Below are 71,069 nucleotides of genomic sequence, written 5' to 3'. Positions count from 1 at the left end.
CTGATGTGAGAGTGTATGCTGCTCTGTAGTGTCGCTCTGACAACTGCTTCACATCCAGACAAACCAAACACAACAGACCCAGCTGTGGTATAACAGTAAATTACTTCAGACAAACTGTGAGAACCCACAGTACATGTTGAGGCTCTGCTCTTTATTTAACTCAGTGAACACGATGGTGAACACGATGTCAGCTGATCCACTGCTGACCTCATAAACACGTTTAGGACCACACACACACACACACACACACACACACACACACACACACACACACACACACACAGTCGCGTCTCCATTACTTCAAGGGGACATTACATTGACTTACATCGAATACTATTTGCCTGACCCAAACCTAAACCTAAATTAAACCTAACTTTAAAACATGTCTTCATCTTAAAATTGAATGTCCTTATAATCTGACCGTGTAAACAGATTTAGGTCCAAACGTCATGAGTAATACCTGGACCCCCCCCCCCCCCACACACACACACACAAACAAACATAATCCAAATATGTAGCAAAGGGTCACATCTTTTTATGAGAATGAGGTTCTTCAACCTTATCCCGACACAATCTGTGTGTGTGTGTGTGTGTGTGTGTGTGTGTGCCGGCGTGCGCGGAGGTGCATATCAGACAATCAGACAGGGAGGTGTGATAATAATTGTAGGTTTTGGCTCCATTATTGCAACGAAATGAAAGTGATTTCTCACAGTCGTTGCTTTATATGTCACGGCGTTGAGAAAAGTGGAGAAGGTAAAGGTGGGGAATCATCAAAGTTCCAGAGACAGAGCCACAGCGTGTGACATGACTTAGCCGTTACCTTGGAGAAAACTTATAATGCTCCTCTTTCTCTCTGAACATGGTCATTAAACTTATTAAAGTGACTCACACATTCCAATCTAATTTACATCTAAGCTTTTCTTCGAGGTTCCTGCACTGTATCTTCATCTAAATATGGCTTCTAGCCGTATAATTACTTTTAGAAGTTCTGTCATTTGCATCCACCTTTAAATAATTTCTCCTGCTTGAGCTTCTTCAAGGCCTTATGAATTATTATATGACTTCTCAGTGCTGTTTAGGTTTGGGACATTTTACCATAGAACTTTTGACATGTCCCGGTAGGAAAAGCACAGACTTAAACCCCAGAATGAATGGTGGCTGAATTCCAATAAGCTGCTTCATTGTCAGGGTCCTGGTATATGGCTTGGGGGAAGCACGGAAGTGTTTGCATGTCCTCAACGTGTCTGTTTGGGTTTTCTCCACAAACTACGGCTTCCACCACCAGTCCAAAGACATGCAGCTTAGGTTAATTGGAAACTCAAAATTGCCTGTAGCGAGCTCGAAAGGTTGTTTGCCTCTATGTGACAGCACTGAGATGCAGTGGTGTCCAGGGTGTACTCCACCTACTGCCCAACGTCAGCTGGGATTGGCTCGAGCCTTCCGGCGACCCTCAAAGGACGAGCGGTATGGATGATGGATGAGTGGGATTTTGTATGCTAGTCCATACCCACACTGTCATGTCTTGCCCCGAACAGTTAATTTATGCTGCCTTTATGTACATATGTTCAAACGTCCGGTCCAAACGATGTAACGTCACTGCACAGATACTTCCATGCGTCCTTTACATTGGCATCGTCTGTCAGCAAGTACATCCACTAGAGGGCAGCACAGAGTTGAGATTTTATTACAACCTTATAAAGTCCCTCCTTTATTTCAGAGTTTGAATTGTACTCCTTTCGCCGATGGTCTTCTTGTCTGAACTGTTGGCAACACTGCCCACCTATGATTTCAGGTGGTACAACTCAGCTTTGTCTGTATCGTAAGATTTAAGAAGACGTGACGGAATTAAAGTACAGACAGACGGCACCATCCATTTCCGCTTAGGTATCTAGCATTGAGCATGAATGAGCCTGTGCTTTCTCCTACTATGCCAAGTCAAAATGTCAAAGCCTGATGTAGCAATTTGTTTAAAACTCAACTTGAGGCAAAAAGATCTTTTGACTGACACAGAATCACTGCAAGTTAAGTGAGAAAGGACTGACTACTTAATTGATACTCTACTTTGCCCACATGTTAGGCTGATATCCCAGCAGCCCACAATTATTGATGAATTACCATGTCATCAATATTTGAGAAATAACTCACTGGGTGAGTCAAAAATGGGAAAGATTATAATAGGCTGCAATTTGTAAAATATTCAGAGAAGGGATCTTTTGGCCCGGCCCCGTCTATGACGAGGGAGTTAACGTGCCAGAGCTTTCGCCCGTTACCAAGAGGGCAGGCGTCCCCACGGGTCTCTAATCGACAGGGGAGTCAGACGTTGTGAAGGACAATTGGCAACTTGTGAAAATTTAATCAGGGCCATGAATTAATCAATAAAAGGGGGAGGATAAATGAAGCTGGCGCATGCACCCAAATGATGGCAGAGGAGGCCCCATGGCCCAGTGCAACACTTACTTCCTGAATAAATCATTTCCTTTTGAAGGTCTGGGGTGTCGTGTGGAGCCACTGCTACCGGACTCAATTTTTTTCCCACTCCTGTGTGGATCTCAAGGCCGCGACAGACAGCAGGGAGCTGAGTCTGTAGATTCACCTCACCTAAAGTATACTCACTTGGAATATTTATACAACAGCAACTGCTAATTTCTTAAAGGAACCAATTTGGGGAGAGCTTTGCATGTTAATGTCACGCAATTAAGCCTCATGACCCGCTGTATCTGATTGCTCTCGAACGTAGCCTGTTGGAACTTAATTGTTGGGGTCTCAGCGTCCCAGAAGAGCAGGCTTAATATGTTCCTCTGTCCACTGGCACTTAACTTTATTCTCGATGTGTCTTGAATATAATTACAGACGATACCTCTCCTTAATACGTTGGCACGGAACCAAGGGAGGCTGATGGGTTTTAACAGTTTAATTATGCAGCTTGAGGGACTTGATTACTCGATTAAAAGAATCTTCCCACTGTTCGTCTGCAGTCAGCATTCACACATATTTGGGTTTTACGTTTGCAGCCAAGAGGATGTGAAATCGAAAAAGTGCAGGCACCTGGCGTGGTAATTGGGAACTCGAGCCCCAACAAGAATAAATCTGAAGGGACTATAAGTCCACATCAAATTGAAAGTGCACGCTCGTCTAGAGAGAGGAGCAAGAGACAGGAACATCTAAGATAAGATAAGATATAATAAGATAATCCTTTATTAGTCCCAAAGCGAGGAGATCTGCAACATTACAGCAAGAGGGCAGTCAAAAAAAACATTAGTAAAGTAATAATAAGAAACATACAATACTTGTAAGGAGATATATTTGAATATACAAATAGATATGCAGTAAGAACTATTACATAAAGTGTAAACAGAATATGAACAGGGAAATCAATTGCATAGCCATTGAATTTCACAGACAGAAGCACTGTTATGGAAGTTTCCTGGAAGACGGGGAAAGGAGAACTTGAATGCAAAAGGGTTTTAATGTAGGCTTGATGCATCAAGGAGACCAGAAGGTGAAACAATTTACAAACGCTGACAAAGTAACATGAGCCATTGTCACCCCCAAGTCTGAAGATGACTCCCACAGCATCCCAGTTTATCTCATCCATGAATGGCTAGAATTGATGTCACTCTCTATGTATTCCCAAATTACATTGTGTCCTTACGTCTTGCCACTGGTTAAATACCCAAAAGAGTTCAAGTTTGTGAGAGTTAAAGTCGGTGCCTCTCTGTTTCGGGGCATCTGAGTTAGATCCTTAAAGTCCCTCAACGTAGAAACTACAATGTTCGGTTGGTTGGCCCTTTATCTATATCCTGACCTTGGTACTGCTTAGAGACAGAAGGGAGTGTGTGTGGAATTTAGACACTCTAATCTCCTGTACAGATATGATGTGTAATATACATAATAGATAGATAGATAGATAGATAGATAGATAGATAGATAGATAGATAGATAGATAGATAGATAGATAGATAGATAGATAGATAGATAGATCGATCGATCGATAGATGGATAGATAGGTAGATAGGTAGATAGATAGATAGATAGATAGATAGATAGATAGATAGATAGATAGATAGATCGATCGATAGGTAGATAGGGCATTTGAGGTGATCAATTGTCAAATAGAGGGAAAATAAGTTAGAGAGGCGAACAGAAATAAGAGAGAAAATGACAGAGACAGGTGACAAAGGAGAACAAGATGCAACCACAGGAGAGAGAAAGTGGGATGTAAAAAAGAGAGAGAAAGAAGAAAGACACAGAGACATAAACTGGCAGAGCCAACGTGTGCTTCCCGTTGGCACTGCAGTGCGCTCGGAGCCAGGTAACCCGCCACAGCAGCTCGGAGTCTCCTGGGCACTGTTCTCTTCTATCTCATCCTCGGCACTCAGTGAAGCACAGCAATCGCTCCTCTCCACACCCTGCCACAGATCTGCACCCGCGATTACGCCCCATATCAAATGAGTCTGGGACTGAGAGATGGGGGTGCTTGTTCACAGGGAGGGGGAGAGGGGTGGTGGTGTTGGAGAGGAGACAGGGGAAGGTCTGACAGATGTGCATACAGATACATCATGCCAGCTTCGGGATCCGAGTGGTCTGAGAGTGTGAAGCACGTTGGGTGATTTAGAATTCATCTGAAGCCCGTTGGCTTAGGGAGGGCATCCGTGCAGAGAAATGACTTCAGTGTTTGTGCAGAGATTCACTGGGAACAATAGTGCATGTATGACAGGATACGTCCCTTGAAGCAGAGGCGACAATATTATTCACAAGTCTTTTTATGCAAATTGCGTTCTGATAGCAGATAGATTTGAACTGCACACAGGGAGAGAAGGTTGATACCCAGCAGTTCAAATCTAAAACTGAAATTGGTCACGTTGGTCATTTTGACAGGTGACAAATGTCTGGCAGTGAAGATGGTGACTGCAACAACAGTACAGTTGGAGCAAAAAAGAAAAGACTTATGATCCTTAAGATTTTCAAATAGGATGTTTAGTTGCTGCCAACCTTTCAGTTTATAGGCATTGATAAAGAAGTAATCTGCGGATTTAGCTTTATACTGTCAGTCTAAAAGAAACAATCTAAATGAACGCAACAGAACCAGAGATGTTGTCCTTCTACATTATCCACAATGCAATTCATCTGTCTAATGTTTGGGTGTGTTTTGTTGTTAATGACCAATCTAGGCTCCAGTTGCCTCAAGTAGAGATGAGGAGAGAGCAACATAGGTCTTGTAAACTCACTTCTTTCTAACTCAGAGCCCCAAAAAATAATAATTTGGAATCTTCAAAGCGAAACGCAGATGTAGATGAGCTCCCTTCAACACCGACTATGGGCTTTTTAAGTCTGCAGACCATTCACATTCATACCAAATCATATTTAACGCACTTGAAGAAAAGAAACTCAAAAGCTGAGAGAACCATAGCAGGCCTCCTTTAAAACTGCATTAATTGCTTTCTTTTTGCTCAAGTGACCATGTATAAAGTGAAATTAGCTGCTCATAGCAACATACCTATAGAGAATCATTCCCACCTCAGATGTTGTCCTCAGCTACAATCTGTTTTCTTGTCTTCCAGCTCACTTGTTTGGTTTTACAGCCTAAAACTTAACTCTTCTGGTTCACTCTCACTTCTCCGGTCGTCACCATTTCCAGCCACAGCAGGAAGCTGTTTTCAGGCGCTTGGCACCAAATGATGGCGAGAAGAAGATAGCAACTAGTCGCTGAATATGAGAATGAAGAGGCTAAAGGGACATGTAATTACATCAGGATTTGCTGCAGTTGAACACAATTTATAGATGACTGTGGACTAAGGGTTAACATGAAGGGGCCAGTGTACTGAGGAGAGCATGATTAACACAAGGGCTCATGACTAAAGAGGTCGACCTTGTCATGAGTTCAGCAAGCACTTGTTAACATGATGGTACATAAGGCAAGACATCCTCAAAGGCCTTTGAGGGGACGACCCTGCAGCATTAAGCGGTTGGAATCATCACATCATGTCTTTAATTCTCCAAAGAATTAGAATTATCACCGACTGTGGAACGCTGCAGCCATTGGCTACGGATCAGGAGGAAAGACCCTGACTGGGCCCCAAGATGTTAGTGACACACTCCCAGGTCTGAGCAGCATGTGGTCAGCCCCTCGTAGCAGAAGGTGACTTATGATTAAAAGGCCGAAAGACCCGATGACGCTAAGGCACACAACTGATGATAGGTCCTTAACATCCACTTGTATTTGTTATTTTATCATCAAACTAAGCCAGAATATCTTCAAATCTACAAGGGATATTCGAGAATTTCTTCCACCCTACATTTTGTCTGTTTTTTTATCTATGTCTGCAAATTTGTGCGAACAGTTTCACCACAAAATCAGCTCATTTCACTGCCCCCTAGTGGCTGGATAAAAGCTTGCTTTATATTTTGTGAAGAGCATCCAAAACAGAGTGAATCGATTCAATATAATTCATTAGGTCAAGACTGCATTCCTAAAAATGAAACTGAACAACAACAACATATTTTCACCCGGAAAATGTCCTTCAACGTCCTCTAGTCTGACAGTTATAAAGAGACACTATTTACTGATAGCAGCCCAGGACAACACTATAGCGGTAACAGCATGTGCACGTGACCGTCAAGGAAATGTTGAATATGCTCTGGTAGATCTGTGTTCTTCCTCCTCTCTTTTTAGCCCCCAAATTGTATTCACATCACACCTGATGTTGTTGTTGTTTGTGATGCATGGCTCGGCAGATAGCAGGAGAATTCATCAAATTAATGGGGAAACAATAAATGCACCAGGATGAGCCTTTGTACGGAGAAGCATTGCGGAGAAGGAGCACACAGGTGAAAACTAAAATAACCACATTCTTCACAGAGTCTGTCCTTGCCTGCACTGTCGTTTGCAGAAATAAGAGGGAAGCGAAAAGCCTTTTCAGAGGCAAGAAAATGTTTTTGTATTGTAAAGTTTTAATGATGTAAATTTGGAAAAAATTACAGCATTTTCTAAAATTGAGTGTTAGTTTGACAAATCACACCTTTTACAGCTTTGAGTTTACCTCATTGAGATAACACATTTGCACCGGGATGTATTGTTAGTAGGATAAAAAGCTTTCAGACTCGACTTGAGAAGATGTCTGAAAGCAAAAAACGTGAATCATTTATTCACACCAAAGTTAGTTGAACTTAAAGTTGCACAAAATTGTTTACGCCTGTGAACGTATTACTAAACATTCATGCATTTTGTAAATTTGAAGTCAAAGAAGAGAAGCTGCAAAAATGTGTAGAGTGAATGCAAGGCAAGAGACTTCCATTTATGAAGCCCCTTTCACACACCGAGGTACAGTCAAGGCGAAGTTTACATAAATACAATGGCAGCTGAAAACACAAATTTACATATATTTATTATTTGAGTAGGATTTTCAGAACCAGCAAAAGTCAGTGATGACAGCCTCTCAAACTGACAAATGTAATTTCACGAGTGTGCTCGCTGAAGAATCTGTGTGCCGTGTTTTTTGCCGCACTAAGTATGTTACAAAACGTACTCCTGTAGTTGTGAAAGTCAGAAAGCACGGAGGAGGAGGCTGGTGGGCAGGAGCGTTTCAAAAGATCTTTGGGGCCCAAGGCAAAAGGGGGCATCAGGGGTCCCACATGGAGCCACCCTACTCCATCCCACCTCACAGACACTCATGACACCAAACCACATCATTATTATCTTCCTCCACCACCATCTCAGATACACTATACACACACATTCAGATGTGAAGATAGCCTTCAACCATACATCCGTGTTAGTGGTATGAGGCCCCATTAGGGACTTTCTCTCCAGGGTGTCATTGAAGCCTTCTGTATAATGCTGACCATAGAATTTAAGGGGGTCTTCACAAAATTTCCGTTGCTGTTTTAATTTATTCCATGAACTTTTGTTGAAGCGTGGGGCATGAGTCAAGTCTAACGACGTTTTAGAGCAGATCCAGATAAACATGCAGATCCAAGAGTTAGTTTTATACATTAAGTCTCCACCTCTCACATTTTGCACCACATTTACCATCATCAATTTTCTTCATGTTAATCAATCCGCAGAGATACAAACCTGACAATTTAAAACCACTTAAGTCACAGTATTATAACAAATGTATGTATAATTTTATTTTGAAAGTCGGCATTAGAGTAGTGAACGACAACACGTTAACATACAGCTGTTTTTATCTGTATATATGTTGCCGCCTCAACTGCTTCCCTTTGTTCTCCGTCTCAAAGGAAACCCTAAAAAAACTCACTGCCTCACTGTGATTCCTCACAACTCCTCTTCAGCAGCCTGTTGATGTATCACAGCGACGATGTGCTGCGAGTTGCCACTTTCATGTACTAACAAGATTTTGAGGCTCTTCAAGTTGAGTGGCACGATATGCCATCTCCGTGTTACACATTTCTGCCTCCCGCACATGCAGGTGCAAAGACTGCTGCTGCTGAAAATGAAAAGCGAGAGGTAAGAGATGGGCAAAGGCGACTATTACACATTTTAAATTGTCTTTGTGTGACCGAGGGGGTCCTGGAGAAATTTGCCGAACGGCCTCTTGAAGTGGTGCTTGACCTATAATACTTTTAGCAAATATGATTGGGTTTGATCACGAAACTAAAATCGTTTGGTAAATCATTAGAATTGTGTGTTGAGTGCATTTATTTTTCATCCCCCAGCATATAATGTGGTGGATTAGGGATCCTGTGCTGTGAGTCCGTCCATATATCTGCTATTTGAGCAGAACTCAACAATCATTTTGGTTAAGCTACATATTCCAGATATGAACGCTGCCATCTTGTAGCAATGACATCATCTGCGCAGTCGCAACCAGGGGATAGAGCCTCGACCAATCACAAGTCAGTCTCAGCTGTCAATCGCGATGTTTCATTCTTTGAAACATTCTTATAGCATCCAATTACTAATTAAATCCAAACCTACAGGAAAAGTGCATTTAAAATGACAAAAAACTGCTTTGATGAAAGATTAGCAAACAAATCGACAACACGATTTTAAATGTAAGCAGATTTTGTTCGTAAGATGTAATAACCAACTGCAGTAATCGAGCAATTCATTTAAATTAAATTAATAAAACAAAAGTAATTTCAATCTGCGACTCTTGAATTGGTCAGAGAAATTGGTTTTCTAATGTGTTTATATTAGTGATAACTGAATTACAGAAGCATATTTACTCTTTGTATTTTGCATGAAACCACTGATGTGCTTGTGAACGGTAACACACACAGTTCAGACACTGGACGGGACAGCTGTGAGGTGTGAACGACTCTAAGTGGAAGTGAAGGAGACGACGGGGTGACTGCCCCATCGCATTTAAACCGATAGGCACAGAAAGCGGAGAGCCTCTCTCTCTGTTTTCCTCCAGAGAGAGAAGAGGAGGGCAGGAGCGGTGCAATTCTGTGCGAGCAACACAGAATGAAGAGATGGGTAGTGAGGGGAGATAAGGTTCATTAGAGGAGGTGCACAGGAACAAAGAGTAATCTCCATTTTAACCTTACCTTTAGAGGAAGGCCACAGTTGCGGCTGTGATAAAGGACTAGTGCGGAGAATACTGATTCATCCTTTACCGTTGTTATCAGGAAACGTCAGCTAATGCCAATACGGTGAATCGCATAGCTGCTGTGGCTGAGGACATTTCCCCCCCCTCTCTCTACCTATCCCTTCGTCTTCTTCTCAGTCTTGTCCATTCACAGAGTCTATCCATCTCTCCCCTCATGAGGGGCGAAGAGGCGCCTTGGGCCTTAGATGGCGTAAGGGGGCGTTAGTGTTTTGATAAGTATCGATATCAATCTTATAAATCTGAATTTAATGACACCATGTGCCGGGGCTGGGGATATTTGTCTCAGAATCCTCATATGAGGAATAAAAAATAAATAGGTTTTCTGAATTCACATCTATGAAGCATGAAAGTAATGCTCCTGCTTTATAAACTATTACAGTGACAACCTCATGCATTTGTGTTTATTGACTTAGTCTGCACCAAAGATGCAGAACAGTGAAGCCCCTTTGCCCTTGGTCAAAAATAACACAAAGACCCAGGAACATCTGGCTTTTTTTTCCAATGGGGGTGGAGACAATTCTACTGCAGTAACTGCAAATTTATATTTTTATTGGTGTTGTAAATGTGATTTTCCTAATTTGGCAAAAAAGCATGTTGAGATTCTACCTAAGTTGTCTGAGCGTTTGTAACGTCAGAGGTAAAGGAGCCTTTATTAGTGTTTAAAGTTTACCCTCCTTTAGAAAACTGCAAATAAAGTGAGAAAGGAAAAGGGGAAAGAGAAAAAAATTAACAAACAACAGAAAGGAGAGATTCTCAGCATGACTTCCTCTCTCTCTCTCTCTCTCTCTCTCTCTCTCTCTCTCCCCCCTCCCCCTCTCCCCCTCTCTCTCACTGTCTCTCTTGATGGATTGGCCCATCAGTTAGAAATAATTAGGATGAGCTGAAGTCTTGTCTCGCTGAATGCAGTATCACCGGGGAGCAGGGTCAAGCCTTAAAAACCAGAAACTCCATCCCGCCTTCACTTTATATTCCTACAGGGTGGCTCCCACGTGAAATTGCATCATTTCGCTTTATTAACCCGGCACCTCTGTACGGGATCGTGCAAAGATGGGCAGTTAAAAAGTCTTAAAGCCGACGACTTCAGCTGCTGCTTCCTGTGTGTGCACAGCACGCAATAAGATGGAGTAAGCTTCATAGCACCAAGACATTATGTTGCACAAAATATATTAGTCCAGTCACTGTGTAAGTGATATTCTAATATCCTGGACTGACCCTGAAGGCATCGTTTCATTTGCATTTTTTAAGCCTCAGTGCCGGTGACACCAACTGGCAGGAGGCGTTACATTTTTAGGCTGTCAGTTTTTTTTCTTGTAGAAGTGAATGCCTTGAGGGAATTTCTTCACACTTGGTTCAAACATTCACTTTGACTCAGATATGAACTGATCACAGTTTTGTGGTATAAGGTAAAAGATCAAGGTCACAGATGGAGAATAAAGCACAGCATCTCATGAACACCTTGAGGGAATTTCCTCCGATGTTGTCAATTTACTAGGATGAAAAAAAATAACCGATTAGGTCGCAGATTGAGGTCACTCTGACTCTGTGTTGTTATGAATGTGATACATCAGGAGCACCCCAAAAAACTCACCAAACCATTTGTTTGCCTTGTGAGCGCGTCATATTACGGAAGGTTGAGGTTAGGGTTAGGGTTAGGGCCTCACAAAACACGTTTTTGGCCTCTTGAACATAAGATCTATCGATCAGATTTCAGTGGTCAAAGGTCACAGTGACCACATATAAAGCACTTGTTGGAGGAGGCATACAACCACAGGCCTGTGATTCTAGTTTTGCATATATTTTCATTCAACAGAGAATCAACCTTCAAGTGTGCACTGTTTATTAAACCCCAGCATATTATTGTGATAAACAATTAAGTGTATATTAAGACTATTGTGACTCATTATCTCCTGAGCCTGTACAAGGTGAGAATTAGTGTTCAAACCAAAGGCGGGGGAATAAAGATGGACGACACTACTGCTCCCCAAAAGTGAAGCTCCCAAGGGCGGGCAGCAGAAAAGGTCATAGACCCGTCCATGTTAGCAGATGGGACATGGGTCAAACAAAAATGGCAAAAATTTGGTAATTTTAGGTCTTAAATTTGGTTTATTAAACATGGTGAAAACATTGCGAATGATGGTCAAAGTCTACTGCACAGACACAAGCTCAGAATGCACAAGGGTGGCAGCGTTCGTATTACAAACTATTTGAGCTTCACTTCTGGGCAGTGTGAGGAAGAGGAGACGCGTCCTCAATCTTTTGAGTTGGTCTCAGAACGGCGTGGACGTCTGTGCGAGAGGAAGAGCCGTCACCTCGGATCCTGGAATGCTAGCATGCTATCTGAAACCACACAGTGTGGCGACATTCCGTCTCGATGCTGGGAGGACTGTGACCGCCGCAGAGCGAGTTTAATACACAACACTTACAGTTTGTCATTGTTTCTAAGGCTGTGCTACATCCCATATTTTTCGCTTCCCTGCAGCTTCAATTTGGGATTTCAAGGTAAAATAAAACCCATGACCCAGAACCAAATTAATTGTGTTGTGTCTGTGCCAGTGCAGCAATTGCCACAGAGCCCTGCCCATCCCCAACGACACACCTGTCTCCACCTGTGTGGCTGGCAATTGCCACCCTGGGACGCCTCAACCTGCCTACTGTCCTTTACAATGATGAGTGCTGAGCCCCAGTGGACCAGCTCACCCTTCCACATAATGGCTTTTCTTTTTTATCGGAGCGGAGTCTGACCTTCTGCTTATACTCAGAGAGCATCGCTGTTATATAACAATAAAGCATCATCATCACCATCCTCGTCATCATCATCATCATCGCCGCAGTGTCTCTGTGGCTATTTTTCTTGGCATGTGTGTAGGGTTTATTTTGTTCTGCGATACTTTCCACTCAGACTCTCGTGTCTCCTTTGAGCACTTGGAGAAGAGAGACTGTCTTTCCCTCCAGCGTCTCAGTTCGACATTGAACCTGTGGTCGCTGCCTCAGCCACCGGAAGGAAGATTTGTAAACCTCAGACAGACACGAGAGCTGCACTCCATTGCCTGCACGGATTCATTATTCAAACATGACCCCCTCTTCTACCTCCCCCTCCTCTTTGAAAGTGCTGGAGATGCCAGAGACAATCTGGCACTTCTTTCCTCCTCTCCATTGGAGACGAATGGGCTTTTTTTGGGGTCGTGTGTGTGTGTGTGTGTGTGTGTGTGAGCCTTTCTTGTTGATTGCATGTTGCCTCGTCAGTGTCGGGCTTCAAATGCTGATTAAAATCAGAGTCTTTGTGACTCAGCTGGCTGGGGAGGACGAGGCAGGGAAGCTGCACGTAAAAACAAACTGGTCACCTCTCTCCTTCATGTGCTTTAATGTCCCGTTGTTTTGCCCCAGGTGTGAACCAGGAGCCAGCACAGGATTTAACACACATCGCACTATGTCTCATCTTTCTACAAAGTGAATTTGGGCACACGCATGTACACTGATGGAAAAAATAAGGAAAAAGTGACGACCCAGGATCTGAGCTGCTCGTGGAGTTCAATTTTATTTGCAATCAACATGATGGGTTCATGACTCATGGTACGATCTGTCACATGTGTGCCCGTCTTTCCTGTTGTGCTTCGCCCCAAAGCGGAGACACTCTGCCTGAGAATGTAATCTTAAGGCGGTGTTTCATAAATACTGAATATAAGAGACATGTTCCGTTATTAATCAGTCGTCTCCTCTCCGCAGTCATGATGTATTTCACACGGCAGCCACGGTGAGACCTGCTTCATCCCCGTGATGGAATTGAGCAGAGAAAGATGGAATTCCATCTACTGAGCGCAAACCCATTTTCAATTACACAAAAACCCTTCAGCGTGTGTGTTAGCGCACACGCGTGCATATGGCCGTGCGTGCTTGTGTTCTTGAGAAAGAAGGGGATTGCTCTAAAATGCAATCCAATCTTTGAACAAATGGAGGGAAAAGTTGCTACATCCCGAGGTTGAAAACATATTCTTCTGTGTGCAAGTGGAGCAAAATTGCTTAGTGTTTTTCCTTGACATACTTGCCGTCCTTTTTCTATTATAGAGGGAAAAAAATACAATGCTCGAATGTTATCTGAAGGTTTGAATGTTTTATGGGAGCAAAATGAGGTTATTGCAAGGCCACACCGGGTACCCTGGTTTGGATTTAATGGAGCCTGCATTTCTTTGAGGAGCACCAGATGAGACTGAATATTGCCAATATGTTTAAGTCAGTCTCGATCAGCGTGAAATATGTTCAGCCCCAAATATGAGCTGTTTAAAAAAATTGGCATATTGTCAGACGATGAACAGAAAATGTACAAGTCAGAGTTATGATTCAACGTAATAAAAGGGTCAGAATGTTCCTCACTCTCTCCTACCCGAAATAAAAAATCTGGCTTTACAAATCTGTGCTCGTGCCATTTCCAAAACAACTTAGCCCGAGACATCGTATGTGGTTTGATTTTTGTTTTGGCCCGCGATCAGCATTCCGTTGACCATCACCTTCCATCGACCATCTCAGACCTCAGGCTTCACACTGAGAACTGCATGAGTTTACAGCGACTTGGGAAACACAGATATGCCCCTCAGCCCGAGGTTGGTAAACACAAACCTTAGCCCAGCTCCATTTGGTGACGGGACAGTGTCAGGGAGAGGGGGTGATGTGTGTCTGCCTGCGATGGGGCCTTGATCTCAGACTGAGCAGATCACTGGATGTGAGGAGGGAGACAACATTGCTTCTTCGGTGAACATATAGGGGTGACTCAGCGAATCTTCAAGTGTCTCCCGTGCTTGCACAAACGTGTCACTTTCTCTTATATTTTACATTTATGTTCCACTAATTTGTTTCACCAGTTCTGCTCTATTGTCAAGTGTCAGCTCATGCAAACATGTCACAGTGCATGTATAGTATATACAGGTTGCAGATGTACAGTGAGCAGAACAAAGACCCATTTCACAGCAAAAATTTAAACTTGTCTAAAGCACAGATTTAAATAATATGATTTCTTTTAGTTGAGTCAGTACCTGGGCTCTGGCATTGTGCATTCTCATTCACTGACATGGTTTACTGAGGCACTTAATGTAATGAAGCAGATAGACGACGCATCTCCACTTCCTCCCACTTCCCAGAAATTAAGTCCAATTATCTTGGATACGAACGCTGCCATCTTGCACTTTTAACGCCAGAATCTTCGCAGTGGTCATTGTAGTGTAGAGTTTATATAGCGTGAAATAACTCATTAAAACCAAGATCACCGGAGAATGTGCACAAACATCAGTGTGGTAAGAACTACCTAACAGAAACCATATATGAGAAAAAATATACTTTGCATAAACTTTGAGCTTTTACTTTGTTCCATGTCCCATCCTCCAACATGGAGGAGGCAGGGTTTGAGATCTATTCTGCAGCTCCAGCTTCACTTTTACCGAGGAGACATTAACTTAAGTCCACAGATGTACTGTTTGTTTAGGTGGAGGAGGAAATGACAACACTTAAGAAAAGTCAGTATGATCAAGGAAGCAGGAGTCTTGTAGAAATTGTTACGGCAATCAAGCCAGTAGTTGTTATGGTAATGTATAGTAATATTTTAGTCTGGACCAAAGTGGTGGATCGAACGCTGATCGAGAGACTGACTGAGCACGAGGCAGACATTGCCATCCCAGGAACCATGACTAACACGGCAAAAGGTAATTCAGCCAGCACTACTTCTCTGTGAAATTTGCTTCTGTGCTATTTGCTTTTGCAAATCTTAGGTATGAATGTAATTTCAAGGAGACGGAGTCTGCCTGGAATTTCTGAATTCAGTCTGAAGACAGACTAAGTGAAGAAATAGCAGCCATCATCCACTCCTGCTGTTATTTGGAAAAAAGTATTTTCTGACAGTAATTTTAGGTGGAGACAGAGCAGTGGACAAAGTTCCGATGCCGTATTCAAACATATAATTTGCACTGAGGATGAAGTCAGCACTCTTATTCCTCAAATACAAACAGATAACGTGAGAGAAATATGAGGAGACAAGAGTTTTGAGAGCATGTGGCTCAGAAGTTGCTCCCTTCAAGCCCTTAGAGATATCACACTGGGACCACTTCCAAATGAAACTTCAAATCCATTGTTTCTCTTTCGGTTTCTCATTAGCAGATGATACAACGGCAGAGCCAGGAGGCAGCGAAGAGCACGCCGTGCTGATCCGGTGACTGATATCCACCCCGATGCCACCCGATTTCCCTTTTCCTCCTCACGCCTCAGATCAGGGTCGGGCTGATCTCAGTTAAACTCTTAATAAGCCCCATTTCACGGCGTGCAGCCAAGAGATTAGATCTGACAGGGCAGGCGTGGGCTAGTACTGAGACTACAGATCTGCAGGCTAAACTCTGGATTGGAAATGTTCCAGAGTCTGCTGCAGCTTGTTGGATGGTTGCTGCATGTTGATACCAACAGTGTGTCTGTGTGTGTGTCTGTGTGTGTGTGTGTGTGTGTGTGTGTACCAACCTATACTTTCCTTCTAAAATGCTTCACGACAGAATTCACCAGTTGCTGCTTCCTCAGTTGAGTTCAATTAACAATCTCCGTTTCATTATCAGGAATAAGAGAATTGTAATTTTTAGAAGGTCAGCCTCTTTGATATGTTACACAGCTACTTCAGAATTATCATTGTCTTTGTGAGTCCTCCTCATACACGCCTACAATGCATTGTATACTTTATTGTTTATCTTCAGAGCTTTTGATAAAAAGCCTGTGGTGCAGAGTGAAGACAGAAAAATGTGTGTTCATCCTACCTGTTTTTCTGCAATGAAGATTTGATAAAATGAAACTGACGTTCAAGTGTGTGGTAAATAAGTTTGAATGATTTAGTTGACTAGGTATTTTATTTTCATACATTGCAGATCGGCTATTTTAGAGGTCTGTTAAGAAATCAACACAATCTTCAGACCCAAGGTCACAACTTTTCAAAATAAAAGCTATTTATCAGCCTGATATGTGATAGGTTGCCTGGCAGAAACAAATTGAGTGTTGTGCTTTTACTCACATTTCTGAAGAGCAAGTGATTTCATGTATGTTGTTGCCATGGCGGAGATCAGCACTCCAGTGAATGTGCTAGTCCGGTTCAGTGAAATATAAATGATCAAGTTATCAAAATGATCTGGTGAATTTGACCCGTGGTTGACCCAGTTGCTGAACCACAGCTGTAGTTTATCCGAGTAGGTAGAAGAAAGACACGTTCAACTCCAGCCCCAGACTGAGGGCACACTGACCCACCTCCACTGACTGCTACAGAGCATTGATCGCCTGTTTATTCATATTCTTCAATTAATATTGAATATATCACAAGGGCAAATCACAGAAAATCAACAATGCACTTTCTCAGGCAATTTCAATGCCCATGGAAACACATGTGAAGCCTATTAGATGAACGGTTCAGGAGAAATGCGTTCCACATGCAGCCAGACAGGTATAGTGGATGGTGACCTTTTCCCCCTTCTACTGACTGCATTATATAGACACTACATTATTTAAGGTGTAAGCTGTTGGTTTCAGCTGCGGTGGCATGTGAATCCCACATGAAGCTAAAGACGTGTTGTCACAGCCCCGGGCACAGGCAGGTGAATCCAGCTTCCTGTCTGGCTTAGAGGGAGCTTATTAGGGCTCTGAGCAGAAAACACATTATCCACAGTGGACCACAAGGGATGATTTCCATTATAAAAGACTTTAATTCCACTAGTATGAGTAGGAAGACCTGTGTGGAAATATGAAGGCCCTGGGAGACGAGCTGCATCCCCCGGCTGCTGGGCTCGTGTTAGGCCAGATGATATCTCCACGTCCTGCTCGCTCCTGATTGGCATTAAAGCAAAAAATGAAATTTCTCTGGACACAGTTCTCTGAGTAATCCTATTATTACCAACACAAACCACTGACCACTTCTTTCTGTCCTTCTCTCTCTGTTGCTCACTTTTATCTAAACTAAAAATTCATCAAATGTACCCTCAGGGTGTTTGTTGCAAATCAATAAGAGAGACGGTAGACAAGGAATTCTAAGGCCTGCAAATGAATGAGAAGCAATGTTTGAAAAAACAAATAAGAAGAAGAATAGCAAGACTATTGATTCAATATTTTTCTCCTGTGCATTGATTCCAACAGTAACAATATTAAAAAGTATATTTAATTCAAGTTTTAGATCGAGATAGCGAGGTGCTCCACACTGCTGCAGTCACGAGGTTTTAGCAAATTAGTGGTTCCACACACACAGACTCACTCGTTCTCTTTTTTCTTCCTATTCATACAGATGATGAGAGATTGAGATTTTACATTTTTTGCACAAACACTAAATCAACACCATCCGCCCAGACAGATCTTGTTTTGTAGCAGCTTTGCAAACCTGTTCCCCTCACTTATTATTCATCCACACTGTTTATGGTATTTATTATTGTTGTGCTCTTCACCAGGATGAATCTCGGCCATTTCCCCTCCTGTCAGGCCTCATTGTAAACCTCATATATTGAAAAGATCAATCTTCAGTAAGTGTGCAACACAAGCTGCTTCATAAAGCTGAACAGTATGTACATACTGCCCCCCTGAGGTTAGAGACGGTAACCGCAAGCAGACTGGACTGAAGTGACTATAGAGAGATAGATAGATTCTCCATGTATATGTATTTGTAAAAAGCTTTTTGCAGAAAGCATCACACGGGCAAGGTGGAGAATCAAGTGTGATGAAATGTGAAGTGTCCATGCTCATATTTAAGTGTCACTGTGTGGTTTACCTCCTGACCCCAAACAGGCAGAGGGGGGGAGAAACGGAGTGTGAATGAATATTGTTCTGTGTCTGGAACTTATCGCCTTTAAAGGTGTGACTGAGGCTGCATCCTAAATGTGTGGGAGAGGAAATAGTGTGATGTATGGTTAGGGTGGTGTGTCATTCAGCTGAGTTCCTCCAACAAAAGACAAACACAGTTACACCAATGTAGAGCAGAAGGTAACATGATAAGGTGGCATCAGGATCAACTTCTGCAAGACATGAATAGACTTGGCTCACATGCTAGAAAGTGGTTGCACCATAAAGTTTATGTTTAGCTGTACCCTTGATTAAAAGGTCTGCTGTAACCATAAACTAAGAATCTGTTAAGTAAATTTCCATTACAATAGATTGATAGATAGATTGATAGATTGATAGATTGATAGATTGATAGATTGATAGATTGATAGATTGATAGATTTATGGATTGATTGCCTGGTTACTAATACATCTTCAATTATAATTTCAGATGTTTTCTCATGTTGTGGAATTTAGAAAAGCATCATGCTTGCATATTCTTTTATACAGCATATAAAATGCATCTAGTACATTGTCTGAGCATTGAGCATAAACTTTAAAACAAGGCCTTTTCCAAACAGTTTGACTGACGTGATTTTAAGTTGTTTTGAGGCCACAGTTCTGGAAACACCGCTTGAGAGTGATATTGTTTGCGATCTCTGTGCAGAGAGGCACATCTAAGACTGTGTATCGCTTGTTTGTGTAACCTGCCGTCGTGAAGAGCTCTCAGGAGGCGCATCAATTTGGATTCTTTCCTCACTTGATGCGTGAGCTCATCTAAGCGGCTCGCCTCTGCAGTCCTCTGAAACACTTCATCACAACACGATGCACCAGGCGTGTGATCCTCAAACGCCTTTTCTCCTGGAACTTTCTGTGATGCGGGTTTCATTCACACTCATGAGCAGGGAGGAGAGAGAGAGAGAGAGAGAGAGAGAGAGAGAGAGAGAGAGAGAGAGAGAGAGAGAGAGAGAGAGAGAGAGAGAGAGACTTATCCCCCCGAAATGCAAAAGCAAACATTACGCTGGCCGCATAAGAATGAAGGAAAGAGACAAGGAGATTTTAAGTAGGCCCTCTGGCCAAGCGTTAACTAAAAGCAACTTGTACTATACACAGACACATGTAATGTTTATGTATGTCACCATAAAGACATCATCAGATTGTCAATGCCAAAGCGCGGGACGTTGGTTTCGTCTTTTTATTTCTTCTTTCTTGTTTTTATAAAGTAGAGCGTTAGTACATTTCTTTCATTTCTCCTGAAGCTAATTCATTTCCACAATTAGTGCAGTTGTGACAATCTTTCCTTCACAGGCAAAGTAAAGGAGATGAAATGGGACCTGGGAGATGTTAGTCCACTCCTCTTCCTCATGAGCTTCTAACCCAGTGTCACTGTTATTGCCTAGTAACAAACCAGGATAAACCCCTTCCTGTACAGCTAGGTATAGTGGTAGCAAATCATCATCACTACCGTCATCATCATCGGGTGACTGTCTTTGTAGGTTAGTGATGAATCTCTGTGAGCAAGGTTATTTATGCAAGTCTTTTTGTTGGTGCATGAATGTAAGATTTCTATATGCACAGCAGCGAGCTCGCCTACGGGAAGGCCAAGTGATGCAACAATGACATGAGAATGACATGTCATCCGATAAAGTAAACAAGCGGCTGAAAGTAACACAACACACAGGAATAAATGTAGAATAAAGCTACACTTGTCAGGTGTAATTCAGGTTTGTTGAATAGTACCAAATCCCAAGATTGTTGTTATTTTCTCAAGAATCCAGACTGTCTCAAGGTGCAATGCCAGAGCACAAATTCCTTATGTCTCTCATAAACAATGTTAAAGACAGCATTAGATGTATAAGTTAAAAAAAAAAATTGCAATGATTGCAGGTAAGAAAATGATTTATAAAACTATATAATAATACAACTTTATTGCCATACCCCTTATATAGAAAAAGGTTACAAAGTACTTTACAAAATATGTGGGAATGAAACAACACAAGTAAAAACAAAACATGAAATATAATGTAAAAGACAAAAGAAACAACATCCCTTAAAAACAGTTAAAATCAGTCCTCACAAGGTTTTTCTCAAAAAAATATGTTTTAAGCACTGATTTAAAACCAGGTTAAGTGTGAGCAAGTTTAATCTCCTCAGGCAAGGAGTTACAGAGCCTCGGGGTCCTGATGCCAAAAGCCTGGTCACCCTTAGTAACCAGCCTTGATTTAGAGACTAGCAAGTAATAGTTCGGAGATTTTAGATTACCGCTTGAAGCAAAGGGAGTTAGTATCTCCACAATATGACTGGAGGGCCAGACTGTGCTTTGCTCTGAAAGTTATTAAAAATAATCTGGAAATTTATTCTTAATTTACATACCAGCCAAAAAAAGGGAGGCAAGGACTGGAGAGATATGGGCCCTATACACTTGCTGTTGGTTAAAATGTGAGCTGCGGCATTTCTGCTCCGGCTGATGATGAGACATTGAGGACTGAATAAATGAAAGAATGAATGTAAGTTGTAACGTTTAAAGCATTTCTCATTCTCTTAATATGTTTACTTTTTCAATTCTAAGCTAAGCCACATGTTTTATCTCTGTAAAATGTTATCTCTCCTGATGAAATATTATACTCACCTATGTCCTCTAGATTGCAGGACATATTTCGGAGAGTTTTTCCTCCTATCACTTGAGGAATGATGAATAATGGGAGGGTGTGATATTTTGTTATATTTATCTATTTGTTTACTTTAATTTTTTTTCTCTTGTCAAGTCCTAATTAAAGTCACCTTCCATTTCATGAGCTAAACTGTGGCAGTCAATAATATAATACAAATTATAAAAATAATAAAACATGCGTACTCTGGAAATAAAATACGGAAGTGTTGCAGTGACTGTAATGCGCCACTGGGGGTCAAAGTTGAACAGTTCGCCTTTCAAGATGGCGGCCGAACCAGCACGGGAGTGGACCGATGAACAGCTCAAAAATGACGATTTCCCCAAAAAAGACATAATCAAATTCATCCAGGACAATGCAGCACACTCGGTATGGTCGCCCCTCTTTTCCGTGCGTGATCTCGATCCTAATGTGTCCAGGTTTAAGTTTCTAAACCTCAATGAGAAGCGCAGCATGCAGCGTGGTTAGCTGCAGCAGAGCCACATCAGGAAAGCTGCAGTGGTTTTAGCTTCCCGCAAGGCTAAAAACACGACAACACATGTTCTACTAAATAGTTATATCGGTGTTTTTGTAAACAGTTATTCATCTGACCACTAGTAGAGACCGCTGCTTTCACTGTTTAACATTATTTCTTATTAAAAAACGTCATCGGTCAATTTAGCCAACGTCATTTACGTTCGAGATGTTTTTCTTTTTTCCAGTTCCTTAATGAGCACAAGCTGCTAGGCAACATCAAAAGTGTCTCCAAAACTGCCAAGAAAGAGCAACTGATCATCGCTTACAACCAGCTGTTCGAGACTAAAGTGAGTATCCACCGCATCACTGGGGATGATGTACACTGATATGGTTGACAGCCTTATGTAAACAATGTGTGTGGGGGTGTGTGTGTGTGTGTTGTGCTGTCTGTGTGTTGTAGAAATTTATTGGCACAGATCCGATAAAAGAAGTGACCGAGCATATCAGAGAGGTGACAATTGAAGACAAGCCCAAAGACGTGAAAGTGGAGGTGGTAGATGAGGTAATGGTGCAGGATGGCGAAGATGGAAACGTTTTTCATGTTTGATTTACGTGCACACACAAAAAAAACAACGATTCTGAACTTGCGTTGCTTTTCTCAGGGTCCGAAGAAGTACTTCAAATCGGTACTGAAGAAGGGCGACAAGACCAACTTCCCAAAGAAGGGCGACACTGTGGGTTGCTGGTATACTGGCTCCCTGGAGGATGGAACTGTGTTTGACACCAATATTCCCGCAGGTTGGACCAACGTGCACCTTTTTAAATATTGTCCTTTTTACCATCGGGTGCCCCCCCATCAGGTTTAAACCATCGCTTCCCTTGTGTTTCTACAGTCGCCAGAAAGAAGAGACAGACCAAACCACTGTGCTTCAAGGTTGGATTGGGGAGAGTCATCAGAGGAGTAAGTCAATACTGTGATGTTCATTCAAGCATCTCTCTAGATGTTCTCGAATATGTGCCTCAGAGAATGTCTGACTTTCTCCAGAGTTTTTGCCTCTCAAGTATGAACAATACAGCAGGAGATTCTCTCTGCTCGGACAACAACACAGAAATATCCGTAACGCTCAGGTGGGGGCAGCATTTCAGAGGCAGGACGTGATGTGTTATTTTAACAGTGGAGATAACTTGTTTTTGTTTATGGCACATCATCACTGGCGTTGGCTCTTATCATAAAAAGCTCTCTAGACATCTTTCATGTGTGTGGCTCTGCTTGTTCCTTCCTGAGATAATTGTAGTGTTAGTTTTTTCATGTATGCATCTGTCGTGTGTTAGAAACCAAATCAACACAATGTCTTGCTCCTGGTAAATCCTGCGGAGGATCTGCTGCTGTGTTCTCGTGATGGCTCACTCGGATATTTTGAATCTGCAGTTCCTCAGAGTGACTCTTCCCTCCACCACCTACTCATATTTAATCTGTGTCTTTCACAGTGGGATGAGGCCGTTCTAACAATGAGCAAGGGTGAAACAGCCCGAGTGGAGATCGAACCAGAGTGGGCCTATGGAAAGAAGGGTCTCCCGGACAACAAGTATCCTTTTCTGTGGCTGATTGTTTCCAACTGTCTGTGTGTCTTGTATAGTTGCAGTGAAATGTCGTCCTGCCAACACTGGGGGTCATTTGCTCCTTTTGTAATTTGAGCTGATGCTAAATTCATTTTCAGCCATCTTCTCCTTAACTCCAGCGCTACCAGAGTACCACCCAATGCCAAGCTGATCTTTGAAGTGGAGCTTGTGTCAGTGGATTAACTGACTTCACGTTTGTCAGCATGCATCACACTTACAGATGGACAACACGATCTCGACTGTGCTGTGACTACTTCCTCTACACCTTATCTCACATTACATTATATACAACAGGCTGCATCAAGACAAAACGACCACTTACAAATGTTTTTGGCCAAATGGAATGGCTTGTTAATAATGTACATATAATCATCCTGAAATATTTTTGTTTCTGTTTACATGTACAATGTAATTGATAAATAAACTTGTTTTGTGGACTTAGTTCATACTTAAAGAAAACTGCATTTTGGCTTTAGTTATTGACCAGACTGTGCAAGACTATGAACTGATTTGTATGTAATTTATTGCAGGATTATACACATTATACATTATTTTTTCATTTTCCAGGTTTGGAAAAGTCATGGAAACTGAGCAAAAGTGAACACTTACACGGAAATTGAAACAGTTGTCCTGGAAAATTGTATTGGATGATGTGTAAAATAGTAATAAAATGAAACTGTTGAGCACAGAAACAGAATTAAGATGAGTTTATAAAAACCTTTACATGTGAAGAGCCTTTACTAGAGATAGAAATGGATGATCCCATGTTGTAGAACATGCTCTTGGCAGCCTATCTGCTGTATTGGATGTTGGAATTTGATCAGGCAACCTGGTGATATGGACTTTAAAAGTATAGTTTCGGATTGGTGGACTTCGTTGGGTTTGATCCCCATATGTATTTCACTCATTGACTTTTCCTAAAACCGTGTTATTACCCACTTTTAGGGGAGTATGTTTTGAATTTGGATTGATTAATGATGGTTAGCAAGCACATGCAGTGCAATCTTGCTAGCCAACATTCAGCTTGCTAACTAACTAGCTAGTGTTGGCTAGCTTGCATTGCTTGCTAACTAATACATTTTCACATTAGGCTGTGACATTACTTCTATACTACTTGACATTACCAGTCTAGTCTTGATCGATTTTATAACATTCATTCTTATATCTACTTTTAGCTATTTTGTAATTTTTATAGATAGAATATAGATCATCACTTAATGTGGTACCTGTAAAAACAGGAGGTAGCATGGAATTTTTTTTCAAGGCAAGCGTGGGAACCCTGAGCTTGCTATTGGCAGATTAAACCAATTTATTAAGCAAATGTGAAAGACCACAAATTAAAAAAGGAAATCGGATAAACAGAGGACTTCACCTTGCTTAAATATATACCAGTCAATTTTACCTCTTCCAATATTCATCAGTTTCAGAACTGTTCAGATAATCATGAAACCTGGAAAGTCAGTACGAGTCAGGCAAGAACCTTTTAAAACTTTAGTGTAGATCATCTAAACATGGTCACTTATTGTCCACGTGACCATGGTCTTGCACAGGGGGACTATAATTGCACAGGACCTGAGGTGGACGGAGAACATCACCTCCACCATCAAGAAGGCCCAACAGAGGATGTTCTTCCTAGCGGCAACTGAGGAAATTCAACATGCCGCTGAAAGTGATGGTTGAGTTCTACATAGCCATCATTGAGTCCATCCTCACCGTATCTATCACCGTCTGGTTCGCTGCCTCCATTGCCAAGGACAAGGGTAGACTGCAGCGGATCATTCGATCAGCCGGGAAGGTCATCGGCTGTGACCTGCCGGCTCTCCTGACCTGTTCCACTCCAGGACCAGTAAGAGAGAGTCACCACCTATTCCAGAGATTCCCATCCGGGTAAAAGGTTCCTGGCCGTCAGGACTAAAACCTTGCGTCACCTGAACAGTTTTTTCACTATGGCAGTGGGGCTCACAAACAAGCCCCTGCATCACACTGACTCTGCTGCCCCCGCACATATTTTTTAACTATTATTGGCACCATCACTAATCTCTGCACCTTAGAATCGCACGTGCCCATAACTATTACTGTATATATTGTTCTAAATTGGTTGTACAGTGCACCAACCACACAAAGGCAATTTCCTGTATGGTCAAATATACATGGCAATAGAATTGATTCTGAATCCTACATATTCAGATATTTATGAATCTGTACAAGTTATGGCAGCCATGTTGAATTTGAGGGCACTATTTGGCCATGGCAGGGCTCTACTTGTTGCCATTTTAGTTTCAAATAAACTGCTGTAAGCTAAGCTACTGGTTTGAAAACAAGACATTCATTGCAACATTCAGTTCTGTCCAAGCCAAATTTTATTCTGTACAGGAGAACATTTAACTTGATAAAAACTGACAGGTGGTGATTATGCTTCTCCTTTGGGGCATTGAAGCATTTAGGAGTTGGCGTTGGGTCCCTTCTTCTTTCCGAAGGTGGGCACAACGTTCACAAAGCGCCGGTTGTACTGGATGCGACGCTTGGCACGGCCAGTCTTCTTCTTCTTCTTCTCCTGCTTTTCAACCTGGACAAAGATACGGCAAAGAGAATCTTATTATTCACATTTATGAGACAATCCCAAATGCAAGACATGATGTAAATTAAGCTTTTTTTACTATACTGAAACAGGCCAGAAAAAGTGTCTCTTACCTTGGGTGTCTGTCCCCTCACTTTTCCAGCACGGGCCAGAGATCCGTGGACCTTACCTGTTGTAGGGGAGAAAAAAAAAAATCATAGTGAGGACACGTCTAATAAGTTCTTAAGTTTGTAACAAACTTGTGGGAAAAGAAGTCTACTAGGAACACCATGTGATGCCACTTGTATCTAAAATGGATGTGCATGTTTCTCTTTGGTGGACTAACAAGTAATTAAGTGTCGCGTCAGTGAACTCACCTCCCAGCAGCCTGCCAGCTACCTCCAAGGTGCAGTGCTCCAAGACTCCACAGGATGCCAGGGAGGAATCATCCTCCAGCGGGCAGCCTGCAAGCAGCAGCACCTGATCCTCGACCAGGAGACCCTCTAGATCCTGGACATGAGCCTGAGAGAGAAACCAGAGATACAGGTATTCTCATACACGTTTCCACATAAGATTCCCACTTGGGTGTTAATAGTATGATATTAAAAAATGACCAGGAGATCCTTAAAGTCAACTGTACAACTTGTTGAGATTTTACCTTGATCTGTCCAACAGTTTCCTGTCCGGTCACCTCAAGGGTGTGGGTGTTCTGAGCACGCAAAAACAGCTGCATCTTGATGCTGGAAGAAAACACAAGGCCCAAAGATTAAACATTGACTTCATTTCAACACGTAATTGACGCGGAAATCTGCTCGCGGCTTTGGATTTATATATGACAGCGAACAAGGAACCCCTGACCGGCCATGTATTTATCTGTCTGAAAATAATGGAACAACATCTTCAAACATACACTAATGTGCATAAACGCTTTCAAAAACTGGAAACTTGAAAACGGAAGAGAAGCAGGGCAACGTGCCGGGAACACACTTGTCTCTACGGGTATCGCGCTAATGCTATGCTAGCGTGGTTAGCCACATGGGGAACACGTTTCATAAAGTCGCATAAACACACGTAATATAACCCGTAACTGCTCAAAATAAGAGGCAACGTGATGCCCGGTGACATACGTGTTATATTTGTCGACTCAAACCTGTCGGGCTTTGTCGAATTTAGGGCTTTTCTCTGAAAACGCACAGGCCTTACCTCGCTTGATGCTAGTCGATCAACGCTAGGCATAAAAAGGGCTGTTTGAAAGTCCACACCGCGCATGTGCAGACATTACGTACTTCCGCCTCTGTAGCCACGCCCATCACAAGTTGAAGGGTGATGTGTTTTGTTTGCGTTGAAAAAAAATCGGCAGTAATTCAGTATTTCGTATTGTTCTGGTGATTTAAACTTTACCACACAAACCGATAATAAATCCCGAAGCTAAACGGAGGCTCAGAGACTACATAGTTGCTTTAGGGTCACATGTTTGAGGTTTAAATAGACTATTTAATATTTATAAACCATGGATCAATTCCTTTAAGTGACTCGGTAGAAGGGGGAAAAAAAACATTATATTCTATATGCCAATTTAACTTTTCAACACTAGTTTTGGCTCATACTAAAAATATATAATAACTTTTATTCCAAAAATACTTTATAGGATTGTCTGTGTAATGTCTCTTAAGAGCTCATGAGATCTTCGGCAATTATTTAACCCCCACAGCAATAGTAAGAAAGATTGAATCAATGAGACAGTTAAGGATATTGTTGTCTTTATTAGGAAATCAAGTCAAAATAAAAAAAAAAAAGAGTAACTCTTCATGTTTTGTGGAAACAGAACCATGAAATATTAAAAATCTTTAAGTTTGAGAAGGGGAAACATGACTCAGAGGTATACACATGAAGGTCTCCTCTACAAGTTAAACACAAAGAATGAGACCAAACTAAGCCATCCAATCTAAAAAAAAATTAAAAGCCTTCGTAACAGGGGAAAATATAACTCTGCCTTCACAGATAACATGCATTGAGAACACCCAAAATAAAGCACCTCCAGTGTTGGAGATGATGATCGTTGCAAGTTATATTATATTAAACATGAATGCCATGGAGGGCCAAGTCTATTCTACTCCAAACAATAGCTACAAAGTGTAATTTAACTGAGCACACTCGAAACCAGCAAGGAGGAACAAATCGTCTGCGGCAAGTCTGTGGTTGGGTCGAAATATCCATGACACCCTGTGAAGAAGCCCTGTTCAGTGATTTAGGCAGGTCAAAAAAGATGATTTCCTCTGAGTCTCCGACTTCACGTTAGGATTTTGCTCATCATGTTGGAGGAGGGGGGTAGTACTGGTTATACTGGGGGTATTGGTTGTACTGCCCCCAGGTGTTCTGTCCCCAACCACCGTATTGCTGATGGAAAGGAGAGAAAAAGAGAAGAGTTGAGAACATACAGTTGATCAGCTTCAGAGTTTGAAACACGGGCAGTCCACCCACATTTATTCATTTTTCTGCCCCCACTGCTAAAAACAAAATCCTAAAGAAAACCCTGTAAAATAAAGTAAATGGCCATATATGTTCTGTGTGACAAGAACGGTAAGTAAGGTAACCTTGGACTTGGGTATGAGACCTACCTGATACCAGTTGTAGTTATAAGCAGAGTTGTTTGCCTGCGCGTCTGTCGCTGCAGTCGCTGCTGCGGAACTGTCATCCACACGTTGTTTCTTGGAATCAGGTTCCTGAGAGCTGTGGATGAAAAAGTTTAAATTACAAAGTAAAAGGTCAGCATGAAATATCGGCTGTTACATTACTGTGCCCCAACCTGTAACTCTGTAAATCTGCTAAAAATGTATTCCAGGAGTGATAAGTTACTTGAAAAAAATTGAGAAAATTGTGATGTGACCAAAGCCCTTTTCCCATATCCACCTGTCATATCCGTTCTCCGCTTTCCGCTTTGTGGGTTCACTTTCTTTCAGTAGTTTCTGCTGTTCGTCATATGCAGCCACAAGCCTGATAGATGTAAAAAAATTAAAATAAGAATGAATACTAGTGCATATTTATAACACACGTTCTTCTAAATGTAATGAAAGAAACTCACACATTGATGTCAGTGCCAAAGTCCTCAAGGAACTCAACCTTGCGCTGGGAGAAGAGGAGGCGAGATTCCAGGGGCATCTGACTGTTCAGGGCTCGGTCGAAACAAGCCAAGATCTCTTCCTGGTTCTGCGTCACGTCCCCACTGTACTCCAGCTCAAGCAGGTTTAGATACAGTTTTGGACTCGTCTGTAAAGCCAGAAAGCAGCAGCAAGGAAATCAGCTTGTTAAATTGTACAGATTTAGGCAGTGCAATCATGTAGACTTCGGAACAAAGTAACATTTTAAATGAAAACAAATCCAATAGCAAGCAATGCAAGCCCCATCATGACAACATGACTCATATTTATCGGTTTTCCCCTACAGTTACAGTCTGCAGATTTGTTCACCTAAAGCCAAATCCAACATGTAGGTATGTAGAGTTGACAAACTAGTTCCTAACCTGGTCTTTTTCGATAGCATCCAGCAGCACCTTCCTGGCTTTGCTCAGACTTTTCTGCACCTTCATCAGCTGCCTCGCCAGCTTCACAGCATAGAAAGATGTCTCGGAAACGGCCTCCGCAGAATCCATGGCCTCCCTTAGAAGCAACTCTGCGTCCTCCAAATTACCGTGGCGACGCTCCAGACTGACCCTCCGAAGGCGCACCATGGCCATACCTGGAACTGCCACCTCCAGGGACTTCAGAATGTCACGAGCCTCCTCCACGTTGCCTGAGCAAATAGAACATGAACTCAAGTAAAATTACTGTTAATTTAGGACCACATGTAACTTTGCACAAGTTAAGTTCCTCATCTTCTCCTGGGTTTATTTGACTGCTAAGTTCTATATGCATGTTAGTTTGAATGAGTGTCACTCACCCTGCTGCTCCTCAAAGGCCGCCCACAGCAGGTGGATGGCAGGTTTCTTGGGCAGGTGGATGTTACACGCCTTCTTGTAGACATGTCTCACACATTCAGTGCTGTAGCTCTCTACATATTTTGCATACTTCAGAGTGAGAAAGAGAAAGCCAGTTGGAAAAAGTGCAGGAGAGGACAGAGGAAAATAAGAACAGAGGAGAAAGAGAGGCAAAAGAGACAACACGTTTTAAATCCACATTTTCGGTTGACAGAAACACTGAATTTCTTCATTGACAAGATCGTTTTTAGAAATTTTCTGTGTAAACCCATCAGCACCTTCATGGAACCAATTAGATAAGTTTCTGTAAGGTAGTGGGAGACGAAGAAGATGCAACGTAGTAGTTGGCAAATGCTGCAGTCAAATCTTGTGTGGCAAGCTGGCCATCCCCTAATACAACAGATACAGTCACATATCAACGTTACACGCAAAGAGAGTGCAGGACGATTTACTTTGTCGATGTGATTATCATCGTTGATGAGGGGGAAGTGCAGGGAAGAATCGGGAATGAGAGAGGGGTTAGCGGTGACTTTACCTTGGTCCAAAACTCTTCGTAGAGAGCACAGGCTACAAGGCATCGTTCAAACAAAACGACCACGCGCTCCGGAGACCCATTTTCAATCTCAAAGTCCAGGTACTCCTTCCAGTTGTTCAGCTGGGTCTTCTCTAAGGCTTTGACATGGAAGTATGGTCTCTTAATCTATGAAGACATAGAAATTGATTATTGTTATACAGAGGGAATAACACAAAAACATTTACCATAATTCACACAAAAAGAAACATACCCCTTCCTCGAAGGCCCAGCGCTTGCTGACTTCATGTTCATTGTGGTTGAATACTTCCTGCCGAACCTCGATGACTTTGTGGCGCATATTCTCGATCTCTGTCACTCTCTACATAAAAACACACAAAAAAAAGGGTCAACACTGTCATGTGTACTTCAGCTTCTCCACTTGATGTAAAAACTGCTAGACCTGCAGCCAAGAATTTACATCACCATGAGCTTGCCAGACACAAGAAGCCTGCAGAGGGGAGAGTATGTATGCACCCAGCACATCAGCCTCTGGGTGCAGGTGCTGGGATCAATGGGCCTCAGGTCATCCTTTTAGATTTAAGACGAGTCTCTGATTGGAAACCACCTTGAATCCCCACTGGCATTCATTGGCTTGGCTGCTGACATAAAAACACCCCTTCAAACCTGAACAACTGTATCTTTCTATTTCATCAAGGTAAGCTCCTACTAACCCCTACCTGCAACAATTTAGCTAAATGAGTCACCCCTCCAGGATTAGAAGTTGAATTTCTACCTTTGCAGGATCAGCAAGATCGTCTGTTCCAGGTGGTAGCTCCTCCTCAGCAGCAGGCGTCTCACCATCGCTGCCGACCATCGACGAAAGGCTGGATTTAGAGAGCTCAAGCCTCATCTCGATGAACTCCTTCTCTGACAGGAAGTGTTTAGGGTTGTTGTTCTGCACATGCTCTTTGAAGCTGCAAAGTTTGAAAAGGTAATTTTATTTGTATCGCACATTTCAACAAGGCAATTCAAAATGTAGATAAAGATTAAACATGATTGCAACCACCATCTTCTCCTGCCCCTTACTTCTGAAAGTGCTGGGAATATAGCTGGGTTGGGATGCCCAAGATGCGATCATAGACAGCAGTGACATTTGCCAGCTTCTCTTGCTCTGTCTCCCAGCTGATGAAGGACTCCCACAGACGGTCTGAGCGGAAGTCTGTGCCTGCTGCAAGCACTGACTGTTCATAAGTACTGATGAAAGAAAATGAAGAAAATATTATAAATTATTATTAACTATTTGATGTTTCAAAAGGGCCAAATACTGTTCATAAACCATGAATATGTGGTTAATTCAATTATTTACACATAAAAATAAAGCCATTTCGATATAGTTTGTAGACATGATTAAGTGTTTTACTTACGCTCGAATGTGTCCCTCCGTCTCTGGGGCATTAGGGTCTGAGTTCTCCTTGATGTAAGCCAGGTAGTGCAGCCACAGGTCCACACTGAGAGGGATGGCCTGCAAGCCTCTTCTGTAAACCTTGGCAGAGATGAAACAAAAAGCCTGTCAATGACTGGAGCTAACTTGCTCAAATTCTTAAAAGATCCCTCTTTGCCCTTAAAGCTTAGTATCTCTAACAATAAATGTGTGCATGTCTTAATAATATGTATATTTACCTCTTCTGCAACCTGCACATTGTCGTGCTTTTTCTCGATATCTGCATACTTCTTCCAGTAGCCATAGCAGTAGGGATAGCGTAGGAAGAATAAATCGAATGACTTTCTGACAGATTCAAGGTCGTTCTGCAATGAGAGAAACCAAAAAGATTCACAGAATGAGGTTATGTAGAAGTTCAACTTTAGAAACTAAACATACTTTAATAATCTTTCAATTTATTTTTTACCTCTTGCTCCACGTATTGCAGCAGGTAGACCCAACCATTGAAGTCTTCTGGGTTCTCCTCGCAGCCTTTAAAGAGTTTTTCAAACTCACTGGGCAGCGGTGGCTCTGGAGCAACAGTTGCTTCTTCTGTTGTCTCTTTGGCTGGTTCTTCAAGCTCCATGCCATCCTCTGTAACTTGTGGTGCCTCTGCCCCGTCTGAAGAAGATATTGGGCAAATCAATTAGTTGCACTAATGGAGCTTCACATACTTTAAACTTGCTATTATGTGACCAACCGTGATACTCATAACACTAAGTGCAAAAACAATATAAAAATGTTGACACTTTTCAAAATCCCTATGGTTCTGTTTTAACAGAATCATACTAAGACTGAACTTAATTGCAGTCAAATCTGATGTTTGAGGAAAAAAATGAACAGTGCCTCATGTGTTTGGTTATGTGACAGGCATTGTTTAGAGTAGCTGCTTAATCACTTCAGTTGAGTGTATTACTGGAAAGGGACTTCCTTTAGTAAGTCATGATCAACATTAAATCTCACTTTTGTTGCACAACATCTATCAAGCTATGTTAATCACCTTGACTGCCATCTTGTACAGCAGCACTTGGCTCCACACTCATCTCTTGGCCCTCTTGCTCCGCAGACTCTGTGTTGTGCTCTGGTGGTTGCTGTGGTGGCTGTTCTGGTTCTTCTGTCGGCTGTGGCGGCTGCTCCTCTCGGAGAAGCTGAGCACTGGCGAGCTGAAACTGCTCGACGGCCTTCTCCACAGATCCCAGCCCTGTGGAATTCATCTCAGGTGGTTGCTGTGGTTCCCCAGCACCATCCTGGGACGCATCAGAGTCATCAGGCAAGATGGTTGTGATTGGCTCTGGAGCAACCTGGCCCAGGGACCATTCAGCGGTTTGGCCTAAAACTGGAAGTTCAGGAAGAAAAGCATCCCCATTGCTCTCCATGGCAGTGGACTCAGTGTCCAGCATTCCACTACGGGTGTTGTCTGAGAGTGGCAGGTCTGTTGAAAAGCAGGTTGGATTGGTCATGTTCTGTTTTATGAGCACACACCGAAGAGCCAAATGAAACCACATTGTAATAATTTACCATTTGGTACATTAAGTATTCAGCACCTCAAAACGCAAATTATAGATAAAGAATTTACCAGAACTTGTGTGGTATAGGAACAGGTTTTACTCATGCCATCACATTTCATAACTTGATGATCGTCACTTCATAGAATCATGCGAATTGTACGTTCGTAGCCTGTGTTTTTATATTAACTTGCAGAAGCTCATTAAAATCAAACATCGACTATAAGTTCACTTCCCACAGTAAGCGGTCACCCGGGCAGAAGCAGCTGCTGGTGCAACAGGATACTTCCTTGTTCTAACATTAAAAAAGACGACAGCTTACTGGTAAATCCCCATTAAGCTCCTAAAAATAATGTAACCACGTGTTCGGTTACTTAAATAACATACCGCGCAGCTGCTTAACTCCGCCGCAAAGGCCCATTGCTTGTTCGGTTGGAATCGGTAAATGTTAGCTTTAGCGTTAGCTCGATCCCGTGTTTTCACCCGGGAGGTTGTTTGCATAATAAAAGTTCAATCCGAAGTTGGGCCTCAACTCCTGTTTCCCGAACAACCATCGCAGCACTAGTTACCAGGTATTAGCGTTAGCCTCACAACAGCCTTCGTCAAGTATCGGGGAAACGGGTTAAAATAAGGACGCTCTATAGCGTTAACTAATGTTTTCGACTCAGCTCGGCGACACGTTATAATATAATCGAAGCTTGGTCAACCAAATCCACAACTACAGCGTGCTAAGCATTTGCCTACATGTCCAGTTGATAGACGGCACCCGCGGCTTCTCCACGTTAGCTGGCGGGCTAGCGCTGGCGAAGCTCTAGCGACACTGCGTAGCTAGCGTTAGCTCTGTTGAATCACCACATTTCTAGTCTTCCGCCATGCACCACACGAAGCATTACGGGTTTGTAGATCTTACCAGTATCTTCCATGAAATTCTGACCGGCGGTGAGAACTTGCGAGAGGCTCCCGAAGTCACTTTATCTAACCTATGACGTGCAGGCGTGCTCCGGCGACCATTCTTATCAAGTTGAGGAAGCGCTGAGGTTGAGAGTGCGCATGCGCGGTCATACGCCCGCCAACCTGTGGGTACGTGTGCGCGCGCGCGTTCGACTTTCTGATCAGTTTTGAATTGAGCACGAAGGTCACGAGAAAAAAGAGGAATTTAAGAATTAAAATAAGAGGGTTCCGTTATTTTAACCTGAAAAATATTGAGGTGTGTACAGTGTGGAGATCTGAAATACATCGACATAATTTCATCATTTTATTATATTTATTTGGTATTATATTATATTTATAAGATAAGATAAACATAAAGTTAGCCTAAGATAAGACCAAATAGAGTAATCCTTTATTATGCCTGCTATGGTGAGATTGACTGTTTTTTTTAATACAATACAAACACAAGCAACTAAGAACTAACAATTGAAATATGTACAAGGTAAACAATATATAAATAGTGTGACAGTGCTGCACATGGCTGACTATAAATCATTTATATATCATGTTTATATATACTTAGGCGTATTCAACACAAACAAGTAGATAAGCTATAAGCACTGTAATATAAACAGTGAAACAGAACTGCACATGATTATATATAAACTAAATTCTATACTATACAGAGCTACTCAAACACTGGATTGCATATGCTCACATTGACTACAAGGAAATTACAACCATAACAGTGATTATAATAGGCTTTTGTATTTTTACTCTTAAACTGAATGTTATATTTGCTAAATGTTTTAGATCATTGATGTTTATAATACAACATAATGTTCCTGTGGTTTTACAGGGGCTAATATCACAATAATAAGCAGGCTAACTTTGTATTACAGGCATATAAACTGATACCTTTAATGAGAAATGATGAACTTATCAACATAAAATGTCACACTGTATCTTTATTATACATCATGCTCTTAATATTTACTTCTGTAAGAATGATCCTGATAATACATTTTGGTTTGGGAAATTCCCTTTACGTGTAGGACACTTCTACACATGTTCAGAATGAAACACTGTAGTTCCTCAGTCGCACTCACTCACAATCTCCACGTCACAGCCTGATCATACAGGGACGTTTTGAATGAATGGAAGAACGTGTCGGAAACACCGTGAGTAAAACCCTCCTGAGCTGAGAGGATCTGCTAAACCGTCACCTCTAGTCCGTGTGTACAGATGTGTGGGTGATTTATGAGCCACATGTAGCATCAGAGGTGATTAAATTCACTCTGAAAGCTCAAATGGCGTCAGCAGCAGCTAATGGGGCCGCGCTGCAGCTCACTGCGTTTACAGCGCGCATGCGAAATGGCGTATGGTGCTTTAAAGTGTCGTCGTAATTCTGAAGACTTCATTCCCATGCAACTGCCTGCTTTGTGTTGGAGGCCTTCTGATCTATGCAGTATTTAATTATGATACAGTTTTAAAGTTTACAGTATGACTAAACCGCGTTCCCCTGATTTTAACTCATTCTAGCTTTTATCATTGAAATGCGTACATTTCTGTCACATTTTGAGGGTTTTTATTTTTTCATTTGTTACTTTTATGTCCTATGTTTAAATTTGTTTTATGTCCTTTAATTAAAGTTCACGTCTATGATTTTTTATTTATAAAGCAGGTCGTAGCTATGTTTTGTAAAAAGTGCTATATAAATTATTATTGTTGTTATAAAAAAAGAATACAGTCAGAACTGAACTGATTGCAGTTCACAAAGTGATATTCTTAGTATCAACCAACTAATTAATAATCAGCACCAAAAACCATCAGAAGTAATCGGGTAAAATGGGTAAAATAAATACAGTGATACAATATATAGAGAGTTATAGCAGAAAGTCAGTAACTAACCAGGTGTAAACACAGTATACACTTTTTTTTACATAAATATAAATATGATTGGTTAAATAGTTTTGAACGTCAACCTGCCTGGGACTGCAGATGAAATTAGTCTAAGAGACTAACTCTAGTACATTTATATGAGTCATTGAACTCATCCTAATTCATGTGCACTGTCCCCTTCTAAATAATTAATAAGTACACTATTTAAACGTTTAACTATTACATCCTATTTTGAAATTAAAATGAAGTAAAATAATGTAGCGGTATGTGGGAGAGATACATTTTGAAAACCCCCCTTTAGTAGTATTCTTCCACAAATGTCGGAGCTCACACTGTGTCCCTGAACGCCTCGGCGTAGTGTGTGTAGAGGAAGTGGCGGCTGATCTGGGTCCGCACCTTTTCCGGTAACACAGCCCCGCTACAGCTCGACTGAACGGCCGCAGAGAGAGAGGGAGGAAGCGCGACGGAGAGAGCGGCAAGAGCGGGGAGAAACTGCCCGGGGACGGAGGGGAGATCGCCACGAACGCAGGTAGTGAACCCGCTTCTCTGTGTTCCCCGCCTCTGTTCGGCTTTTCCGGCTGCGGAGGGCGGAATTTGTCGGACCCAAAGTTGCTCCGTGTACTAACACCCCTCCCTTCTCCGTACCGCTCTTGTGTCACAGGGGGAAGAGGAGAAGAAAGTCGGATGAATCAATGACCTTTTGGGGAGGTCTTCCTCTGGAGGTCCCGCGGCAGAAACGCACCGGAGTGCTCGTGAGAAGAAGCGGGGAAAAACCCGGGGCTGTGAAATCCATCGACTGGATTTGATTGAAGGCAAGTGTGGAGCTGCCGAAGGAGGAAGTGGGAACCCGGGGCTCAGGACTGGGCCTGATTCACCGACTGAAGGCTTCTTGTGGACATCTCCAGCAGATCCGCCTGGTTCCTGAAGGGGAAATAAGGTCTGAAATGTGGCCTCAGCTGCTCTAAAGCCGTCGGGGGTTGCAAATCTTCTTTTTTTTTTAACCTCTTCTAGCGGATCATGAAAATATATCCCCACCCAAATCTACCAGGGCTCCACACACACTGCTCCCAGTGAGTCACCATCTCAGGTCACATCACCTCAGTCCAACACAATTGTACAACTCAAACTTGAAAGTCAGCACCTTTAGAAAACTGACACTTGTGTGAGCCCACCGCGGCCGTCACGTGGAAGAGGCTCCCAGCACACACACTGACACTCTGACCTCTCACCCTTGGACTGTGTCTCATTAGAGAAGTGATTTTTTTATTTCATTTTAAACCCAAGTATTTATGCCCAGCAAACAAGATGGGCAAAATGCTGTCAAAGATCTTTGGCAACAAGGAGATGAGAATATTGATGCTTGGACTTGACGCCGCCGGCAAGACGACCATCCTGTACAAGCTGAAGCTGGGACAGTCGGTCACCACCATCCCCACGGTGGGCTTCAACGTGGAGACCGTCACCTACAAGAATGTGAAGTTCAACGTTTGGGACGTGGGTGGGCAGGACAAGATCCGGCCCCTCTGGAGACATTACTACACCGGCACCCAGGGCCTCATTTTCGTGGTGGACTGTGCCGACAGGGACAGGATCGACGAGGCCAGGCAGGAGCTCCACCGCATCATCAACGACCGGGAGATGCGGGACGCCATCATCCTGATCTTCGCCAACAAGCAGGACCTGCCCGACGCCATGAAGCCCCACGAGATCCAGGAGAAGCTGGGCCTGACCCGGATCCGCGATAGGAATTGGTACGTTCAGCCCGCGTGTGCGACCACGGGGGACGGACTATGCGAAGGCCTCACCTGGCTTACCTCAAATTACAAATCTTAATGTTGCTCCCACTTCACCAGCCTGGACACTTGGAGACAGAAATAGTAGCTGAGAATGAAAACACGAGTTTAGAAAAAAAAAATAAAAATGCAATCCGAAGCAATTAATACCACAACCTCTCTTCTGAGTATATATCATAGAGAGTAGAAATTATAATTTGTTTTCTTTTTCTTTTCTTTTTTTGATAATGATGACTTCACTATAACCCCAGATTTCATTTAAACAATTGTTTTACGCCTGGCTTTTCTTTTAGTTTGCTTTGGTTCACATTCTGTATAATCAGTACTGTCTAAATATACATTAAGCTTCATTTCCAGCTCGTACTGCAAATCCTTTTTTTTTTCGTTTCCTCCTGTTTGGTACCATTTTGGGTACTTTGGGACACACACTTACCGTTTCGACCCCCCCGCTCAGCTCTCATTCAGTATTCTCACGACCCCGGCTACATATCCAAAGGATGGTGGTGGTGGGGGGTGGGGGAGGTCCAGAAACTATCGCCTATAGCATCAGCATATCACCTTCGTGGCTCAAACTGCCTCTGCATCGTGTAAGAATGTGTACTGTGGACATGTTAGGACCTCGAAGAAGAAAAGACAAAAAAAGTAACTGTTTTCATATCTGATTGTACTGGGATGAATGAGGAAACGTGTTAGTACTTATTTCCTGTGCAGTGATTACATCCATCATGTCTGCTGTGGCGGTTTGTTTTCAAGGACACTATGTGGACGCTGGATATTCACACACACTGTGATATGGATATATATTTTTGTTGTTTCAGGGGTGTCAACCTGTTACCACCAGTCTTATTATTGCCTGTTTATTCTTTTCCTCTCAGAGCTTCCATTACTTCTGAGTATTTTTTTAGTTTCAGCTGCCTTAGGAGGGGGTCACAGATGCCCCCCCCCCCCCCCCCCATTCCCCCAAAAATCAAATAAAAAAAATGAAGACAGTTACTACAACAGAAGGTGTTCTCAAAATGCTGAGTTTGCACTTTGGGGAGGGTGTGTTGGTGCGTGAATGTGCTGGGTGGGGGTTCCGACGAGCTGGCCGTGCACATTTTAATTTTCTGTGACTGACTTTTGGGGCCCCAGCGAGTGTTTACGAATTTCCCAACCTCCCCCGCCACCTCCAGTGTAGGTGCCTCAGTGACTGCTCCTCCTCCTCCTCTTCTTCTTCTTCTTCTTTTTATTCCATCATCACCTGCCTGTAGAGGTAAAGGTCCTCCAACACCAGCCTTCTGTGGATTGTTTCTAGATACTGCTCTTTTATTTTATTTTGTTCGCTTCCTTTTTTCTCTGCTAATGAAATAATAAAAAAATATATCCAGATCAGAACAGAAGTGACGCCTTTTCAATGAGCAGCTGCAACGATTCGGTAAAGTAATATTTGTTTTTTTTTAAAGAAACCAGTTGAGCTGTTGAAAGAGGAAGTGAGAGCTCCAAGCGTTATGATGGTTGAAAAAAGGGTTAGCTACAAGCGAGCTGTGAAGTGAAGTGATCCTCGGCCCGTTTCCTCTCTGAGCTCGTGTTTGTGTGTGTGTCATCAGCTCTGAATAAATGATGACTTCTCTGGTTTCAGGGTAGTGATTGTCAGGTAAACCGTGCTTTCTGAAAGTATCACTTTTATCCATCTGGGCGCTGAATCTGCAGAGCACGTTTGACATATGGAAACAAAGGAGGCAAATAAAAAAAAAGGAGGCAAATAAAAAAAAAATTATACATTGCTGGAGTCGGCCCAGTTCTTGTGTCATGATAGATAAAAACTCAACAAATCTCTGCATTTCAGGTAGGAACAGGACACTCCGTGCTCTCCTGGTAATGGCTAACTTCACATTCCTGTTCAAATATGGGTGCTGTCAAAAGTGAAGTAGCAACAGTTCAGTTCCGTAAGCAGGAAATGACACATTTAACACACTCGCAGACTTCCACCGTCATCATATTTAACTTGATGATAAAAATCAAACAATCTGGTTTAGAGTGTGTTGTAACCAGCTGAATGAAGTTGTGTTACTGAGAAAGCGACTGCAGAGGTTATGGTGACAGCCTGGCAATCTGCCATGGGTATGCAAGTCACCCTGAGGCGCAGATCTGAGGTCGCGCCAACATTTCATTTCCAGCCATTCATTCATTTTTTTAATCTGCCAACTTTACTGTAACACTGGGATTCATGTGTTTCTGAGCCATAAGGACCAACATGTTCACACAGGCTCATTATGGGGACCAATCACGACCCCATATGGCAAATCATTACATTTTTACCCAGGGTTGGGTTTAGGTTAATGTTAGGGTTAATTGAATGTTTATGTCAACACTAGGTTTAGGTTAGGTTTTGCCTGTGTTTGAGTTAGGTCTAGGTTTAAGTTTAATGTTAGTATAATGTTAGGTTTGGGTTTGGTTAGGAAAGTAGTAACTATGGTAAAGTTTAGAGTTAGTCGCCATGAAATTCATTTAAGTCACCGTACTGTCCCCTGAAGTCATGGAGACGTGTGATTGTGTGTGTGTGTGTGTGTGTGGTTATTCAATGAAAGACGTGAACTGTGTGACGTCACTGTGTCAAGTCAGGAGAGGCTTGAAAGACGAAAGTAGTTGCCATGGGAAGTTGGTGGTTTAAGAGTGAGTGGAGAGAGTTACAGTAAATGTCAGGTCGTGTATCAAACATAAACACACACAGGTGAAATCCCAACCCCACTGGCTGACTCTTATGTGCTGAGCAGTCAGGTCATAACCACCCTCCAGTTTCATGAAAAGCTGAAGTATTAAATTGACCTGTATAGTGTTATTCTAGCTGAGTTTTTTAGGACAGTCACTGTGCAGGAATGCTCTATCTCTGTATTTGCAGTGTTTGCTCATGTGCTGTTTGTTCAGTGGCTGTTGATGTGAAGTTTGACCTGTCGCTGTGCTGAAAGCTGCGTCCGGCATGAAGGACACGGCCCAGGCAGATAAACTCAGACACCTCGCAGACTCGACGGCCCTATGATCTGCCCCTGAACCCGGCACAGTCCCTCTCAGGTCATTTCTTTGGAATCGGCAGCAACAGTTACAGGAATTTCCTGCACTTTCAGAGTGTGCTATTCTACTGAGAGCACTCTATTTGAATAGTGGAGGGCAGTACCTCAGTGGTGTCAAGTGTGATCTTGTTTGCGTTTGATTTTCCCTTTGTGGAAACGTGGAAACTATAAGCGCTTTCTCATTGCTCGGGAGCAATGGAGGAGTAAAAAAGGGAGAGCACTTTGAAACGGCTCCGGATGTTACGTCAGGTCGGAAACAGCGCACATGTCATGGGGGCCCTTGTCCAGCTGTCACTGCCCTCAGCAGCAGATGCACTGCACACATTGGCCGGTGTCGAATGCTGCCAGGCTCACCTGTGGCCCTCAGTTAAAGGATTTAACAGTCTGCTTTGTCTTCTCTTACCTAAGCAGGTTTGACGTTGCCATGAACTAGTGCAGCTCCTGTTCCAAACCTGCCTGTTTGGAACGGGCCGTTTGCTCCGGGGATACCTCAGAATTATCAGAATTATGAGTCCTTCTCAATCAGCTCAGCCATACTGTCCCTTTTTATTGGTTTGTTTTCTGGACGTTGTTTGAAGACAGTATAAGGTGCAGAGTGAAGTTAGAAAGTTTCCCTTCATCCTACCTGTTTTATCTGCAATGAAGACGTTATAGTTTTATAGATTTTATGGTTTATTGATATTGAAAATATCGCGTCTCCAAACTCACTATATTAGACACTGCATCTACCTGGGCCGCAAAGAATACATGTGCCGGGTGTGAAGTCGATAAGAGGACGGTCTTGATACATGGATGTGTTTCACAGACACACAGACAGGCATGTGTGGGACATGTGCATGTACATGTGTTCCTGAGTAATTAACTGCAGAGACACTCATTCTCTTCCTGTCGCTGTCCAATCCTACACAATGACCCTGCGCCCTCACTGATGCAACTTCCCTTCCTTTCCTTCCTCTGCATCATCGTCATCGTCACCGTCAGCAGTCACATCAGGCCTTCAGATGTGATTCAGTTGTGTTTCCTGTGACCAAGTGAAAGCTGCTGAAAAAGTGCTGGATTTGAATGAAAGCCGCCCCCTCAAGCAAAACTGCTTCGTTTTCTTTCTCGTTCAGTTTTAGCCCCGAGCGCTGTCGCCATTGTATTCTGTCCGGGTGGGGGGTGGACCGGACTATTGTATGGCCTTTTGAACGGGGTAATTTCAAACAATACTTTAAAATGGAGCTCATTGGCAGTTCCTCTGTGTTTTGTTTACCCTGGGCGTTCCTCTTTGACTTTAATCTCACTTCAGCTCTACATGAGTCAAAACCAGGAAACCAATGAACACAAACACAGAGGAGTCTGCTGCTCATATTTAATAAACCATCACAGTTCAACCTCTGACATTTGCTCTCTAGGAAAACCAGCCTTTAAAGACGACGGCTGTGTGTCATTTTAAATCTTGTTAAAAGCAGTTTAAAGACTGTCATTAATGACACATGTAACAGTCATGTGCTGTAGTGAGATAGCATGATCACGTCTGTTCTCACACCTCCGGCAGTTCCTCTAGGTTCCTGCATCTATTTATTTTTCTGCAACTCATTAAATGCAATGTAATAGAGTACGTTTACACTGTGGTATAGCTACTTTTACTTTAAAGTGAGGGATCCAAGTACATCTGCACATAACATTAGGGGGTAAGAAACACCTGATCTAAAACATTTGAAAGGTTTGTTTATGAGTAACTGTCGTCTGTACTTAAACAATTCAAATACCTGTTCCTAAGAGGTTGTGTTTATCGACAGTCTGCATGTTGGTTTGTTTGATAGTAAGCAAGATCCTAAGATAGGGCATTTTTGTGGATTTCTTTAAAGTATTGTGCAGATCTGGACAGGGGCGGAGACAGGAATTTATTTTTCCCTTTCTATATCATGGTGACATAGGGCATTGGCCTTGGTGGAGGTAAGTGCTCTTCAAGGGCCCTTCTAGTTTGCTGGACATTTTCAGTGCATATTTAAAAAAAGCCCTTTCTCATCACCTAGAGGAAGGAAACTCAAATTGACATTGTCATAATCCTCCTCTATGCACCCGTTATAACACTGTATCCTCCAATTGCCATGGACAACAGGACAAAAACAAGCCAATACACCCTTCTGGCTAATATTGAGCCAGCAATGATTGAGCAATTCATTATAAGGTTCACATTTAATTCAGTTTTTTTTTGTTTCATAAAAAATAAAAAATACTGTGTCATGTGAAAACTCACAGTTGTCTTTGCGGGCTTTTCCTGTCTGCAACCTCCACTGCTGGGACACACAAAGGGTCTTCTGGCCGGGGTGGAGGGGCCGGAGCTGCTAGCTCAGAAAGTCTTGGTTGTCATGGGGCTGGTTTAAACTGTGTTGTAAAAGCAGCATGCACCGTGACATTCAGCTTCCAGGCAGTTGTGAGCTCGTCAGAATCTGTCGCACATTGTATTTCCCTCCCTCCGGCCTCGGACTATGTGCTAATAATTATGGGGAGCCCGAGGCCCGTGTTTGCGTTTGGCGGGCAAGTGGTGCAGTGGGAGGGTTGTGCGCTGCAGCAATAATTCAGCCTCAGAGATGTAATAAATGGAAGCTGTACATTGAAAGTACAGCTTTTTCACATCCTTTAAAAATGGTTTAAACAGAAAATGTGCAACTAGGAGCAGGTAAATAGGCGTATTATAAGGTGCAGAGCTCATACCCCCTGTCAAGGCCCAACAGTCCCCTTAAATTCAATCTAGCTCAACCTAATTCCACACACTCATCAGTTCTCTATGACAGTTTATTTTTTTTAAAGATCCATGAATTGTTCAAAACATCACAACAAGTGTTAAGGGGAATTCCTGGGTCTGTCGGCTGATCTGGATACGCTCCAGATTTAACATGTTCCTCCCTGGCCCATCATGTTTCATGGTAATACCTACAGTAGTAATATGTCCTGAAGTTTTTGCATAATCTTGCTTCCAAACAAATAAACAGAGAGGTTAAAAAGGGGTACCACAACAAAAGCGAACACCAAGTCCCCAGAGATGACCCCCCCCCCCCCCCCCCCCCCGGCTCCATGGACTCAAGCAGGCGACACGCCCAAGCACACAACGTCCAGGTACGTCAGAGCCCAAGCATGAACAGACAGTGAGTCAGGAGGCCTCCAACGATTGCAACCAGTTCCTTGTTGCTTGTGATTTGCTTCTAAAGTTAGGCCAGATTTGATATGTCATTCAGAGTGTTACAGGTGCAGGGTGGTCTCATCAAAATTCCGTAGGAGATGCCGCTAAAAGTAATGCACTAGAATTTGTATGAATTCCACGTAATTGTGAGTCAGGAGGCTGGGGTCACGTGACCTATGCGCTTCTCTCTCTTGGTGAAAACCAAAACATGGCAGACATTCATTTTATTCATTATGGGAAATTCAATATTTTCATCTTTTAAATGTGTTTTTGATCAACTTTGAAGCAGCGCATTTGATTTTTATTTTCACAATCTTCTTTCAGATGGTTTGTATGATCAGTTTGTTGTTAGTTTACTTTTGAGGTTTACAGCTGAGCCGGGCTGCTTAATTTTAAACTGGACAGGTAAGAGGAAAGGTCTTTCAGGATCAACACTGGTGCACACTCACGGAACTTATGAATATAAAATGTCGGGTTAGCAATATTTTTCATATACCTTCCAAGGTGGTATATACGACGGATTGAGCTAAGAACTGTTTTTTTATATTTTTTTATATACAAAAATACTTTTCATCTGAGATACAGACCCAAACTGATGAATACATTCTGAGCAGCACTTTCGTTTGTGACAGGAAGTGACATATGCTGCAACCTTCCTGTGTGACACTTGGCACGCTACAGCAACAGATGGACAAAATGAGATAAAAAATAAATAATGATATGCAGCATACTGTAGTAGAGATAAGAACAATAGACCCAGCGCCTGGTTCTAAAATAAAACAGTTAGGACGGGGGTGTGAGTATTGTTATTCTGATGATAATTATATGTGTGTTAAACCGCTCTGTAATTACAGACTGATTTTTTGCATTGCAACTGAGAAATGGGAAAAGTGAGGATCCTAGTGTATGACTGCTTCGAATGCAAGCCCGGACAGCAAGAGTCAAATCAACAACATGTATATCTCAAATTATTTCCCCATTCTTAGCAGTGATAACAGATGCAACAAGTGTCTCAGACACTCTTTAGAAAGCTGTTGCAATAAACCTGGTTGAAGCCAGGTTAAAGGTTGAAATTCACACATTGTGTAATTATTAATAGGACTACTGGAATCCTGTCTGACTGAACAGGGAGCCAATTATTCTCAATGCCGCTCACTCGCTCTCTCCCTCAGGTTTCTGTTGGCAACCCTCCACTTACACAAACATAGAAATAGTTATCGATACCACAACTTTCATCCATAAATAAAGCACAACACCTAATCCAAAAATAACCCACCACGCACAGCCTCCCCCCATCGGCTCTTACTAATGACCTGTCTGAGGAGCCATCTGCCTTCTTGTGCTCATGGCTCAGCTGTGTGTGTGTGTGTGTGTGTGTGCGTGTGTGCGTGCGTGCGTGCGTGCGTGCGTGCGTGCGTGCGTGCGTGCGTACGTGTGTGTGTGTGTGTGTGTGTGTGTGTGTGTGGGGCGTCTGTGGTCATGTACATGTAAGGCAGGTTGCTGGCAGGTGCAACATGGAGCTCTGTGACTTGTGAAGGGACTCAGTGTGCTAAAAGCAATTGTCTCAGCTCACTGGTCACTGTTTAATCTGAACTGAAGTGATCCAACTAAAAGGCCTTATGATCTATAAAGGCAGCTTCATGCACTCGGACAGGGTTTCCGGTTGTTCTATTCAGTTCTTGTGATAGATTGTCCGTCAGTTATCTTACTCTAAGGATCGCAGGGGGAGCTGGAGCGAATCCCTGCTGATATATGGTGAAAGGTGGGGTCCACCCTGGACAGGCCGGGAGCATATTACAGGGCTTTGATACAGAAACAAACTCATTCACACATCTCCCAGTCTTGCATTAACCTAATCCCCACACCGCATGTCTTTAGACTGTGGTTGGAGGCCAGAGTACCCAGAGACTACCCACGCAGAGAACACGCAAACTCCACTAAGTAAGAGGCAATAGTGCTAACCACTGCCCCAAGGCCCAACAGCACCCTTATGAAACAACCATTTAAAGTCACTCGATCCAGATTTCCACTTGGATCTGCACCAAAGTGCACACACTCATAAATATCAGTCCACTTAATATTTCATCTCCATCCATGAATTATTCTCTGCATCCTTCCATTAAGTTACATGGTAATCCCTAATGTAGTTCTTGTCTAATCCTGGGAACTAAAAGACGGACAAACGCACCAGGATGAAAAACCTCTTTGAAACCAAAATACTGGAATACATGCAGTGCATTTCCTTACCAACAGACCACAAGAGTTGTCAGTAACAACTTTATTTGCTCCATTGTTTCTACGAGGCCGTCACATGACTTCCTTATCTCCTGCCTCTCACATGATCTCACACTTATGCACAGTGGAACTGCCACTGTTTGTAATGCCATTTTCAGTGTTTTGCAACAAACCTGCTTGTGTACACAATTAGTCCCCCCTGCAGGCGGACACAAAATCACTGGTGTATCCTGTTGTGTCTGTGTGCACACAGATGAGTGTAATATGCTGAGCCATCTGCAGCATCATGTCTGCTCCATGCAGGAGAAAGACGCCCCCTCAGGTCCAGGGAGTTTGTCAAATACACAAACAGACAGACACACAGACACACCCGGCATGCAAGTGTGCACTCATGCATCACAGGTAGGACAGGTAGGTTACAAGCAGGGCCACACGCTCTTACACAAAACACGAAGTGATGCCTGCGCACAGCGCATGAGAGGAGAAAAACAAAGCGTGACAATATGGTTTAATAATAACTGCTGTTATCCTGCTTAGTGTGCACGACTTCAAAAAGGTTTTTCCTCAGCAGTTTAGCTGGAACTACACACAGAGGAGACAGGGCTGCTTAATGACAGAAATACCTTGTCTTTGTTTGCTCTTGTCTCTATGGCAACGCTTGCAAAGACGCTGCACCAGATGGCTGTAGCACGTCTAAGTGGTCCAAATTGATCTATCTCCACTCCTTACACACCATTCTTCTACAAATATCTGGTTACATCTTTTGAATAATCCTCAGGTGATAATTCCAGAGCTACGAGGTGGGACCAGAGGCATCTACGTATAAATAGTAGGAAAGAAATCCAGAAGTCCCATTAATCATGAGCTGTGTCCAATTGTGTACATCACTGAATCAGCCTCCAGAGCCAAAATACCAATGCATTAAGAGCATCATGCAATTACATGTGTACAAACGTGTTTACAAGGAGATTTTTTCCAATCTATTCATCTTCTCTTTTGTTCTCATCATTGACTTTCCTCCATGTTGTTATTACATGCATACATACACTTCCTCTTATATTTCAAACATGCAGGAGAACGAGTTCCTCCGAGAAATTATCACCGGCCACTCCTTCTCATGCATTTTGCTTGACTTGAACTACAGCCTGAGAAAAGCTACATAACGATAGCAGGGGTAATGCATTCCGCATGTGCACAATTAAGGCCCAGGGTCTGATCTGCCGTGGTCTCACCAAATATGGTTTTTAGACATCTTGTGTGATGCAGCAAGGTCATTTTATACGACACGCTTTGCTACAGACAGACGGGGTGCAACTTCCTTCGCAATTGGCTGCCTATTCAAGTGGATTAAAGAATTTATAATTATATATTTTATGAACGGTGAATACAACAGTCACTGGGCTTCAGCCACTTGCAACGCCACAGAGATCTTCACTCTTGTGAATCGTGTTTTTTTCCAATACGTTAGATCAGAGAATTCTTTAAATTCCTGCTAAGGTGAAACAAATATATAATCCTCAATGGTCTAAAATGGATCCCTGCCCTGCTGATTGATAATGATGATCATAAAGTAAGGGACGCGGCCCGGATTCTTTCTATGCGATGAAGGCCAATCATTTTTTATTGAGTTTTATGCTGACATCCAGCCAAACAAGTACCAGGAAAGACAGAGAGAAAAGCAGAGAGAAAGAGGCAGAGAGCAAAAGCGAGGTATGAATGGAGAGAGAAAGAAAGAAGTGAGGAGGGTGTGACCTTAATCCTGCGGAGGGAAAGAAAGAAACGTACATGCACGACACATGCACGCACATCTGGTCCATCCAGTTTCTACTTGGTAATGTGTGCTGGCAGTTAAACTTGTGATACACTCTGAGTCAGCACTGGGGCTGGTTGATCAGTTTCTCTGTGACTGCAGTGGGCTGTCATTCACGGAACAAGGGTGTGGTTGTTTGGTTACTGAAGCCCATTCATGACTCATGACTCTTTTAGGGTCATCAACAGTTTTTTTTTTCTTCTTTTCTTTTAAATTACATTTGAGATTATTTGTCTATCTTTGATTTTTGAATGGCATGGGTCAGGGTCATCAAGTTTTTGAATTATGTGTTATTGAATCCGCTGTCTTTGTTTTGTGTCATGCACACTATTGCACGGGGCCTCCGTGTCTTACCCTGCACACAAGCCACTACACGTTCCACCAGCACTCAAGGACACAAAAGTAGGCTACTGTTCCAGGTGAGGGCGGCCATGCCACCAGGGAGACAGAGCAGATTCTGTTAATGACACCACTGATCTGGGTTCTGTCCAAAAAAGCCTGCAGGGAGGACTTCGCTCTCTGTCTCATCAAATAACAATTAGCTGCAACAAGCGGCAGGGATGTTGGAAGGAAAATGTGACAACATAACCGCTGTGTCTGAACCGAAGGGCAGACAACAATCCACCATGTTGGGTTAAGTAGCTCCATTTGACTAACTTTATCCTAAAACTGGAAAGATATACTTCGCAGCTGAAGTACACTGCCCTCATGTGGCTAGCACAGCACTATGAGTTAATACAAACTAGGGCTCTCTATCTCTATCTCTTGTTGTATGTGTGAGTGTGAGGGAGACCACATGGCCCTGGTTTAAGTAGTGTGTGGGTTAAAGTTCAGGATAGGTGTGAATTGGTCATGTTAAATGTTTGGAATAAGGTTTTGGTTATGCTGTCCACAATGAATGGAGGTCAATACAAAATCCCAATAGGGTTGGCTGCCCAAACCTGTGTGTGTGTGTCTGCCCGTGTACATATATGTTTTTGTTACCTAGGACAGTTTCACACATATGTTTTGATATGATATGGACAATATTTGTCATTTCCATTATATTAAAAGCTGAAGTTTTGGTATATAGGCCTGGTATTTGTGTACTTGTACTGATATATTTGTGAGGATCACTTTCAGCATAGACCTTATGGAGGGAAGATTTGATTTTAGGGTTAGGGACAGGTTCCCCCATGGTGGAATGAGCTACCCATCGACATCCGGACATCAGAAAGATTACACATCTTCCGCTGCAAACTACAAACATACCTCTTCCGACTATACCTTGAATTAAAAAATAAATAAATACTAACAACTTTTGAAACAAAAAATTTAGTAGCACTTACATGGCACTTACTTATAGCGCTTTTTAGTTTTGCTTTATTTTTGGAGAAATTGTACTTATTCCTGCTTTTCTGGGTTTATATCCTCGGGGTTGAACGCACCTATTGTAAGTCACTTTGGATAAAAGCGTCAGCTAAATGTAATTTAATGTAATGTTAGGGTTAGGCTTAGGCATTTAGTTGTGATAGTTAACAATGTGTATGTGAGTGTGTGTCTGCATACGCTCTGGGTATCACTCATTTGTCTTGAACTAAATCTGTTTACAAAGTTCTGCAAGTAATTACTAATAACTCTTTGTGTGTGTGTGTGCATCTTTTGTTAAGAAGGCCAGTTTTGGTTCAAAACCATCTTTGTGAGGATATTTTGACGTAGTGAGGACATTTTGGCAGGTCCTCATAAATTCAAAGGGCTGTTTGACGGTTAAAACTTGGTTTGGGGTTAAGAATTAGGTTTAGGTTAGGTTTAGGGATTTAGTTATAGGTTAAGGGGCAGACTAGGGAATGTGTTGTCAATGAGTCCTCAACTATAAAGAGACGTGCATGTGTGTGTGTGTGTGTGTGTGTGTTTGTGTGAGGGAGGGTGGGAGAGAATGAGAGATGGACAGTGGGCTCCAGTCGGCCTACATCCGTGTCCCAACTCCCACATGAGATGCAGACAGGGGGAAGAGCGGGTGTCTGGTCGGGGGGCGCAATGGTGACCCACATCCTGACACACCACACCCCCTCCGTGCATCTCTTTACGTCAGCCTCCATAAGCACCCACGAGATCAGAGCGGCACGATTGCCACACATTAAAACCGAAATGCATTCTCGTGTCACTTTAAACGCACCAGGACGCGTTAACGTGCCGGCGGACGTGGGCACTTCCTCTGGATTTTTGAAATCCCTCATTTTACTCCATCTGTGGGAGCCAGCGTCTCCTCAAGGCTGCGTCCATGTTCTGCTTCCACGGGGGTGTTCACACGCAGAAGAGTATCTACACCTTGAAGGGTTAATATCTACTTTGCTTTGGCCCAACAATAAATAGTTCAAACTTTGATGCAAAGATTATAATTGAATAATAATCTTTGTAGAAGTGATTGAATCAACAATTTCAAGAAGATTTTCGAGCGACCACCCCTTCATGAAAAGGTGGTGCGCTCCACTCCCTGGCGTTAGCCCTTGTTGTATCCGATGCTACTGAACAGAATTCGCCGTGGTACAAACTCGCCCCACACTGGCACAAAACCCCGGAAAAGATGCTCCTTCACGGGACTAAAACAAGAAAACACGCCGCCAGAAGTCCCGGGAAACTTTACCGAACTGTGGGCAAACTTTGAGAGATTTTTAACCCACATACCACTTGTCTACAGTTTCCGAGGAGTGGGTTAGCATTGTTTTGTCTCACCACCACTGTTGCCATTGGACGCGGACACAGACACATATTGAATATATTCTTTTTTTTAATTATTTTTCTTCTGGAGCAAGTCCAGTCTGATGAATTCACCGAAAAAAGACGGAGACGACGATGTGCCCGTTAAAGACCCGGTGAAATATGGCGAACTGGTCATTTTGGGGTAAGTCTCCCTTTTTGTTTTTTTCTTTAACCTGGAGCTATAGTAAGAAACGTGTGGGATGGAGAAACCCTCCATTAACCTTGACTGTGTAGCATTAGCATCGGCACAATACACCCTCAGATGACGTGTGAGCTCTGGTTTGTTCTTGTTAAAAGAAATGGCTGTTAGGGTGTTTTATTCGGGCTGTAAACCTTTATAGTACCAGCTCGTTTATTACACACCACCGTCGTTCACCACCGCCAGGGAGGTGTAGTAATGTTACAAACTAACTTTATCACAGGAAGCCATGTTCTCTGCCCTGTGGGGGGTTTCCAGCATCACGTATGCTGTTTATGTGTGAGCTACATACATGTTGTAGCCATGGTACATGAGGCCACACAGATGTAGCCGCTTTTTCATCAATGGTTGTGTCGGGGGTGGTGATGGAGGGAGAGGGGGGGCTGGGTTGCTCTGCCTGAAAATCCCAATGATGTCATACTATGTTGGATCTGCGATAGTGAGGCAGAGGAGGGTGATATCATGGTGTGGAGGAACAGGCAGGTTGCAATGTATGATTTAAAGCCAGTGTAGTCTGTGGCTGAAGAAGACGGCGCTTGCATCCAGATGACCATCCATGCCGAGGAGGAAGAAGAGGCAGGAGGAGGAGGAGGAGGAATAAAGCCTCTCATCATCACCAGCCACACAGTAGGGCCGGATGTGCTGATGACAGCCACCAGCTTCCACAGAATTTCCCACCCCTTCATCCTCCACGCTGTGAATGGTGTACCGCAGGGACCAGAAATGCCACAGCACACACACACACACACACGTGCAGAGTCACGCAGTGCTTCCTGTGTATGCCAAAGATAACTGACCTAATGGCCTATTGCTTCCCCTCTGGCTGAACGTGGAGTTAGGAGGCTGTAGGCCGCCTGTATCAGAATACTGATTAGTCGTCCTCCCCGTCATTTGACTCTGTGAACAGAGCAGGCCTTCACATCCTCTGAAGAGGCCGAGGAAATGATCATTTGATGCAAATGACAGAATTCTAGCCATGCAAAATACACACAAGCACACCCTGCGGTTTGTGGCAAGATGCTTAATGTGCCTCTTCGATTGTAGAAAATGCACTTTGCGTTGGCTCACTTTTAAACTGTAATGATTGAGGTATGGTTTGAATGATGGCCAAAGGCTTGTGGGTTATTATAGCTATCCTCCTTGTGGGCCTACATTTGACAGACTGTCTGGTATTATTGTGTTAATAAAGCCACATACTGTATGTTAAAAATGCCTCAATCTTATGAGGCGGTTGGCTTTGAATATCAAATTATTACATAGGTTATCAACTATATAGATCAGATTTATTATGATTCCGGCCCTTGGCCACTCTCTGTCCTCAGACATACAGCAGGTAACTCCCAGCATCAGAACAGGCTGTTCTCTAGTCTGCTTCCTGTCACATGTCATGTTTTCCTGGCCCGTTTTTGTGCAAGTGTCGTTTGAATTTGCATCTGTCGGCCTTGATGATCGCATGCAACGTTTGGTGGATTGCAGTTTCAGTACGACCATGTGATCTTTGCAGTGGCTGCCTGCCATCGCTCATTACCTTAGTTAGCCTGGACATGGTGTACGGCGGCACGGCCCCTGTCCCAGCAGCCCCCGGCATCGCTCGATCCACCTCTACCCCGTGTCCCGCTCCCGTGGCCATGCTAACACCCTCTTGTCTTTGCTGGCTATCTCCCCCACACCTGTTTATCTCAGCCACAGCCCCGCTTAACAGTCTCAGTCGCATTCCTCTTCCTTACACCCAGTCCTTTCTCCGCCAGCCTCTCTGTGTTTTGCTGAGTGCTGACTTTTACAGGAGCAGCTCTCCTCGGTGCCTTGCCCTCAACAAAAATAAACCCTGTGTCGAGGGGCAGAAGGAGTGAATATTTCATATTGTGCTTTATGATGTGCACACATGCGTGATGCAGGCCGTGGCTGCCCAGCACACTTCACGTAGCTCTTACTGTGGCTTTTTCCTCCGAACCTCATGCTCGCTGTATCTCTGCCCTTTCTCCCTCCATATCCTTTCCCTGCCCTTATACTCATTTCATTCATTGAGCTTAAGTTTTCTCTCTCTAATACTCAGGATAGATTCTGACTGCTTTTCTTTCTCCATCAAGGTGTTTGCCACCTTTTCGCTCTCGATAAGCAGATTTTCTCTCCTGTGCCCTCTTATCCTCGGTCCCATTTCATATCTCATGCCTTCGAACCAGAACCCTCATAGCTCTGTCCTCATATGTCTGTCTTTACTGACCCAGTCCTCCTCTTGTCAGACGGCATTAATAGGCAGGGCAATGGAGGGAGCAGGCAGCACTGAGTCATCCTCCTTAGTTGGACTCCACATTTAATGTCAAGTACATGCAGTCTGTACTTGACTGTGAAGTGTTTCCACGTAGAATGCCCAATCATCTCAGCATCATCCAACGGACTCTCTGCCCTGCTCTGGTCGTGTGGTTGTTGTCAATGAATTCTGTCCCTGAGATCCATAGAGGTTTATTTCATTAAAACGTATGATCCCAATAAACTTCTCTTAGACAAACAACAGACTTTCACTAACAAAATGTACTAGTAGTGAAACTGAAGTCAATAAACAATGTGTCCTTTTAATGAACGAAAGATATGGGCAAAACACACACACTTAATCGAATCTGCTCCAAAAGGGAATGGATTTTTCCTTCACACATGCCCCACCCTTATCGGTTTAGTCAAAATATTTACCTTTTAAAGAGATGGATCTAATACTTGGCCTAAAAATGTGTTTATCCGATAAACCACAAATGACATAATATACTTATAATTTCAACCTTAGTTCAGATGAATAATTACATTTTTTGGGGTTTCAACTAAGGATTATTTTTTGACCAATTAGTCAGTTTATTCTGTTTTCGGATGATCCTTTTAATGTCTAAACAGCTCACCAGAGCCAAGAGTCATGCCTTAAAACTAATATAATGTAACCTGTGCAGCAGGAAAAAAGTATGATTTTTTTTTTTTGATGATACAAATGAAGAAAGGCAGGGTCGTTTTTTGGCATTCGACCATAACATTATTGGCATTTAATGCACAAATTAATCAAATATAAAAAAACTGTCACAGAATGATTTTCTTTTTAAAGACAGTGTAATGAATTATCCAGTTTCAGAGCTACATGGTACAAACATAGTCAGAGCAGGCAGTGGCGTCGTCAGCCCACGCTGCTGCAGGACTGACTGACTCGGAACAGAGCCAAACCAGATGCCCTCTGATCTGATGCAGTTTGAAGGCCAGTAAAACCAGTTATTGTCCCTCCTAAAGTCTTCTTGCCTGCAGGGTATCCGCTTAATAGTTTTAATAAAGACCATGTCCTGCTGATTAGTCAGAAGCCGAAAACCAGAATACTGCCTCTTGTGTCAGCCCAGATAAAAAATGTGGTTTTTAACACGGCTTACAAAAAAAGGACAATGTCCAGATTTCAGTAAGTTCTGACGTTAGAGTGAAGTTAACATTATAAGAAAACTGAGAATATATTCATGTTGGATTTTCAAAGGCTCTGTCTAGAAAGCATTATTTACCACTCCTAAAACTCTTTATGTCCAAACCAGAACACGTACTCAAAGCGCACTGCAGCTTAACTGTTAACTGTGATTGTGTTTATAAAGTTATTCAAGCTTGCTGAAAATGCTTTTTACTTTAAATAGAAGTTAAACAACAAGCTAGCTCAAATTGTTTCAATATGCAAACAAGATCACTGTGTTTTTCCTACCATGAGGCATTCTCCATGAAACAGGATGAATGTGTGAACTTGTGTACGTGTTGTCTCTGACTTGTATTCTGGTGTCATCTGGTTCATTTGGGTCTGATGTCCTTATTTACGTCCTGTGCTTTGTCTTTCCGCAGGTACAATGGTTCTCTTCCAAGCGGAGACCGGGGGCGCAGAAAGAGTCGCTTCGCTCTGTACCGAAGGGCCAAGGCCAACGGTGTCAAGCCCAGTGCGGTGCACATCCTCAACACGCCCCAGGACAGCAAGGTACATGTGTGTTTGCTGTGTGTTTTATCAGCATGAAGCATTCCTTTCCTTCCTGTGACTCCCTTGTCTTTCCTTAATGGGCCAGAGGATGGATGACTCAGCATGACGACTGGTGTGTGTGTCACTTTCTGACGTATATGTGTGTGCGTGCATGTCTGCATTCATAAATGGGGACAGAGAGACGATTAATTAATGAAAAATAGTTTAAGACAGGTTTTACCATCATGCGGCCATTGTGACATGCTACTACCACATTTAACATAACATGACTTTGTTTTTACAATTATGAATTGACCATGTTTTCTTCAGTTTAGTTTTTCTTGGAGTGTGTTGATTTTGAAGGGATACAAGACTGTCCCAGAAGATGAGCTCATCCACTCATCCTGCTTGCTGTTGTTGTTGTTGCAGGCCGTACACAGCAGGGGGCAGCACAGCATTTCTTTCACCCTGTCCCGTAACCAGACAGTGGTGGTGGAGTACTGCCATGATAACAACACAGACATGTTCCAGGTAAGACATTGAAGACATTGTCAAATGTTTCTATACAAAATGTCTTGAATAATGGTCGGTACGGTATTTTAAACATTTTCTCAAGTTTGTGATCACTTGCAGTTTTTCTCCCAAAATATGCGGTTATGTAATCTCATCAAAGCAGTTTTTGTTGTCAGACGATTATTTTGGTTCAGACCCATTAAGAAGTCAAAATAAATTCTCGTGTGGAAAATCTCCATGAAAGTCTATTTTTATACTCCAGGTTTTGCTCATATAATAGTATCACTGATTCATTTTTTTACCCAGAAAACAATGAATCTTTACATCAAGTTACCCAGTAACCACAATCATCGACAGTATATTAATAGACAGTACACTACTTTTTATTCTGAATATCACTTCAATCATCATTTGTTTTGATAAATGTTCTTCACAAAGCGCTTCTCTGCGTCTGCCCCCGCAGATCGGACGCTCCACAGAAAGTCCCATAGACTTTGTGGTGACCGACACCTCTGGAGGGGGGAAGGAGGGGGAGGACCCCTCCATTGCTCCCAGCACCATCTCACGTTTTGCCTGCAGAGTCGTGTGCGAACGCAGCCCACCCTACACTGCGCGCATTTACGCCGCAGGCTTCGACTCCTCCAAAAATATCTTCCTAGGAGTGAGTACACTGATATTCCAGCCAATAGAGGTGTCTGATAAGAGGTGTGTTTTTGGAATCAGGATTGTAGCTGTTTGAAATATTGACAAACTCAAGGTGTGTGTTTTCGATAGATGGTTCACACTTAAGGATTTGTGACCGCTTTGGGACACAGACAGGGGCTCGTGATATGATTTCTGCAAATCAATTACAATTTAAAACCATTTTTAATAGAATATTTTAGCCTTAATTGTTATAAAAGATTAAAAGTAGTATTCTAATCTAAGAGAAAACCATGCAAATAAGAAGATTTGATCCACCTTGTGATATTATTTGTGCCCTTGACCCCTGAGGTGATTATAGGCTTATTAGTCATAATAGTTGCAGCAGGTTATTTTAATGCACCATAGGATATATTGCAACGTGTGCACAGGGGAGAATTTTTTGCAAACTAGCTCAAATCTTATCCTCTGGGATAATAGGGTCCTTAGTCTCTGGGGTCAGGGCCTAAAACATTTAGGAAAATCTGAGCTAAAACCATCGTTCTATGACATCATGTATCATTTATACGTGCTCACGTCTGTGCCTATCCAGGAAAAAGCAACCAAATGGAAAAACCCAGATGGACACATGGACGGTTTGACCACTAACGGGGTGCTCGTGATGCATCCAGAGGGGTTTCCAGAGGAGCCGAAGCAGGGGCTGTGGAGGGAGATCTCTGTCTGCGGTGATGTCTACGCCCTTAGGGAGACACGCTCTGGGCCCAGCCGGGGCAAACTGGTGAGTCACCACTGTTTACGTTGCCACGTCCGTATTGCTTTTTGACCCCTTGAAGGTTGTGTGAGTTTTATTTTTGGTTTGTGTGTATCCAGGCAGAGGGAGAGAGCAGCGCACTACGAGACGGTTCCCTGGTTGACCTGTGTGGTGCCACCCTGCTGTGGCGTACGGGCGAGGGGCTCATGCGTGCGCCCACCCTGCGTCACCTGGAAGCACTTCGACAGGAGCTCAATGCGTCCCGCCCCCAGTGTCCTGTCGGCCTTAGCACACTGGCCTTCCCCAGCCTGCCACGCAGCCACAGGTCAATCTTTAGTGCTTGTTCATACAACGGATTGTCTGTTACCTTCATGTGTAAATTACTAACTAACAAAAAACGTTGATGTTTTACTGTAGCCTTGAAGAACGTCAGCCCTGGGTCTACCTCACTTGCGGCCACGTCCATGGACGCCACGACTGGGGCCAGAGATCTGAGAGGGAGGAGCACCCAGGGGAGGGCGAGGGCTCTACAACCCGCCGAGAATGTCCCCTGTGCAGGAGTGTGGGGCCCTACGTGCCCCTGTGGCTGGGCTGTGAGCCTGCTGTGTATGTTGACGCAGGCTCTCCTACTCACGGTTTTGTTCCGTGCGGTCACGTCTGCTCAGAGAAGACAGTCAGGTACTGGGCAGAGACCCCACTGCCCCACGGGACCCACGCCTTCAGACCTGTCTGCCCCTTCTGCTCCAGTGCCCTCAGCACCCCCGGCTGGACGCGGCTCATCTTCCAGGGCCCCATCGACTAGTCACCACAGCAGCCACTATAACAACAACCATTCATGTCGCAAATATTGGTCAGTATGGAAAGGTAATTAAGTTGGAGGGCATATGTGTTCTGCAGTCAGTATTCAACGTTGTCAGCAAACGCAGCTCCAAGCTGAAGAATCCTGTGTCTTGTTTATCCTTCAGCCGCTGTTAATTGGTATACGATGATGAGGATAGTGGCCGAATATTCCATACTGTCATGTGAACAGTATTTATTCTGAAATACCTGATGTCCTCTTCTCTGTTATTCAAGAGTCTGCTGGTTTTTATTCAAAACAACGCCTCACAAGCCGATACTCAGAAACCTCTCAGAAAATACACACAAGAGCGTGAACTCCACCATTAGGTTTTGTGTGAAGTGTCTCACTCAGTGAATCATGAATTCTGACATCATAGTCTCCACTTTCAGATTTAATATCCAACCACTTTCACCTTCATTTGCATTCTGACTTCCTCGCTAACCTGAATGGTCAGCTGATTCAAATTCATAGCTGCACTCAACAGGCTGTCTGATAAGTACCTGTGTTAAATGAGCGAGGGATCAAAGGTTGTTCCATGAAGAGGAAACGATGAACCACTTTTAAAATCATTGTTTGTATTCACATTTCCATTTAGTGGGACACCTATGCACAGGCCCACGATAAACGAGACCCCCCTGTTTACCATTAGCTTTGAGGTAGAACCTGCAGACTCTTTGATTAGCACTGAAGTACCAGAGGGAGCACTTCATGCTATGTAAGGACAAGTCTTATCCAGATTATCGAGCAGACAAAGGATAAACAAGGGCTGGGAATAAAACTGGGTAAACGCCACTTCATAACCCCCTAAAGCAATAAAAGCACTCTCATAGATAAGCTAAATGTTGTGCTATGTTTAGCCAAGTGTTGTGTCAGCGCTGGTCACATATAACAAGGCTGAAATGGTTTCCAGGTTAAGGGCTCAACCAGAGGCGTGTTCAATACCACAATTCATTTTATTTCTACATGAGGTCGTAGACCAGGTAACCAGGTATCTTAGTAAGTGTGATGTAACCAAAGGCTGACATTTTAAAGCAAGCAACTGAATCAGTGAAAAAATATATATTTTTAAATCATTTTAAATGCATCCAGTAGGGGGGGCCATGAATCTAGTGATAGAGCATGATGGTTGCAGGGCTGTTAGATCCTTGGCTCCCCTGAACCCAGCTGGTGTCAGGAACGACACAAAGATCATGCCAAATCACATGTGGTTGTTGATCCACTGTGGCATCCCCATCAATTCAAATACATGAGGCAGCCACATCATGCCGACAGAAATCAAGTCATCACATACAAGCATTTAGGATTGTTAAATGAAATTGAACACACTTCTGGTTACTGAATTCTGCTTAACAGGCTCTGCGTTAGTGTGACGGAGCGTCTCAGCGGTTTGACCTAGCATAACCTCAAAAGAAAAACTTGTTTTTGTTTTGTTTTTTTTGTTTATTTCAAAGAAAACTATTTTGTTAGGAAATGGGGAGGGGATTCATCCGGGGAAACGGGATAATTCTTTTAGATGTTCGGTGTTAAAGTGAAAAAAAATAATATTTTTCTAACAGATAATTGGTTTGAGTTAACCGTTGTTACTCAATGTAAGCAAAGTTCTGTATGTTTCCGATTATTATCGTGTGGTAGATGTAGGAGAGCTTGTGAGTGAGAAAAAAACGTTGCCAACACTGTGTCCAACAAACACACGTTAACACACTGCTACCATAAAACATTGCCCAGACAATGAATGTAGCCAAATACTCAGGCTATGTTAAGCCTTCCCTGGTGCTCATATTGAATGGTCTATATTGTGATACTATTTTTGTAACTGAATATTATGGTGTAGCCTGGTGAACTAGCTCAAAAGAGTCCGATGATTTCAATAATAGCCTCAAGTGTGGAAGACGTATAATTGATAACACACACACACACTCACGTGGAATTTGTGTCTCGCTTGCATGTGCTGAACGTACACATACAGTATGTACACTACACAGACACGTACTCCAAAAAACTTTGCACGGTGGATTGCCAACCTGTTGTTCATGCTCAGAGGGTTTGTTGCAGACCAAGATGTCTTCCACGTACTCTGCTGTCAAAACTGCAGCATTTTAGTTTAGGGGTTATATTCTTTTTATTTGCTTTTTATTTGGAAGACGTCTTTAAAAGAAACAAAGACCGAGAGCCTTTGAACAAAAACCTCATACTTGATAGATGTGTGACATTTGTGAATGAGAACCATCAAATCCCAACTTGTACTACTATGCTAATATTTTCCACCAAAACCAATTCACTGCAGAGGGATGTCCACGTCAATGTGTGTTTACATTTTGTATTTAGACCAGACTGTAAATAAAGATGGACGACCTGTTTCCACATCCTTCCAATTTCCAGAAACGGAGCCAAAATACCTTGTGTATGAACGCTGCTTTCTTTACATTTGTAGCCAGGGTCTGCGTCGCAGCGATTGGGAGATGGAGTTAAGGTGTCGAGGTCGATTTGTGCACTTGACCAATCGTGAGTCTCGTTGCCTGTATGGTCACACACAAGTGTATATTTCAGAGATTAACTTTGATTTGAGTTCATTTCAAACCTGTGTGAGTGAGATTGGTATACTAAAACAGTAGCTTCCTATTTCGCTTCACATTCATATGTGTGACCAGACCCATATCCTACGATCACGGTGCTTTGGCTTCACTTTTGAGCAGCTGTCATGTCATCCATCTTTATATTCAGTCTGATTTTAGCCGCTAGTGGAACAACTCGCGCTACCAAGAGTTCTCAGAACCCTGTATTTTTCCATGTGAAGTCTAAATACAAGATTTAAGCTCGGCTGAATGCGGTGGACAACTGACGCAGTGTTGATAGTTACTGTCGCTCAGGATTGGTGATTTCAGATTCACGGCGGGCCACGCCCGAAGGTAGAAGACACTTTGAGACTAGATGTTAAATCACAGCGAGATTCATGCTGTGTAGCAGAACCGATGTGAGACGAGGGTAGAGAGAGAAGATCTCCACAGGTCCGGGTTCAGTCCCACACGGGTGTAACTGCATTACAAGGCAAGGAAAACATCTCGATCAGCTGCCCTTTACTACCCACGCCAAATCAAGTGAATCCTGCTTTTGAAGATGATGTAATCAACAGTTAATGTAACACATTGGCATGTGGATGGGAGAAGCGTTGCAGCACCCTCATTGGCTTCTTGTTTAGCTCACTCTTTCACTTCTTCTCTGCTCTATTCTTTTATTCAAACCCTCTGTGGGTTACAGGTGTCCATATGCAATTTCCCTTTTTTAGAATTTAGTGAAAGAGTCTGATGCATAATGTATTTTAGCGTGGCATCAGGTTGTTTAACACCACCAGTAACATCATTAGCTCGTCCCTAACTTTCTGTTTTTATTATATCTATCTATCGACCCTCATGCCACATGGTTAAACCTCATTCTCCTCAACTGAGTAGCCGACACTCCTTCTACAGGGCAAAACCTCACAGTTAACAATGCATTCCTTTAAATACATCTGTGTTTTGTACAGCTATTTTCTATTATTTTATATCATATTCTCCTGTAATTGTCCGGTGCACAGACAATCGCTATACACATGTCAATAAACCTGTTGAAAAGTTGAACCTGCTCCGTCTGTTTTGTCGTCATAATAATATTCATTTAATTGTGTTTAAATTAAGCCAGAAGCAAAGTTCACCTCTATCCCAGCAGAGGGCGCTCTCTACCAGCTCTGAGACTGACTGCAGGCCCATGATGAGGTTGCTTTGAGTTGCATCACCTCTTTACAATAATCAAGCGTTGTAATGAGCAGTTTTGGCAGTCGCACATGTGATGAGACGTGTAAAATTACCCAACGCAGAGCAATTTAAAGAACTCGACACCTCGCAGAAGAATCCAGGAGGAAAGAGCTGCTGGGAGCGACGCTGCTCACAAGTCTGTTCAGGAATTGTTTCACTGCAGTAGAGGCTTTTTTTTACTCTTTCAACGATTAGGAAGCTTATTTCAGGGGTGTCTCACTTACAGATTACATTTAATCTTTTCTAAAGCGGAGGTGGGAGAAAACCAAAAGAACGCCGAAACTGTAAAAGAGACTTTGAACAAAGTTAATTATAGTACGTGTTGACATTTTACATGGTTTTCCACTGAGGACAATGCAAAGCAAGCACATGCCCAGGGCTTTGGAGCCAGTGGAGGCCCTTAAGTTTATTATTAGTAATAGCATTCTTGAAAATATTGGGGAAATGAGGTGGTACGATTATAATATTGCTTGAATACATTCTAATTGAGCAGATTATAGACCATATTAGACTTTATCTGATGTTTCATGTTAAAAGAATAAATAGCATTTCAAAGTGATAAATGCTGTGTGGTTGTGGGTTTCCCCATCGGGCAACCTCAGTGCACGTGTAATATTTGGTTGTGTGAGTAGGGGTCTCTGACAAGTTTGGGTCCAGGGCTCATGGTTATGATGATTTTAAAACTGCTGTTTGCTGTGTTTGGAAGTTTATAATGAGTAAATGTTCTTGTAGTCGTAGCAAAAGAGGTTATGTTTCCAACATTGTCACAGATATTCATGGATCTTGATGAGAATCTGATATATTTTGGAAATTGATATCTATTATGTGTGATATTTGATGCAGCTTGATTGAATTGAACTGGACTGTCGGGCCTTGGCAGAGGTGTGTGCTCTAAACTGAGCCCCATTGTAGTAATGAGGAGGAAACTCTTAATATTGTAACAGAGGCCAGAGAGACGGGATGGGTGAGCCCAGAAACACAGTTTAATCTTGATGTCAGTGCTGGATTACAGCTCGGCCCTGGTCCCAAAAGCCCCAGGTTCACTGTATCAGGTAGTTTACAGTAGCACCATGAGTTGTTACTTTGTTCGACTAAAGCATTAGATCACCTGACATGCCGGAGACTTGGCCACATCTCAGAGCGGCACTTCATCTGTAGCACTTCCACTGACACTTCTAGCAGTAGCAGGAGAATCGAGGACTGGGTACTGATATGCTGGAGGGAGGGACTGTGTGAAGACATGGGAAATAGGACACTGATACCTCCTGGTGAGGTGACACATTTAAAGATAAAGCCGACGGCTGTGTTGCTTCATCTCTTAATATCCAGGACTTGTCTTGAGGAGGGGTCTTGTGTCATAATCCATTCACAAGACCATAATAGTCATTTCAGGTGATTCTTTGTTCAAATTCTGTGTTTCTAAATTGATTTGTGTCAAATCAGATTATCACAGTGTGAACTCAGGACCGTGCAACAAACCACCTTTAGGAAATATAGTGCATTGTACACAGTGTGGAAAGGAACAGGGCCCCAGCAGTTCTCTCTCTCGCCCTGCGGCTCCCATGCAGGTTTATACGGCCATGCTCACTGTGTGTGTGTGTGTGTGTGTGTGTGAGAGAGAGAGTGTGTGTCAGGGGACGTAGCATAGATGCCGGAGGCAGGGTTTAAGCAATACAGTTGAATTCTCTCTGGAGGGATTTGTAGGTTTTGATCCCAGCTAATTAATGTGAAACCCTCAATGGGAGTTATGATATACGTGACTGTAGAGTTTGAAGATGACTCTCCTGTGAGTGTGTGTGTGTGTGTTCGTGCATACAAATTTGTGCACTTGTGGACCATGTGAAAGCATCTGAACTTTGTGTGTGTGTGTGCTTGCGTGCGTGCGTGTGTGTGTGTGTTAATCAGTGTCTCTGAAATCTGTCCCCTCTGAGGACTCCCTCTGAAGGTAGCAGGGGGCACTCCCACCATTGTTCCACCAATCCACCCATTAACTACAAACACTGGGAAACTTTAATTAAGCCGAGGCCACAGACGATTAATTAACTTTAAGACTTTCCCTTCTTTTTTCTCTTCCCTTACACACTCTCGCTATAAGTCGCCGAGCCATAGAAAGTGTTAATTTAGCCACATCATTTACAAATCCAATTAAAGCCAATATTAAGGCACCACAAGCTGCTGTCCTGTGTTCTCCAGTCTGAGAACATTATTCTCTTTTGTGGCCCGACGAGCGGTGGATGCCAGCGCACGTAAGCCGAGCAGAAAGTATTAAACGGGGGTTAAGAGTTGTAATAAGTTTGATTATTTTATGGAGTTTATTATGCTGTGTTATCCTGTTAGGGAGGTGATGTTGTGGCAGCGGGATGTGTAATCCCGACCCTCTCCCGCTCTGCTGTCGTCACATGTCACAGTTTAGTGAAGGGAGGGCCCCGACCTGGATGTGGCTGAGTCTTGACACCTGCCACACACAGCTCCTTCAGGTCTGCAGGAATATAGGACAGCGCAAGGCACCGTGGAAGTCATGTGCAGCCTGCTGATGGTTCAGTTTATTCACTCTGTCTTCTATCAAACCACGAATCCCTGTAGACACTACATTATTACACCAATTTACTCTGAATGTCACATACAATAGTAATAATGCTGAGTGACACTGAGTTTTTCTGCTAATTCTTCGGTTGTAGTGACGTGACCTGACTTTACATCCCATAGTTTTAAAATAACTGCACATGGAGTGGTTTTAGGTTTTGATCTTTCAAATTTGACAACTTTTAGGTCAATAGCTTGAAAAATAAAAATACTTCCCCAAATTTTAGTGCAATGACAAATGATGCTTTCAAAATAAATGGATAAATTGTGTTCATATAACTTGTGAACTGTATTTTGAACAAAACCCAATTAATTTGTGTTACCAATTAGCATGATTTTTCTTTGCAGCATATAAACGTTTTTGCAAATTTTATGCAGCAATAGCCTAAAAGGAGTAGAAAAAACTTATAATTATTAGAAATGAAATCTCTAAATATTAAAATGGAATTAGATACATGTTTTATGTGAGATTTTAATCCTCATCTGACGGATGAATCTTTCAAATAATCCCCTAAAAATTTACAAAAAATATGAATAAATTTATCTGCAAATCTACATAGACAAACACAAAAAATGTATATTTTATGTGATTTACGTAAGCGGATCCTTTAATAATGATTTAATCTTGTTTATATGAATATGATTTTAAGGCATCTTTCATCAGAATGAACATATTGTGATCGGCTATGAGAGCAGATTACCATTAATATTAAAAATCTTTGAGGGCTTATATAAAACAGGGATTAACAATTCTACAATTTTGGCAAATTGCAAAAAATTATACATTAGCATTTTTTTCCAGATGCATTTACAGTTTGCACGATACATTTTCTTGTGTCACAAATTCTCCAGTTAATGGCCTGCAACAGATTATGTATAGGAAACCTCTAGTTTCCTCTAATCACTGATGAAGCTATTATTTTTGACCTCTTAACAGAAGTGATACATTATCTTCAGAAGGTTTATCTCCATATACTCTTTTACTTTGTTTCCTAAACGATCACATTCTGTTGGGTAGCGTTTATGGCCACCTTCAACGTGCCGGCTTGTCCGTTGAACTACACAATGATGCTGAGTTGTGATTGGTTATAAGGTTGGTCTTCCTACAGGCATCATCCTTTGTCATGTTGCTGTTTTTCAGACCCTTACAGCTGAGAAATGTGGTTATTTGGCATTTAGCCTCTTTTGTCCCAGTTCCTGAAGGTCGTCTTTTTCTCCCATTGGATTCAAGTGACCTTTCTTTGATTCTATGTTGTCATTACTTTTTCCACTCTGGCTCCTGTTTGGTTTGTGCTCTGCTCTTGAAACGGATCTTATTTGTCTCTTCGTGCTCCTCATATTGATGTTGCTGAAGCTCCTGCAGCGTCGTCCCCCTGCTGCTAAATGAATGTAGGCCAACTCGCTCTGTTTCCACCCAAATTTCCCTCTCTTTCCTCGCTGGCGTTGCTCTCGCCGCTCACACTCGGCGTGACCAATAACAGCCCGGAGGAAGCATCGCTGTAATTCCCTGTAAATGGCAACTAATGAAGATGGTATTTCCCCTGATTACTCTGTGTCTTGCAGAAGGGGGCCCGGCCGTGAGAAGGGGCTTGTTTGATGCACATTCTGTTTCCCTCTCCTCTCTGTGTTCACGAGGAGTGAAGTGCTCCTCTCCTCTTCTTTCTCCTCAGCGGTCAGGGATGAGCACTCTCCTCTCACGGCTGCTTCAAGCACACACTCAATTATCACTGCATGGTAGGTGAGAGCCGTTTTGAAAACATTTCTCATTACACCTTATCACTGGGGCACAGAGGGGGGTGGGGGGGGGGGAGCAAATTAGGGAGGGGGGGTTAATGGGAGACGGAGAGCGAGCGACTGGAAACATCAAAGTGTTCCCGCTCTGTTTAAATTGAGTGATCTTGTGTGAAAGATCCCCACTACATAAAGATTAAATCCCCCTCCCCACCCCCAACACATACCGCTAATATCACACAGCCACATACCCTTGAATTTGTGTGTCAAGGTTTAATAAGGATGAGGATACTGGGCCGGGGAGGGGGGGGGTTTGTGCGAGGTGTTCCTGCAAATGGAATGTATCGTGTGTGTACATGTGCAGTGGGGTCCAAAGGTCTAGGACCACTACACTTGGATATGTAGGAATGTATGTGTGTGTGCGTGTGTGTGAAAGAGAGGGAGTTAGGAGGGGGCTGACAACACAAGCAGGTAGAGATCACACAGCGAGAGAGGCTCAGTTTCATCTCAAACCAACGAACTGGCGTGTTACAAATCCCAACAGCAGCACTGAACAGACCTGCCAGCTCTCGTCAGGAAAAAACACACACACACACACACACACACACACACACACACACATACACATACAAAGGGAGAGAGAGAGAGAGAGAGGCAGGGAGTCTGTGTGAGAGTTGAGATGTTGTCTATTTTCTGCCAGTTTCATCATGTCCTTTAGCTAAAGGCACATTTTTGGTCATTTTCAATAAACAGAGAGTTGAGGTTGTGGTATCAAGGCCTAGTGTGTGTGTGTGTGTGTGTGTGTGTGTGTGTGTGTGCGTGCGCTTGTGTGTGCTTTGTATGATGTTTATATTTATTTCATGTCCTGTTATTCTTCAAGATTCTGTATGTGTTAGTTTTGTTTGTTTTTGTTTAATGTGTGTCGGTGAATGACGTTTATTTGGCTTATGTTCATGTCATTTCTTGTCCATCTTCATATGTGGGTAAGTGTGTGTAGGTGACTACATATTTGTGTGTGTGTGTGTGTCTTTTGTGTGTGTGTGGGCGTGAGCATCAATTTTGCTCATGTTTATTTCATTTCCTGTTCATCTTCAGGTGTGTGCGTGTGTGTATGCATATATATATATATAGTTGTTTATGCTTGTTGTCTGCAGTATGTGAAAAGCCTTGTGTGCATCTTCCCAAAGTTGTGTTTCAGAATTTGTGTGTGTGCGTGTGTGTGTGTGTGTGTGTGTCTGCTCAATCCCACCCAGTGGATTAGTGACGTCGGTGGTGGAGCTCACCCTCTCCCTCTGATAAGGCCACGCGCTGCTGCCTCCCGCTCTCTGCTCCCCGCGCTCAATTTCAGATAGTGCTAATGGAATCTGTCCCGCGCGATTGTAATGCAAGCGAGACTCATTTTCCATGGAGCTTGGAGCTGTCAGCTTGGCAGGACTGTGGAGGGGAGAGCCAACGAAGAGAGGGTGGATGGGAGGACGAGAGGAAGGAGAGGATGATGATTAGGGTGTGTGTGTAAGAGCGTGTGTGTGTGTGCGTCTGTGTGTGTGTGTGTGTGTGTGTGTGTGTGTGTGTGTGTTGAATGTTAGTTTTGGTAGGCTTCCTCCCTCCTATGAAGAAGCTGGAGTGTTGTGCCCCACACGTTGCACAGCATGATCATTCTTGCACACACATGCACAAACACACACATGTACAGGTGACATAAGGTAAACGTCACAGCAGAGTAACATTCCATCAGTAGAAAGTTTTCTATAAGTAAGACAATGGGCTGGCATTAGTTTTATCAAACCCTTTTAGGTGCAAGATGCATATGTGACAAACTAAAGCTTGAGGTTTTTCCCTTCATCAGTAAATGGAGCTCAGCTTACTCTGTCTGTCATGGGAATAGAAAGATGTTGCAAAACACAAGAAGACACAAACATGATTAGGTAAACCTGCCATTAGAGTGTGTACATGTGAATGACCACTGTTGAGATAAAGCTGTAACAACCGGGCTGTGTTAGGGAAGCCAGTGAAGCTTTAGTTTAACTGATTGAGAAAGAGGCTCAAGGGCAGACGTTGTGTATTTTCGTGTGGATTCATTTGACTTGTTTTTTAAACATATGTCAAATGTCTACATGTTAAAGCTAGGGTAGGTAATCATGGAAAAGCCGACAAGAGCAGGCATCCCACTCCCTCTCGTTCAGTCAGAAAGGAATGATTGTCCTACAGACACTGGCTTTTTTCTTTTTTTTCTAGGGACTTTATTTATTGATGGGTCTCCGGATGCTAAGAGGGTTTCAACAAATATGATCACATTTTTTTCAGAAGCAAATTGAAATCCCCTCTGATTGAGACAGTCAACACAAAACTTACAACCATTTCAAAACTTATCACAGTATATGCAAAACTGTTCAATGCCCAACATTTTGTATTACCTTATGGAAAGGTCACTAATTGATCTGTTTTCTTTTACAGTTTTGTTGTTACACCATCAAAAGTTATCACATCATCATCTACAGAGTATAATAGATTCATATTTGAAGCAAAGCGTCTCATGGATAAAAGTGTGAACTCTGATTCCCTGACTGGCAACATTTTCCGATCTGACATGTTACTTTTTCTCAGCATTTGAAGGTGAGATTTACTTTATTTTTATTGCATGTGACTGTGTTACAAACCACCTGCAGGTGGCAGTGTTGCATGATGATCAGTGTCAGAGCACAGACACCTTCTCCTCCCTGGACTTCCTCCTCCTCCTCCTCCTCAGCCTGACCCTCCACTGTATTTTGTCCCCTCGCTCAACCTTTACTATTCAGTCATTACTTATTTATGCGTTAGCTTTCAGCCTCTCATTACTCTGCCCAGACAGATCCGTGTTGAACACTACGCAGCATCTTCCTGTTGTGAGCCATTTCCTGGATTTAGTTTCTAGTTATAATTATTGGAATGAACAGTGTTTTCTTTCCATCAGGTCACCGTTTGCTGCTCTTCCTCTCTCTGCCCCAATCTCCTCTCGCTCAGTTAGGGCGAAGGGGAGGAAATACCAATTTGGCAGTGTTACAGTGGATTACAGCTGTGGTGGTCATCTTTAATCTGAGACAGACTGCCCTGCCCCGTCGCTCGTCCTGTCACCCTGTCCCCATCCCACGAAGCACTGCTGGAGCTGATTAGACCCTTTAAAAATAAATAAATAAAATAAATAAACGGGCAACCTAAATCTCACAGCCAGGGCTTTGCGCAGCCTGAGCTCCCATTAATGGTACTCTACCCCCTGTGAAGAGTTTAGCGTCAACAGACCCTCTCCTTCCGCAGGGGTGGAGGAGGGTGTCCATCACTAGCATGGATGTCTATAGCACTTTCTGTCAGGGAGGGGTCCAGAGTATTTTGATACTAGGAAATAATGAGTAGAGAAGTTCATCAAGGGTGTGACCTGCAAGTGAGCAAAACAACCTTTTAATGGACTCAAATCCTGCATTATTCGGCCTGCGTGAGGGGACATATAGGCCTCTCCACACACACATACATACACACACACACACACACACACACACACACAAACTGTGTCGCACACATGCAAAAGAGCATATGCTTAATCACCACTGGAGTTTCCCAGGAAATAAAAAAAAAGCTGCTGTGGATTAAATCCTTCGAGCTGAACATTAGAGAAGTGCAGAGTTCAGCTCTTACAGGGGGAAAAAAAGGCAAATCATTATCTTCCAGAGAGAGAGAGAGAGAGAGAGAGAGGGGAAGAATCAGAGGTGGAAGGCGGCAGACTGTGATAGTGAGGAAGAAAGGCGTCACGTTGCGAGGAAGACAGACTGATAAAAGGAAACGGAGCCATCGGCAGAGGAGGAGAGAAAAGGGCCCCACAAATTGGCAAAGGGAAATCAGGGTCTCTCTCTACTTTGCATTTCATTTACATGGCTGGCCATATCGACCAATCGGATTGGGAGCAGGGCCCGTGGCTTAGGAAGGCGAATAAAGACTCCAAATGCCTTCACTGCTCTCATCCCTCTCTCTCATAATACCCTGTCTGCCCTTCTTTTCTCTCGCTCCCTCTCTCTCTCTTCCTTTTTTTCCCCCTCTCCTCGCTGTCATAATACCCTTTCTCTCCCCATTCTCTCCTCTCTGGCGTGGTACTCTAAGTAGATCCTGTCCGATGTGATAGTGGGATGAGGAGAGGTGAGGAGGAGGAGGGGGTGCCACCCACGGAAAAACTAGAAAGAGTAGGAGAATGTGTGTGTGTGTGTGTGTGTGTGTGTGGAAGTGTGTGTGTGTGTGGGGGGGGGGGGTTAGATATGAGTGTATGTGCACATATTTAATGTTTGTTTTTTGATACCAACCATAAGCAGCAGATGTGTATTATAATATTTGTAGCTGTTTGTGTTGTGGTTGTCTGGGGAGTATTGTCTCACCTGAATGAAACACACACTCCCACACATACACAAACAGGCATGCACATCTGGGTAGAGCGTGTGTGCCCCACATTGCACAGCATGCTCTTGCCTATACACACATTGTAACACCAGTCAGTTTGCTAACCTGACAAATCCATTGACACACCAAAGAAGACTTTAAACATGCTAATTCATTTATAAATGCTCTATAATTAATTGGAATGATGTAAAGTGTGTAATTATTACAGATGATGATGAAAGATAATTAACGCTGAGAGCTATCATGTGCCTTTTTTGACATACAATTGACACACACACACGTACACACACGCACACACACACACACACACAAATGCATTGATATAGCCCACTTCCCCCTTTTGCCTCCCCAATTCATTTGAATAATGGCATGTAGACACACACATTAGAAAAACCAGCAAATGACCCAAGGCATTTTTCACAGGAGACACGCAACCACTTTTAATGCTTAAGAACATACACACACACACACACACACACACACACACACACACACACGCACACACACACACACCTTGAGGGTATAATTTTGTGCCATATTACGAGTCGAATAGTGCACCTTCCATCCATGCAGGAGGAGCCTACATTTGCGAGTCATATGATAGTTTTGGATGAAGGTGGAGCTGGAGATGGGAACTTATTTCCTTGTGTCACAGATAATAACTATATCCTCCACATTATTGACATTACCTTTGTGCGGTGGTGGAGGATATGGTGGATCCTTTTCTTTAGATAAAGCAGCAATACCTCCATGTCAGGTAAAATCACCTGCGCCAGAGTGTTCTGTTCAACTTCTGTTACATCCTTGTATATGTTTTGAATCTTCAAATGCTTTTGATAATATTGTCAATGCGCATTCAGAATATTTGTGG

The 71,069-nt window shown here is 42.9% G+C and overlaps 5 protein-coding genes across 5 annotated transcripts; 3 read left to right on the top strand and 2 right to left on the bottom strand.

Annotated features, from left to right (window-relative positions):
- The first annotated feature begins 21,291 nt into the window (after positions 1-21,291).
- On the top strand, positions 21,292-23,590 carry fkbp3 (FKBP prolyl isomerase 3). Its single transcript, XM_062411822.1, has 7 exons — positions 21,292-21,424; positions 21,757-21,858; positions 21,972-22,073; positions 22,174-22,309; positions 22,405-22,472; positions 23,000-23,097; positions 23,260-23,590. Exons 1-7 carry the CDS (start codon positions 21,320-21,322, stop codon positions 23,312-23,314), a joined length of 666 nt encoding a protein of 221 aa, XP_062267806.1. The 5' UTR covers positions 21,292-21,319; the 3' UTR covers positions 23,315-23,590.
- Positions 23,591-25,473: 1,883 nt separating this feature from the next.
- Positions 25,474-26,970, bottom strand: faua (FAU ubiquitin like and ribosomal protein S30 fusion a). Its single transcript, XM_062411902.1, has 5 exons — positions 26,892-26,970; positions 26,347-26,428; positions 26,066-26,210; positions 25,823-25,878; positions 25,474-25,697 (listed from the first exon to the last, which is right to left on the bottom strand). The coding sequence occupies exons 2-5, from the start codon at positions 26,419-26,421 to the stop codon at positions 25,572-25,574; spliced, it is 402 nt and encodes a 133-aa protein (XP_062267886.1). The 5' UTR covers positions 26,422-26,428; positions 26,892-26,970; the 3' UTR covers positions 25,474-25,571.
- Positions 26,971-27,431: 461 nt separating this feature from the next.
- prpf39 (PRP39 pre-mRNA processing factor 39 homolog (yeast)) lies at positions 27,432-34,215 on the bottom strand. Its single transcript, XM_062411551.1, has 15 exons — positions 34,071-34,215; positions 32,656-33,087; positions 32,083-32,276; positions 31,856-31,981; positions 31,600-31,718; positions 31,262-31,429; positions 30,969-31,149; positions 30,447-30,554; positions 30,197-30,361; positions 29,625-29,751; positions 29,209-29,477; positions 28,771-28,955; positions 28,599-28,682; positions 28,307-28,418; positions 27,432-28,085 (listed from the first exon to the last, which is right to left on the bottom strand). The coding sequence occupies exons 1-15, from the start codon at positions 34,081-34,083 to the stop codon at positions 27,999-28,001; spliced, it is 2,370 nt and encodes a 789-aa protein (XP_062267535.1). The 5' UTR covers positions 34,084-34,215; the 3' UTR covers positions 27,432-27,998.
- Positions 34,216-36,351: 2,136 nt separating this feature from the next.
- Positions 36,352-39,153, top strand: arf6a (ADP-ribosylation factor 6a). Its single transcript, XM_062411552.1, has 2 exons — positions 36,352-36,521; positions 36,654-39,153. The coding sequence occupies exon 2, from the start codon at positions 37,298-37,300 to the stop codon at positions 37,823-37,825; it is 528 nt and encodes a 175-aa protein (XP_062267536.1). The 5' UTR covers positions 36,352-36,521; positions 36,654-37,297; the 3' UTR covers positions 37,826-39,153.
- A 10,811-nt stretch (positions 39,154-49,964) lies between these two features.
- On the top strand, positions 49,965-61,294 carry LOC133973417 (E3 ubiquitin-protein ligase pellino homolog 2). Its single transcript, XM_062411267.1, has 7 exons — positions 49,965-50,924; positions 54,825-54,954; positions 55,363-55,464; positions 55,910-56,107; positions 56,681-56,866; positions 56,959-57,164; positions 57,257-61,294. The coding sequence occupies exons 1-7, from the start codon at positions 50,845-50,847 to the stop codon at positions 57,639-57,641; spliced, it is 1,287 nt and encodes a 428-aa protein (XP_062267251.1). The 5' UTR covers positions 49,965-50,844; the 3' UTR covers positions 57,642-61,294.
- The last annotated feature ends 9,775 nt before the right edge of the window (positions 61,295-71,069 follow it).

Source organism: Platichthys flesus, chromosome 18 (genome assembly GCF_949316205.1).
Source record: "Platichthys flesus chromosome 18, fPlaFle2.1, whole genome shotgun sequence".
In the NCBI taxonomy this organism is placed as follows: domain Eukaryota; kingdom Metazoa; phylum Chordata; class Actinopteri; order Pleuronectiformes; family Pleuronectidae; genus Platichthys; species Platichthys flesus.
The sequence above is the reverse complement of the archived record's forward strand: the minus strand, read 5'-3'. Positions and strand labels throughout refer to the sequence as shown.

Bases quoted from the DNA above. Each gene is read 5' to 3' on its own strand.
- prpf39 (XM_062411551.1), bottom strand. The intron at 31,982-32,082 runs GTAAAAAATAAA...CTCTCATTGCAG, and splicing joins TGCAATACGTGGAGCAAGAG to AACGACCTTGAATCTGTCAG. The intron at 29,478-29,624 runs GTGAGTGACACT...CTATTTGCTCAG, and splicing joins GGCCTTTGAGGAGCAGCAGG to GCAACGTGGAGGAGGCTCGT.
- arf6a (XM_062411552.1), top strand. From the start codon at position 37,298: ATGGGCAAAATGCTGTCAAAGATCTTTGGCAACAAGGAGATGAGAATA.
- fkbp3 (XM_062411822.1), top strand. From the start codon at position 21,320: ATGGCGGCCGAACCAGCACGGGAGTGGACCGATGAACAGCTCAAAAAT. The intron at 21,425-21,756 runs GTATGGTCGCCC...TCTTTTTTCCAG, and splicing joins AGGACAATGCAGCACACTCG to TTCCTTAATGAGCACAAGCT. The intron at 22,473-22,999 runs GTAAGTCAATAC...TGTCTTTCACAG, and splicing joins TGGGGAGAGTCATCAGAGGA to TGGGATGAGGCCGTTCTAAC.
- faua (XM_062411902.1), bottom strand. From the start codon at position 26,421: ATGCAGCTGTTTTTGCGTGCTCAGAACACCCACACCCTTGAGGTGACC. The intron at 26,211-26,346 runs GTAAAATCTCAA...TTTCTCTCTCAG, and splicing joins AAACTGTTGGACAGATCAAG to GCTCATGTCCAGGATCTAGA. The intron at 25,879-26,065 runs GTGAGTTCACTG...CCCCTACAACAG, and splicing joins AGCTGGCAGGCTGCTGGGAG to GTAAGGTCCACGGATCTCTG.
- LOC133973417 (XM_062411267.1), top strand. From the start codon at position 50,845: ATGAATTCACCGAAAAAAGACGGAGACGACGATGTGCCCGTTAAAGAC. The intron at 50,925-54,824 runs GTAAGTCTCCCT...GTCTTTCCGCAG, and splicing joins GGCGAACTGGTCATTTTGGG to GTACAATGGTTCTCTTCCAA. The intron at 56,867-56,958 runs GTGAGTCACCAC...GTGTGTATCCAG, and splicing joins GGCCCAGCCGGGGCAAACTG to GCAGAGGGAGAGAGCAGCGC.